Below are 70376 nucleotides of genomic sequence, written 5' to 3'. Positions count from 1 at the left end.
GTGCTTGCTGGGCTAAGTTCCTCAAGGAGTGGTGGGTACAGAGTGGAACTAGACGGGCAAGAAGGAGGGGATGAAGGGTTCTCAATAGAGCTTTCAGGTGGACTAGAGGGAGAAATGACCGATGCAATCTGAACCTTCATAGCTGACAGAAGGAGGTTCTGCTTCACCCAAAAATGCCTGCTGTCCCTTTGTGGTCACCAGAAATATGTTACAGGACAGAGGTCCCCATCCAGGCCCCAAGAGAGGGTTCTTGGATCTTGTGAAAGAAAGAATTCAGGGCGAGTCCGTAGTGCAAAGTAAAAGCAAGTTTATTAAGAAAGTAAAGTAGTGAGCCCGGTGCGGTGGCTCACACCTATAATCCCAGCACTTTGGGAGGCCGAGGCGGGCAGATCACCTGAGGTCGGAAGTTCAAAACCAGCCTGACCAATGTGGAGAAACCCCGTCTCTACTAAAAATACAAAATTAGCTGGGCATGGTGGTGCGTGCCTGTAATCCCAGCTACTTGGGAGGCTGAGGCAGGAGAATCGCTTGAACCCAGGAGGCGGAGATTGCGGTGAGCCGAGCAAGTCCAGCCATTGCAGTCCAGCCTAGGCAAGAAGAGTGAAACTTCGTCTCAAAAAAAAAAAGAAAGTAAAGTAGTGAAAGAACAGCTACACCATAGACAGGGTAGGACATTCCCGAAAGTAAGAGGAGGAACGCATCCACCCTAGGTACAATGCTTGTATATATGTGGGGAGATGTGCTCTGCTACAAGGGTTTGTTATAAAGGATTAATTTTTTTAATTACTATATTTTGCAAAAATCGATACTATTATCGATTTGTTTTTTTTTTTTTTGTGAACATAAACTCAAGATTTTATTGTCTTCATAATAAAAGATGACACTTAGAACTGGATCACTTGGCCCTTTCTTTTCTTATCTCCTCCCAGTTCAAAATGCTTGCATCTTTTAATAGCCAGCATTCTCTTAGATCTGCAGTTGGGCTCAACGCACTCAAGCCTTAGGACAATCTTCTTTGTAGTTTTAGCCTTTTTCCGGAAAATTGGCTTAGTTTGCCCACCATAGCCACTCTGCTTCCTGTCATAACGCCGCTTTCCCTGGGCATACAGAGAATCCTTGCCCTTCTTGTACTGTGTCACTTTATGGGGTTGGTGCTTGCCACACTTCTTACAGAAAGTCTGGCGGGTTTTAGGGACGTTAACCATGCTTGCGTGAGCGTTATCGGCACGGAAAGCTATTATCGATTTGTTTTAAAGTAAAATTAGGAACTATGTCTTTGTTCTCCAGATATTGGGATATCTGGACACTCTCAAGTCTGGGTCTATTTAGTAAACATTTTTTTTTTTTGAGATGGGATCTCGCTCTGTCACCCAGGCTGGAGTGCAATGACGTGATCATGGCTCACTGCAACCTCTGCCTCCCCGGTTCAAGCAATTCTCCTGCCTCAGCCTCCTGAGTAACTGGGATTACAGGGTCACGCCACCACACCTGGCTAATTTTTGTATTTTTAGTAGAGATGAGGTTTCACCATGTTGGTCAGGCTGGTCTCGAACTCCTGACCTCGTGATCCGCCTGCCTCAGCCTCCCAAAGTGCTGGGATTACAGGCTTGAGCCACCACACCTGGTCCCCTTTTTTTTTTGAGACAGAGTATTGCTCTGTCTCCCAGGCTGGAGTGCAATGGCGGGATCTCAGCTCACTGCAACCTCCGCCTTCTGGGTTCAAGCAATTCTCCTGCCTCAGCCTCCTGAGTAGCTGGGATTACAGGCATGTGCCACCCACCCAGCTAATTTTTGTATTTGAGTAGAGACGGGGTTTCATCATGTTGGCCAGGCTGGGTCTCGAACTCCTGACCTTGTGATCCGCCCAGGCTAGTAATGCCTAATTTTCTGAGAATGCAGCCCAGCAAGTCCCAGCCTCATTTTCCTAGCCCTCACTCAAAATGGAGTCACTCTGGGCCGGACGCGGTGGCTCACGCCTGTAATCCCAGCACTTTGGGAGGCCAAGGTGGGTGGATCACCTGAGATTGGGAGTTTGAGACCAGCCTGACCAACATGGAGAAACCCCGTCTCTACAAAAAATAAAAAATTATCTGGGTCTGGCGATGCATGCCTGCAGTCCCAGCTGCTAGGCAGGCTGAGGCAGGAGAATAGCTTGAACCCAGGAGGCGGAGGTTGTGGTGAGCTGAGATCGAGCCATTGCACTCCAGCCTGGGCAACAAAAGCGAAATTGTGCCCAAAAAAAAAAAAAAAAAAATGGAGTCACTCTTGTTCGAACGCCTCCGACACTATAACTAAGTAAAGGAGAATTTATAATAAAGGAAAATTTACATCCTGTCTTTAAGTGGTAAAGGAAGGGGGAGGATAGAAAGACCTTTTTTCTTTGTCCTGCTCTAGGCAAACAAGGAAGGAAGAGAGCTTCCCCACATGTTTCTTATCTTTAATTCAACATCCTTTATGTTTTGGGGAAAAATATTCTGGCTTCCTTCAATGACCGTGCTAATAATGTCTATTTTGTAGTCTTTTTCTGATAAATCCAAATTCTGGTCACTCCCATAGGCAATTTCCTCCTTTTTTATTTTCTTCTGGTGGATCATGAATACATTCGTGTTTCTTCACATACCTTGTACGTTGTTGGAAATTGGACATTTTGGATAATATGTTGTAGGAATTCTGGATCTTGACCCTTCTCCCCTTTAGGGTTTAATTGTTTGCTTTTGTATTTGTTTAGTGACTTACTGGATTTTTTTTTTTTTTTTTTTTTTTCTGAGACAGAGTCTCTCTCTGTCCCCAGGCTGGAGTGCAGTGGCACGATCTTAGCTTACTGCAACCTCCATCTCCTGGTTTCTCCTGCCTTCTCCTGCCTCAGGCTCCCAAGTTGCAGGGATTACAGGTGACTGTCACCGCGCCTGGCTAATTTTTGTAGTTTTAGTAGAGATGAGGTTTCACCATGTTGGTCAGGCTGGTCTCGAACTCCTGACCTCAGGTGATCTACCCGCCTCGGTCTCCCAAAGTGCTGGGATTACAGGCATGAGCCACTGCACCCAGCTGACTTACTGGATTCTTTTTTTGTTTGTTTGTTTGAGACGGAGTCTCGCTCTGTCGCCCAGGCTGGAATGCAGTGGCGCGATCTCGGCTCACTGCAACCTCCTCTCCCGGGTTCATGCCATTCTCCTGCCTCAGCCTCCCAAGTAGCTGGGAATACAGGCAGCCGCCACCATGCCCGGCTAATTTTTTTTTGTATTTTTAGTAGAGATGGGGTTTCACCATGTTAGCCAGGATGGTCTCAATCTCCTGACCTCGTGATCTGCCCGCCTCGGCCCCCCAAAGTGCTGGGATTACAGGCATGAGCCACCATACCCGGTCCGACTTACTGGATTCTTTTAGTGAAGACTGTCTTTCTTCTCACAGTGTAAATCCTCTTTATTTTCTTTCTTTCTTTTCTTTCTTTTTTTGACGGTGTTGCTCTAGTTGCCCAGGCTGAAGTGCAATGGTGTGATCTCAGCTCACCACAACCTCCACTTCCCAGGTTCAAGCAATTCTTTCGCCTCAGCCTTCCCAAGTAGCTGGGATTATAGGCATGCCCCACCAAGCCCGGCTAATTTTGTATTTTTAGTAGAGATGGGGTTTCTCCATATGGGTCAGGCTGGTCTCTAACTCCCGACCTCAGGTGATCCGCCCACCTCGGCCTCCCAAAGTGCTGGGATTACAGGCATGAGCCACCGCGTGTGGCCACTTTCTTTTTTCTTTCCTTCTTTCTTTTCTTTCTTTCTCTTTTTCTTGTCTTTTTTTTTTTTTTTTTTTTTTGACAGTGTCTTGCTCTGTTGCCCAGGCTGTAGTGTAATGGTGTGATCTCGGTTCACTGCAATCTCTCTCTCCCAGGTTCAAGCAATTCTCATGCCTCAGCCTCCTGAGTAGCTGGAATTACAGGTGACTGCTACCATGTCCAGCTAATTTTTGTATTTTTGGTAGATACGGGGTTTCGCCATGTTGGCCAGGCTGGTCTCGAACTCCTGACCTCAAGTGACGCCTTGGCCTCCCAAAGTGCTGGGATTACAGGCGTGAGCCACTGCGCTGGGACAATCCTCCTTGTTTTTTGTTTGTTTGTTTGTTTGTTTTTGAGACGGAGTTTCACTCTTGTTGCCCAGGCTGGAGTGTAATGGCATGGTCTCGGCTCACCGCAACCTCCACCTCCCAGGTTCAAGCAATTCTCCTGCCACAGCCTCCCTAGTAGCTGAGATTATAGGCATGTGCCACCACGCCCGGCTAATTTTGTATTTTTAGTAGAGACAGTGTTTCTTCATGTTGGTCAGGCTGGTCTCGAACTCCCGACCTCAGGTGATCCGCCCGCCTCGGCCTCCCAAAGTGCTGGGATTACAGGCGTGAGCCACCGCGCCCGGCCTCCTCGTTTCTTAAGGAAGTGAAGCTATGGGTAAGTCCATAACTGTCTTGGGATGACAGTTGCCTTGATAGAGGTGTTGTCCTGTCTTTCCCTGACAACACTCTGCAGTTTAACTTAAGTTAAATTAAGCAGCTGATTGCTTAAGAGTTTTCAACAATGAGGGGGGCGGGGCATAAATTGCTCTTCAAAGTAATCCAATCAAATGTGCTCCTTTGAAGGAATAGTTTCTGATCTCAGTGTTTTGCATTTGTGCTAATCCTAGGAGGCTTCTTCTCACCTGTTTTATTCACCATTCCCTCTTATAAACTAGCAGTCCTCCAGTTCTGCCTTTCACTTTAACCTTCACTGTTTAATTGCTCTTCATTGAAAGCACCCATGATCTTGCAAATGGGAGGAGATTAGAAGCTACCTGTTTTACTGCCTGCTTCTCTCCCCAGGCAAAATCTCAGAGAACAGGGCAAAGACAATGGCAAGTTCTTGCCGAGTGACACCTGAATGCTAGGACCTAAGCACTCAGTGGGTGGGGAAGTGTGGGAGGAGCCAAATTCCTCTCCACTGGCCTCTCTTGAAATGCAAAGTCCTGGGGCAATGGTGACCAGGGCTCCAGTCTCCTCAGTGCACCATGCCCCTTTGTCCTGCAAATTGGGACTGAATAACAGAAGAGAAACTGCTCCTCTCAGCTGTACTTGCCTACTACCTTAGATTAAACAACAGGTAGCTGGAGGCAGGATGAGAAACGCTGACCTTTTCCTCATCCCAAATATAAAGCCTTCTTTTTTCTTTTTTCTTTTTTTATTTTGAGATGGAGTCTTACTCTGTCCCCCAGGCCGGAGTGCAGTGGCATGATCTCGTCTGACTGCAACCTCTGCCTCCCAGGTTCAAGCGATTCTTCTGCCTCAGCCTCCCGGGTAGCTGGGACAACAGGTGTGCGCAACCAGGCCCGGCTAATTTTCGTATTTTTAGTAGAGACTGGGTTTCACCATTGTTGGGAACAAGTCCCCCCAAATCTGGCCATAAACTGGCCCCAAAAGTGGCCATAAACAAAATCTCTGCAGCACTGTAACATGTTCATAATGGCCCTAACGCCCGCCCGCGCTGGAAGGTTGTGGGTTTACGGGAATGAGGGCAAGGAACACCTGGCCTGCCCAGGGCAGAAAACCGCTTAAAGGCATTCTTTTGTGTGTGTGTGTGTGTGTGTGTGTGTGTGTGTGTGTTTGCTTTCTTCTATAATTCCAATACCTCCACCATCAACGACTTGAGATAGCTGCCAAGGTGTTATATAATCAGTGCCAGTGTCTTCATTCCACAACGAAGGCTGTCACTTCACACTTGGAAGGTTGCACAGCGGCCAGGCAGAGGTGCTCCTCACTTCCCAGACGGGGCGGCCGGGCAGAGGCGCTCCTCACTTCCCAGACGATGCGTGGCTGGGCAGAGGCGCTCCTCACGTCCTAGACGGGGCGGCTGGGCAGAGGCGCTCCTCACTTCCCAGACGGGGTGGCGGCCGGGCAGAGGCTGTATTCTTAGCACTTTGGGAGGCCAGGGCAGGCGGCTGGGAGGTGGAGGTTGTAGCGAGCCGAAATCACGCCACTACACTCCAGCCTGGGCAACTTTGAGCATTGAGTGAGCAAGACTCCATCTGTAATCCTAGCACTTCGGGAGGCCGAGGCTTGCAGATCACTGGAGGTCAGGAGTTGGAGACCAGCCTGGCCAACAAGGCGAAACCCCGTCTCCACCAAAAATACAAAAACCAGCCAGGCGTGGTGGTGTGCGCCTGCAATCCCAGGTATTCGGCAGGCCGAGGCAAGAGAATCACGGGAGCCCGAGGGAGGGAGGTCGCAGTGCGCGGAGATTATGCCGCTGCATCACAGCCTGGGCAACAGAGGGAGATGGTCTCAAGAAAGAAAGAAAGAAAGAGGCCGGGCGCGGTGGCTCAAGCCTGTAATCCCAGCACTTTGGGAGGCCGAGGCGGGCGGATCACGAGGTCAGGAGATCGAGACCATCCTGGCTAACACAGTGAAACCCCATCTCTACTAAAAATACAAAAAAAAATTAGCCGGACGTGTTGGCAGGCGCCTGTAGTCCCAGCTACTCGGGAGGCTGAGGCAGGAGAATGGCATGAACCCAGGAGGCGGAGCTTGCAGTGAGCTGAGATCGCGCCATTGCACTCCCGCCTGGGAGACAGAGCAAGACTCCGTCTCAAAAAAAAAAAAAAAAAAAAAAAAAAAGAAAGAAAGGAAGGGAGGGAGGGAGGGAGGGAGATTGCTATTTGAATGGTGGACTGGACTCATTGATGGTGGAGATTGACTGAGCTGGCTACTTCCGCCAAGTTTTTCTAATCCTATATAATGTCAGGGCTATGAACCAAGTTTCTGTAACATTGATTTTGCTAATCCATCTCTGTAGTAATTTTTCAACTTGATAGAATGGAGAAATCATTTAAGTTTTCTGGAGTTGAAGAAGGATGTGTCAGAGTTCTTATTCTGCCCCTTATTAGCAAGACATTCAGCTTTTCTGAGTCTGTTTTTTCATAGTTCTGCATGACGAGGGAGGCCTCAGGAAACACAATCATGGCAGAAGGGGAAGCAGGCACATCTTACATGACAGCAGCTGAGGGTGAGAGAGGCAGGCATTCTTAGGCAACAAGCAATAGCATGAGCAATCTGTGCCTTAAGGACATGCTCCTGCTGCAGTTAACTAGCCCAACCTATTCCTTTAATTTGGCCCATCCCTTTGTTTCCCATAAGGGATACTTTTAGTTAATTTAATATCTATAGAAACAATGCTAATGACTGGCTTGCTGTTAATAAATAAGTGGGTAAATCTCTTTTCGGGGCTCTCAGCTCTGAAGGCTGTGAGACCCCTGATTTCCCACTTCACACCTCTATATTTCTGTATGTGTATCTTTAATTCCTCTAGCGCCACTAGGTTAGGGTCTCCCCGACCGAGCTGGTCTCGGCACACTATATTGGCCAGACTGGTCTCAAACTCTTGACCTTATGATCCACCCGCCTCGGCCTCCCAAAGTGCTGGGATTACAGGTGTGAGCCACTGCACCTGGCCAGATAAAGCCTTCTGACTAGGAGCTGCAGGGAGAGGGAGCCCTGTCTGGCAGCAGCAATCTGTGGCAGATTCTCTGCCTTGCTGATCTGATAGGGAGGAGAATGGTGGCAGTCTTGGTTCAAATACCTGAGATGCTTGCTTTTCCTACAGAATATTCATAGATTTTATTGAATAAGTGTTTCTGCATTTTCCTGTTGCCCTTATGACAATTTCTAGAGTTTTTGTTTGTTTGTTTTTGAGACAGGATCTGCAGCCTTGACCTCCCAGGCTCAGACAATCCTCCTGCCTCAGCCTCTTGAGTAGCTGGGACCACAGGTGCATGCTACCATGCCCAGTTATTTTTTAAATTATCTGTAGAGACGGGGTCTCCCCATATTGTCCTGGCTGGTCTCAAACTCCTCGGCTCAAGCAGTTCTTCCAACTGAGCCTCCCAAAGTGGTGGGATTACAGGTATGAGCCACTGTGACCAGCCCATTTCTAGAGGTTTTAAGTAGTTGGGTCTTGATAGTTTTCACAAGTCTCACTGGAGAATAGGTCAAGGAGCTCCTCATGCTTTCATGCTGGAATTTGGTATTCTACTCATGTCTGGTTTTTTTTTTTTTTTTTTTGAGACGGAGTCTCACTCTGTTGCCCAGGCTAGAGTGTAGTGGTACAATCTCAGCTCACTACAATCTCTGCCTCGCAGGTTCAAGCGATTCTCCTGCCTCAGTCTCCCGAGTAGCTGGAATTACAGGCATGTGCCACCATGCCCGGCTAATTTTTTGTATTTGTAGTAGAAATGGGGTTTCACCATGTTGCCCAGTCTGGTCTTCAATTCCTGACCTCAGGTGATCTACCTGCCTTGGCCTCCCAAAGTGCTGGGATTACAGGCGTGAGCCAACTCCTAGCGTGTCTTTTTGTTAAAGTTCTGAAAACATTGATTTTTACCATTTCTGCCAGTATTCTATGGCATTAATGGATGTAAACCAAAAATAAATTCTAAGCCTCCCAACCACCTGAATGGATTCCTCCTCTTGGCCAAAGGCATTCCAAAATAAACCTGAAACATTATTTCAGACAATCATGGGAATGGGTGGTGAGACAGGCCGCATTATACCTTCCTCTCGTTGAAATTCAGGCACAGCTGACCAGCATTAACATTAAAACAGAGACCTTGAGATGGAGAGAGCAGACTCTGTAGCAATAAGATACCAACATGACAGATTACAGTCACAAAATAAATAAATATATTTTATCCCAAAATATATTGCTTTGACATATTTTGAAATGCGCCTGCAAAACCTGTCTCTTTAAGTCTGATAAAAACATTTAGAATCTATTCTCTTTGAAGCCTGCATAATAGAACCTTAATTTCATCTGCATAATAAGAACGCCTTATTTTAACCTCAGACACTCCCTTCTACTGATTCCAAGGCTTTAGATAAACTCTCAACCAATAACCAATCAGAAAATCTTTGAGTCCACTGATAACCTGGAAGCGCCCCCTTCCTGCTTTGAGTCGTCCCACCTTCCCAGATGGAACCAATGTACATCTTTTTTTTTTTTTGAGATGGAGTCTCACCCTGTTGCCCAGGCTGGAGTGCAATGGTGCAATCTTCGCTCACTGCAACCTCTACCTCCTGGATTCAAATGATTCTCCTGCCTCAGCCTCCCGAGTAGGTGGGATTACAATTGCCCACCATAACGCTCAGCTAATTTTTGTTTTATTAGTAGAGACGGGGTTTCACCATGTTGGCCAGGCCGGTCTTGAACTCCTGACCTCGTGATCCATCCGCCGCAGCTTCCCAAAGTGCTGAGATTACAGGCGTGAGCCACCATGCGCGGTGGAACCAATGTACATCTTACATATATTGACTGACGTCTAAAATGTGTAAAAGCGAGCTGTAACCCTACCACCTTGGTCACAGGATCTCCTATGGCTGTGTCACAGGCCATGGTCAATCACATTTGACTCATATTTCAAATATTTTACAAAGTTTCACACTTTTTGTTGACTTGGAGGAAAGGATTTTTTAGAGGTCCTTATTTTCCCATTCCTACTGATATTGTCTTACCCATATAATATTTACAGAAGTCTTTACCTTTCTTTTCATCTAGGATGTTTTCACTTTTTGGTATTATAGGTAATGCTTCTGTGAATATTTTTGTCTATGTAGCTGGGGGTAGGTGTCCTCACATTTCTCTAGGGTGTATGTTTAGGAATGACATTGGTAGGCCATAGGGTTTGCATCCTTTTTTTTTTTTTTTTTTTTTGAGATGGACTCTTGCTCTGTCGCCCAGGCTGGAGTGCAGTGGTGCGATCTCGGCTCACTGCAAGCTGTGCCTCCCGGGTTCACGCCATTCTCCTGCTTCAGCCTCCCGAGCAGCTGGGACTACAGGCCCCTGCCACCGCGCGTGGCTAATTTTTTGTATTTTTAGTAGAGACAGGGTTTCACCGTGGTCTCGATTTCCTGACCTCGTGATCCGCCCACCTCGGCCTCCCAAACTGCTGGGATTACAGGTGTGAGCCACTGTGCCTGGCTGGGTTTGCATATCTTTAGCAGACTATTTCAAACTGTTCCTGAGTGATGATACCTATTTATCTCAGGGAATGAGAGTCCCCTTGATCCTCAACCTCAGCAACAGTTGGTATTGTGAAACTAAAATTTTTGCCCATTGTGCAGAGATATTAACTTGTAATAAAGAAAAAGGTTTGGCCAGGCATGGCAGCTCTTGCCTGTAATCCTGAAACTTTGGGAGGCCAAGGCAGGCAGATCACCCGAGGTCAGGAGTTTGAGACCAGTCTGGCCAACATAGAGAAACCCTGTCTCTACTAAAAATACGAAAATTAGCTGTGCATGGTGGCAGGTGCCTGTAATCCCAGCTACTTGGGAGGCTAAGGCAGGAGAATTGCTTGAGCCCAGGAGGCAGAGGCTGCTGTGAGCCGAGATCATGCCACTGCACTCCAGCCTGGAAAACAGAGTGAGACTCTGCCTCCAAAAAAAAAAAAGAAAAAGAAAAAGTTTTGCTAGTTGATGAGCATATATTGGCATCTTATTATGGTTTTAATATGCATTTCCCTAATTATTATTATTATTATTTTTGAGACGGAGTCTTGCTTTGTCGCCCAGGTTGGCGTGCAGTGGCACTATCACAGCTTACCACAACCTCCGCCTCCTGGGTTCAAGCAATTCTCGTGCCTCAGCCTCCCAAGCAGCTGGGATTACAGGCACATGCAACCACACATGGCTCATTTTTGTATTTTTTGTAGAGACGGGGTTTTACAATGTTGGCCAGGCTGGTCTCAAACTCCTGACCTCGGGTGATCTACCTGCCGCAGCCTCCCAAGGTGTTGGAATTACAGACGTGAACCATCGTATCTGGCCTGCATTTCCCTAATTATTAATGACATTATATGTCCTGTAACCCCCACTGGCCATTTGTATACTCTTCTTTTTTTTTTTTTTTGAGACAGAGTCTTGCTCTGTCACCCAGGCTGGGGTGCAGTGGCACAATCTCGGCTCACTGCAACATTGACCACCTGGGTTCAAGCAATTCTCTGCCTCAGCCTCCCAAGTAGCTGAGATTACAGGTGCCTGCCACTATGCCTGGCTAATTTTTTTTGTATTTTGGCCAGGCTGATCTTGAACTCCTGACCTAGTGATCCATTCACCTCAGCCTCCCAAAGTGCTGGGATTACAGGCGTGAGCCACTGCGTCCTGCTGTGTATTCTTCTTTTGGAAGTACGGCATTAATTCTTCTGCTTATTTTTCTATTATGTTATCTTTTTCTTAATAAGTTGTCTTTTTGTGTATATTTTGGGTATGAGTCTTCTGTCTGTTAGATGTATTTCAATTATCTTCTCCCAGTGTGAAGCTTTCTTTCTACTCTGTTAATGGTATCTTTTTCTCTAATTTTGAATTTCTGATATATAGGAATTGAAAAAATAATAGAATTCTCATGTGATCTAGGAGTGTCTGCGCAGCTGCCAATTTGTATCTGGCATCCTTCACCCAGCATTCCCTTATGTGAACATCTTACAAAATAATAAAGAATTGGGTGGGCATCCTTTCTTCTTTTTTTTTGAGATGGAGTCTCACTCTGTCGCCCAGGCGCCCAGGCTGGAGTGCAGTGGGGCGTGATCTAGGCTCACTGCAAGCTCCGTCTCCCGGGTTCATGCCATTCTCCTGCCTCAGCCTCCCGAGTAGCTGGGACTACAGGTGCCCACCACAACACCTGCCTAATTTTTTGTATTTTTAGTAGAGATGGGGTTTCACCATGTTAGCCAGGATGGTCTCGATCTCCTGACCTCGTGATCCACCCGCCTTGGCCTCCCAAAGTGCTGGGATTACAGGCGTGAGCCACCGCGCGCAGCCTTTTTTTTTTTTTTTTTTTGAGACGGAGTTGCCACCTCCTCCTACCAGGTTCAAGCAATTCTCCTGCCTCAGCCTCCCGAGTAGCTGGGATTACAGGCATGTGCCATTACGCCAGGCTAATTTTGTATTTTTAGTAGAGACAAGCTTTCTCCATGTTGGTCAGTCTGGTCTGCAACTCCCAACCTCAGGTAATCCGCCCGCCTCAGGCCTCCCAAAATGTTGGGATTACAGGCATAAGTGACCGCGCCTGGCCCTCCCCCCTCCTTTTTTTAAGATGGAGTCTTGCTCTTGTCGCCCAGGCTGGAGTACAATGGCACGATCTCGGCTCACTGCAACCAATGCCTCATGTTATCAGTGTCTGTGAAGGAGAAAGTAGAGAGAAGCAATAGGGCAACTGATGGGCTTGAGAACAGCTGAACCCCAAAACACACAATTGGGATTCCCTAGAGAGCACAGCAGGCCAATGTGAGGAGTGGCTGAAACTCGGAGCAGTCATGCCCTGCCTAATGGTGAGTGAAACTGGCTTGCAGAAGGTCTACGAGTCTGCAGCAGTCTGGTCCGTGAGAGCAGAACTCCCCTTCTGGGACAGTGCCCTACAATGAGGAGAAACTGCTCAACAGAATCAAAATTGAGCATGATAGGGACAATGGAGCTCAAAAACCGAGCAGGGTTAAAGCTCAGAAAGCAAGCCACATGTTTTCACAGTATACTACATGAAAACAGCAGAGATCTGGGAAGGTACAAAGGCCATCCTAAACCATCTCTCCTTCGGAAGAATCACATTAAAAATGATCAACAGACAGTGGTTCATGCCTGTAATCCCAGTACTTTGGGAGGCAGAGGCAGGCAGATCACCTGAGGTCAGGAGTTCAAGACCAGCCTGGCCAACATGGTGAAACCCTGTCTCTACTAAAACTACAAAAATTAGCCGGGCGTGGTGGCACAGGGCTGTAATCTCAGCTACTTGGGAGGCTGAGGTAGGAGAATCGCTGGAACCCAGGAAGCAGAGGTTGCAGTGAGCCAAGATCATGCCATGGCACTCTGGCCTGGGCAACAAGAGTGAAGCTCCTTCTCAAAAAAAAAAAAAAAAAAAAAGATCAACAGAAAAGTGTATGGGTATCCCTCACTGTTAGAGTACGTTACATAAGAAAAATGGGGCCAGGCACGGTGGCTCATGCCTGTAATCCCAGCACTTTGGGAGGCCGAGGCAGGCAAATCACCTGAGGTCAGGAGTTCGAGACCAGCCTCAACGTGGAGAAACTCCATCTCTACTAAAAATACAAAATTAGCCAGGCGTGGTGGTGCATGCCTGTAATCCCAGCTACTCAGGAGGCTGAGGCAGGAGAATTGCTTGAACCTGGGAGGAGGAGGTTGCGGTGAGCTGAGATCGTGCCATTGCACTCCAGCCTGGACAACAAGAGTGAAACTGTCTCAAAAAAAAAAAAAAAAAAAAGATAAAGAGAAAAGAAAAATGGGATGAAAACGAGAACATCTCTATAAGAAAATGAAAACATGCCAGTAAGACGCCCATAAAAATGAACCAGGAGACTGCACCTGCTATTCCAAAACAAGCTAAAGGTATTAAGAATATGACACAAGTCATGCAAGAACAATGTAACCAATAATTTAAAAAAATTCAGAAAAAAGATAGAAATCAGGAAGAAATTTAGAAATAAAGAAGCATTTTAGGAATTAAGGCTAAGCTAGATGGATTAGAGTGAATAACAACAAGCAATAATGCTTTAAGATAAATAGAAGGTAAAACGAAGAAAAGCAACTTTATTTTTTAGAGACAGGGTCTTGCTTTATCACTCAGGCTAGAGGGCAGTAACACAATCATAGGTCTCTGCAGCCAGGAACCCAACTTCCTGGGCTCAAGTGTTACTCCTGCTTCAGCCTCCCGAGTAGCTGAGACTACAGGTGTGAGCCAGCTAATTTTTCACTTTAAAATATTTTTTTGTAGAGACTTGTTTTCACCATGTTGCCCAGGCTGGTCTCAAACTCCTGAGCTCAAGCAATCCTCCTGATTCAGCCTCCCAGAAAAGTTTTTTTTTTTTTTTTGGGACGGAGTCTCACTATGTCGCCAGGCTGGAGTGCAGTGGCGCAATCTCAGCAAACTGCAACCTCCGCCTCCCAGGTTCAAGTGATTCTCCTGCCTCAGCCTCCTGAGTAGCTGGGATTATAGGCACGTGCCACCATGCCCAGCAATTTTTGTACTTTTAGTAGAGACAGGGTTTCACCATGTTGGCCAGGATGGTCTCGAGCTCCTGACCTCATGATCTGCCTGCCTCGACCTCCCAAAGTGCTGGGATTACAGGCCACCATGACCAGCCCAGAAAAGTTTTAAATGAACAAATGAGCCAGGCACGGTGGCTCACCCCTGTAATCCCAGCACTTTGGGAGGCTCAGGCGGGCAGATCATGAGGTCAGGAGATCGAGACCATCCTGGCTAACACAGTGAAACCCCATCTCTACTAAAAATACAAAAAAAAAATTAGCTGGGCATTGTGGCGGGCGCCTGTAGTCCCAGCTACTCGGGAGGCTGAGGCAGAAGAATGGTGTGAACCTGGGAGGTGGAGCTTGCAGTGAGCCGAGATCGCGTCACTGCACTCCAGCCTGGGCAACAGAGCAAGACTCCCATCTCAAAACAAAAAAGAAAAAGGAAAAGAAAAAAAGGGTCTGGCACAGTGGCTTACACCTCTAATCCCAGCACTTTGGGAGACTAAGGTAAGCGGATCACTTGAGGTCAGGAATTCAAAACCAGCCTGACCGATGCAGTAAAACCCCATCTCTACTAAAAATACAAAAATTAGCCAGGCATGGTGGCGGGTGCCTTTAGTCTCAGCTACTCAGGAGGCTGAGGCAGCAGAATTGCTTGAACCTGGGAGGCAAACTTTGCAGTGAGCCGAGATCATGCCACCATACTCCAGCCTGGGCAATAAATCAAGACTCTGTCTTAATTAAAAAAAAAAAAAAAAAAAAAAAAGAGGGCAGGCACGGTGGCTCATGCCTGTAATCACAGCATTTTGGGAGGCTGCAGTGGGTGGATCACCTAAGGTCAGGAGTTCAAGACCAGCCTAGCCAACATGGTGGGACCCTGTCTCTACTAAAAATACAAAAATAGCCAGGCGTGGGTGGTGGTGGGCACCTGTAATCCCAGGTACTTGGGAGGCTGAGGCAGGAGAATCACTTGAACCCAGGAGGCAGAGGTTGCAGTGAGTAGAGATTGTGCCACTGCACTCCAGCCTGGGCGACAGAGCAAGACTCCACCTCAAAAAAAGAAAGAAAAGAAAAGGGGCCGGGGGCGGTGGCTCACCCCTGTAATCCCAGCACTTTGGGAGGCTGAGGCGGGCAGATCACGAGGTCAGGAGTTCGAGACCAGCCTGACCAACATGGTAAAACCCTGTCTCTACTAAAAATACAATAATTAGCTGGGTGTGGTGGCGTGCGCCTGTAATCCCAGTTACTCAGGATGCTGAGGCAGGGGAATCACTTGAACCTGGAAGATGGAGGTTGCAGTGAGCCGAGATCGCGCCACTGCACTCCAGCCTGGGTGTCAGAGTGAGACTCAGTGTCAAAAAAAAAAAAGAAAACAAAAAAACAAAAAACGATTCAAGACAAAGTGCAAAATATTGAAGATGGGCAAAACCCAACAGTAAAATAAGAGGAATCCCAAAAAAAGAAGACTTTCCAAAAGGTTTGAAACTACAAGCTGAAAGAACATAATGCATGCCCAGAACTATCACTGCTAAGATATGTTCTAATAAAATATTAAGACTTTAGGCCGGGCGAGGTGGCTCACACCTTTAATCCCAGCACTTTGGGAGGCCAAGGCAGGTAGATCACCTGAGGTCAGGAGTTCGAGACCAGCCTGGCCAACATGGTGAAACTCTGTCTCTACTAAAAATAGAAAAATTAGCTGGGCATGTTGGTGCATGCCTGTAATCCCAGCTACTCAGGAGGCTGAGGCAGGAGAATGGCTTGAACCCAGGAGGTGGATGTTGCAGTGAGCCGAGATCGTGACACTGCACTCCAGCCTGGGCAACAGAGTGAGATGCCATCTCAAAAAAACAAAAAACAAAAAACACACAAAAAAAGTTATTTACAGAAATTTGTGGCTGGCCTGCAGGTGGTAATTTGTAGACTCATGCTCTGTAGGGAAGGAACATGCCCTACTGGTTCCCTACTTCTCATTCGCTGGTGCTCTGATTTACATGTTTTTGTACCCTCCAAAAATTCATTTGGAATTTATTCCCTAATGCCACAGAATTGGAAGGAGTGGCCTTTGGGAGATGATTAATGAGGGCTTTGCCTTTGTGAATTGCATTAAGTGCCGTTATAAAATGGCTTGATGGGGCGGGGGGAGTTCACTGCTTTTTTGCCCTTCTGCCATATGAACACCCAGTATTCCCTTCCCTGGAAGATGCAGCATCAAGCCACCCTCTTAAAAGCGAGAGCAGCCCTCCCCAGACAGCCAGTCCTGCTGGTGTCTTTCTTTTTTTCCTCTTTTTTTTTTTGAGACGGAGTCTCGCTCTGTCACCCAGGCTGGAGTGCAGTGGCACAATCTCGGCTCACTGCAACCTCCGCCTCCAGGGTTCAGGTGATTCTCATGCCTCAGCCTCCCGAGTAGCTGGGATTACAGATGCACAACACTATGCTCAGCTAATTTTTTGTATTTTTAATAAAGACTGGGTTTCACCATGTTATTCAGGATGGTCTCGATCTCTCTCTCTCTTTTTTTTTCTTTTTTTTTTCAGACGGAGTCTGTCGCCCAGGCTGGAGTGCAGTAGTGCGATCTCGGCTCACTGCAAGCTCCGCCTCGCGGGTTCACGCCATTCTCCTGCCTGAGCCTCCTGAGTACCTGGGACTACAAGTGCCTGCCATCACGCCTGGCTAATTTTTCTATTTTTAGTACAGACAGGGTTTCACCGTGTTAGCCAGGATGGTCTTGATCTCCTGACCTTGAGATCCGCCCACCTCGGCCTCCCAAAGTGCTGGGATTACAGGCGTGAGCCACCGTGCCAGGCCTGGTCTTGATCTCTTGACCTTGTGATCCGCCTGCCTCGGCCTCCCAAGGTGCTGGGATTACAGGCGGGAGCCACCGTGTCTGGCTGAGTTTTGACTAATATAGATAATAACAGAAATTTGGAGTGTGAAGAAACTGTTCTGAACATTCTTCCAGGTGCATTTGGTGGGCTCAGTATTTTTGTTTCCTGTGATATCTGGTTAGTTCTGTCTTTCCAAAATTAGGGAATAAGGAGGTTTCGCTAATCTGCTGATGTGCAGTGTGGTATTTCTCATGTTTACTTGACTATGTGGAAACACTTTTCTACAACTTTTTACTGAGACTTGCAACACCCCACTCTGGAAGTCATCAATGGGGAAGAAATGGATGGAACCTTGGTGTTCTCCTTTCCCACAAAGAAAATCAGGTGCACATACAACCTATGAGGAGACATGGAGGAAAAAAAGATTAATACTTAAAGAGTCAGTTATTTTGTAAAATTTTCTTCAATTTTAGTTTGTCTGATTTTATCTTTCTTTTTTTTTATTATTACTATTTTTTGAGATGGAGTCTTGCTCTGTCATCCAGGCTGGAGTGCAGTGGCATGATCTTGGCTCACTGCAACCTCTGTCTCCCAAGTTCAAGTGATTCTCCTGCCTCAACCTCCCAAGTAGCTGGAATTACAGGTGTATACCACCACACCTGGCTAATTTTTTGTATTTTTAGTAGAAACAGGGTTTCACCATGTTGGCCAGGCTGGTCTTGAACTCCTGACCTCAGGTGATCTGCCTGCCACAGCCTCTCAAAGTTTTGAGATTACAGGCATGAGCCATTGCACCTGGCCTTCCTTTTTTTTTTTTTTTTTTTTTGAGACAAAGTCTCACTTTGTTATCCAGGGTGGAATGCAGTGTCATGATCACAGCTCACTGCAGCTACAACCTCCCAGGCCCAAGTGATCCTCCCACTTCAGCCTCTTGAGTAGCTGGGACTACAGGTGCATGCCACCACACTGGGCTAATTTAAAATATTTTTTGTAAAGATGGAATGTCGCTATGTTGTCCAGACTGGTCTCAAACTCCTGGGGTCAAGCAATCCTCCTGCTCTGGCCTTCCAAAGTGCTGTGATTACAAGCATGAGCCACCATGCTCAGCCATGTTGGTTTTGTTTTTTGTTTTTTGAGACAGGGTCTTGCTCTGTCACCCAGGCTGGAGTGGCATGAACATAGCTTACTGAAGCCTTGATCTCTTGGGCTCAAGTGATCCTCCTGCTTAAGCCTCTCAAGTAGCTGAGACTACAGGTGTCAGAGGCATGTGAACCACAATAACTCCATCTTGAATAGGAGCTGGGTAAAATGAGGCTGAAACCTATGGGCTGCATTCCCATACAGTTAAGGCACTCTAAGTCACAGGATGAGATAGGAGGTCGGCACAAAATACTGGTCATAAAGACCTTACTGATAAAACAGGTTGTAGTACAGGAGCCGGCCAAAACCCACCAAAACCAAAATGGCAACGAGTCCTCACTACTACACTCCCACCAACGCCATGACAGTTTACAAATGCCATGGCAACGTCAGGAAGTTATCCTATATGGTCTAAAAAGGGGAGGCATGAATAATCCACCCCTTGTTCAGCATATCATCAAGAAATAACCATAAAGATGGGCAACCAGCAGTCCTTGGGCTGCTCTGTCTATGGAGTAGCCATTCTTTTATTCTTTTACTTTCTTAATAAACTTGCTGGCTGGGAGCGGTGGCTCATGCTTGTAATCCCAGCACTGGGGGAGGCCGAGGCGGGTGGATCACGAGGTCAGGAGTTCGAGACCAGCCTGGCCAAGATGTTGAAACCCCGTCTCTACTAAAAATACAAAAATTAGCCGGGCGTGGTGGTGGGCGCCTGTAATCGCAGCTACTTAGGAGGCTAAGGCAGAGAATTGCTTGAACCTGGGAGGCACAGGTTGCAGTAAGCCAAGACTGCGCCACTGCAATCCAGCCTGGGCAACAGAGCGAGACTCCATCTCAAATAAAAAGTAAAATAATAATAAACTTGCTTTCACTTTGCACTGCGGACTCATCCTGAATTCTTTCTTGCGTAAGATCCAGGAACCCTCTTTTGGGGTCAGGATCCAGACCCCTTTCCTGTAACACAGGCACTTGTCACCAGGCCCGGCTAATTTTTGATTTTTTGTAGAGATGGGGTTTCACCCTGTTGCCCGGGCTGGTTTTGAACTCCTTGGCTCAAGGGATCCTCCCTACTCGGCCTCCCAAAGTGCTGGGATTGGTGGCATGAGCCACTGTGCCCAGCCTTGTCTAATATTTATGACTAGATTGAGGTAATGGATTTTCAATAATTTTGTGCCAATACCACAGAAGTGATGTACCTTTCTCAATGGATCCTATAAGTAGATACCTAATGTTACTATATTTTATACGTGGTGATGTTAACTTTGATCACTTGTTTAAAGTGGTGCCTGCCAGGATTCTCCACTGTAAACTATTTTTTCCTTTGTAATTACTAAACATTTTATTTTTATTTTTTTATTTCCTTTTGAGAGGAGTCTCGCTCAGTCACCCAGGCTGGAGTGCAGTGGCACGATTTTGGCTCACTGCAACTCCTGCCTCCCAGGTTCAAATGATTCTGGTGCCTCAGCCTCCGGAGTAGCTGGGATTACAGGCGCGCGTCACCACACCCGGCTAATTTTTTTTTTTTTTTCTTTTTGAGACGGAGTCTCACCCTGTCACCTAGGCTGGAGTGCAATGGTGCGATCTTGGCTCACTGCAACATCCGCCTCCCGGTTTCAAGCGATTCTCCTGCCTCAGCCTCCCTGAGTAGCTGGAATTACAGGCGCCCGCCACCACGCCAGGCTAATTTTTTGTATCTTTAGTACAGACGGGGTTTCACCATGTTGGCCAGGCTGGTCTTGAACTCCTGACCTCAGGTGATCCGCCCGCCTCGGCCTCCTAAAGTGCTGGAATTCCAGGCGTGAGCCACCGTGCCTGGCCTAATTACTAAACATTTTAGTAGAGATGTTTTGAAACTTTGCATATATCCTGTTTCGGCTTCAAGTTCTGCCTACTAATTTTAGCATCCATCGGTGGATGCTGTAGAAGGCCAACTTTTACTTTCTCAGTCTGAGCAAAATTTCACTGTTTTAAGGAGCAAAACGAGCAGAATTATTGGACAGGAAGAATGGTAGGAGAGAGTAGAGACCTAGGCAAGGGCCGCTCCTGTAAAAATTAGGTAAGTGAAATCTAATAATAATAAGTACATTCGCACTACGAACAGAAGGATACCCCGGCAGCTCTGAGAGGGGTTTGCAATCAGGCGCCGGGTCGGCTTCCCGGTTGCCCCGGAGACAGGGTCCTTCCTTGTTCGGCGCCGCCATCTTGTGTCGCCAGCCCTTGCCCAATGAGCGGCTGCTCAGTGGCGGGAGGGCGGGCTACCGCGGCGGGGTTCTGCCCGTCTTGGCGCTCTGCTTTTCCCGGTCATGGAGGCGCCAGCCGCCCGCTTGTTTCTGCTCCTGTTGCTCGGGTCTCGGGCCCTGGCGCCGGTCAGCGCCTCCTCTGAGGCACCGCCGCTAATCAACGAGGACGTGAAGCGCACGGTGGACCTAAGCAGCCACCTGGCTAAGGTGACGGCCGAGGTGGTCCTGGCGCACCTGGGCGGCGGCTCCACGTCCCGAGCTACCTCTTTCCTTCTGGCTTTGGAGCCTGAGCTCGAGGCCCGGCTGGCGCACCTGGGCGTGCAGGTGAGTGTGGGCGACCCCTCGCCGCCGCTCCCGGGGCCTTTCCCGCCTCCCTTCCTGGCGGTCCCCGGACTCCGCCCGCGCCCCTCTAGGCGTCAGGAAATGCGGAGACCCGGGCGGCGGGCGGGGCGCAGGGGGTCCGTGGGATTGCCTCGGGGCCCGCGAAGAGTCCCGGGTGGCCAGGGGCCCCGGCGCCTCCGCTGCCCGTGCGCGCCCGCCCTCCTGCCTGGGCCACGTCAGCACTGGCCTGCCCCCGCGCGGGTCGTTGCTCACGTGGGCAGCTGCTGGGATCCGCGGCCGACCCGCCTCGGAGCTTACCCCTGTTTGGGCCGTTCTCGGCACCGCTCGGGCGACTTCCGGCCGATAGAACGCACCTCTCTTCCACAAGGCGGGCGCGGCAGCCCCTCGGCCCCGTGCCAGCGGGCGCCAGACTTCATTTCTCACGGCCCGACGCGGTGGCGCAAGTAGAGGACAAATAAATTAATTAAAGTGAATTTCATTCTCTTGATTCAGTACCTGGTCCGTTGTAGGTGCTTCTTTCTAGACATAGAGAGCCATCAGAAATGTAACAGGTTTCGCATTTTTAAGTTGGTAATCACTTGAAATCCCTATTAATGTGACGCATTTCTTAAGGTTGCTGATGAACTCTTTCTAAATGTTAACTCTTCATAAAGTTAGTTTTAAAACTCCTGCACTTAATATAAGTTCTCTTATGCTGTACAGAAAAGGAAAGTCCAATTTTCTCCCTTCCCCCTACTGCTTCTCATTCTTACACCTCGGCAGTAAATGGCTGTGTTTGGCTTAAATGTTTCCAGGTATTTCAGTGATCACCAAAGAAAATGTTGGGTTTGGGAGTGGAGGGAATATACATACACAGAGGTTTGGTTTTTATTACTATTGTTGTTAAACAATTTCATTAAATGATTACCTAATTATTTGTTGAGAGAATAGTCATTATAGTGTCACATTTCTTCTAAGCACACTTCGTTCTGACTGAATATGGAGCTATAAAGCTGGGTTTATAGAGATTACGTTTCTGAAATGACTCCTATTTTCTTTCATGCCTTGTCCATGATGAAATAAAGTTTTACTCAAAGGATTGTGGAAAGATAGATCAAAACTTCATGTAAATTTGCCTTGCCACCTTTGAATGTCTTGAATGTTAAATCCCGTTTTTTATAGAAGCCAGTTATGGTTTAATGAGCTTGTTACAGTATAAGTGGACCACAGCAGGAGCTCAGCTATCCTGCCATCATGCCTGCGAGCTAGGTTAATGTACTTATTTTATCTTGTTTTTATTTTTTCTCCCAACTTTATTGAGGTATAATTGGTATACAAAAAACTATTATTAATATATTCAAAATACGTATACACTGGTGTAACCATTCCCACTATCCGGGTAATAAACATATCTGTCACCTCCAGAAGTTTCCTTTTGTCCTTTGTTTGTTTCTGTGGTAAGATACTTTCTTACTAGGACTCTACTGTGTATCAGATATTATGGTGGGTATTTTAAATATATTCTCATTTAGCCCTCATAGCAACCATTTAAGGTATAAGTCCTCATATAGCAGGCAAAGAGGCTGTAGTCTGTCAGGTTAAGTTATTTAGCCCCCTACATGCGGTCTTACAGTGCAGAGTAAGTCAGGGCTCCAGCTTATTCCATAATTTGTGTGTTCTCACACTGTATAATGTTGCCTCTTCTGGCTTTTATGGCTGTGAGATAGGATTGTATTGGGTATAAGACTTGCAGTCACATCAACAGATTTATTTAAAATCATTTTCAATTTTGTAGTCCAAGACACTAGTTAAATGGATATATGTGCTATTTTGTACTCCTATCCCAGTGGGAAACAACTGGATGATAAACTTAACAAGGAGATGTATATTTTCCAACAGTTGTGTTGGAAACTGATGAGGTTGCTGAAATGTTTTTCAGTGCGTTCTTTTCTTTTTCTTTTTTTTTTTTGAGGCAGAGTTTCACTCTCGTTGCCCAGGCTGGAGTGCAATGGCGCGCGATCTTGGCTTACTGCAACCTTTGCCTCCTGAGTTCAAGTGATTCTCCTCTCTCTCCTCTGGAGTAACTGGGATTACAGACACATGCCACCATGCCCGGCTAATTTTTGTATTTTTTTTTTGATATGGAGTCTTGCTCTGTCCCCAGGCTGGAGTGCGGTGGCACAGTCTCGGCTCACTGCAACCTCTGCCTCCCAGGTTCAAGCGATTCTCCTGCCTCAGCCTCCGGAGTAGCTGGGACTACAGGCGTGTGCTGCCACGCCCAGCTAATTGTATTTTTTTTCGTAGAGACAGGGTTTCACGCATGTTGGCCAGGATGGTCTTGATCTCTTGACCTCGTGATCCGCCCACCTCTGCCTCCCAAAGTGCTGGGATTACAGGTGTGAGCCACTGCGCCTGGCCAATTTTTGTATTTTTAGTAGAGACCGAGTTTCATCATATTGGTCAGGCTGGTCTTGAACTCCTGACCTCAGGTGATCTACCTGCCTCGGCCTCCCAAAGTGCTGGGATTGCAGGCGTGAGCCACCGTTCCTGGCCTTCAGTGGGTTATTTTCAAACCCTTGTAGAATTTTAGGAGCTTAGCAGAAGGGACCATGGTGGTTATTGACTAGGAGCCAGTGGTTCCTTCTCTTTTTACCGCCAAGGACCCATCTAATGATTTTTCCTCTCTTTTGGATCCTATATCTGAAATATTTTGGCATGCTAATATTTTATTAAGTAACTCTATTTTTCAGTAAACCAATTAAGTCTGTATAACTGAACACAATGAGAGTTCCTGATACACACACATATACTAGAATGTTCCTTTTTTTTTTTTTTTTTTTTGAGGCAAGTTCTCGATCTGTTCCCCAGGGTAGAGCACAGTGGCCCAGTCAGAGCTCACTGCAGCCTCAAATTTCTGGGCTCAAGGGATCCTCCCACCTAGCCTCCTGAGTAGCTAGGACTACATGTGTGCACCACTACGCCTGGCTAATTAAGAGCAATTTTTTGTTTTTTCAGAGATGGGGTCTTGCTGTGTTGCCCAGGCTGGTCTTCAACACCTAGCCTCAAGCAGTCCTCCCAAAGTGTTGGGATTACAGGTGTGAGCCACTGCACTTGGCCTGGCTGGAATATTCCCACTGTGATAAGTTTCTAGTCAAAGTAATGAAACTTGTTGTTTGTATTAGACTGTACAGCTTTATTGAGGATGATTGTATGATTGTTTTTAGGCTTTTTGATATATTTTAAAAGTTTGCCAATACAGCTTTTTGTATCCTGCTGGGAATCACTACTTCAGTCCTAAAAGATAGTCTAATTTTTGTTTTTTTCAGTTGAGGGTGGGTTGGCAGAGAGATCAGTGGGATATGTATACCCTTCTCCCTTGCAGTCTGCTCCACAGTCTTAATGATTGGAGGTAACTACTCTTCCTCAGAAAACCCCTGCAGCCTGCTGGAGTGAACATACTTTTCCTGGTTACATATCTTGTTGCTGTGAGGGTACCCCAAACAGTGGTCATTGGCTCCTCCCCAAGGGGTTTTTACCACTGTTAACCATTTTTTTTTTTTTTTTTTTTTTTTGAGAGGAAGTCTCACTCTGTCGCCCAGGCTGGAGTGCAGTGGCACGATCTCAGCTCACTGCAACCTCTGCCTCCCAGGTTCAAGTGATTCTTTTGTCTCAGCCTTCCAAGTAGCTGGGCTTACAGGTGCCCGCCACCACACCCAGCTAATTTTTTTATTTTTAGTAGAGATAGGGTTTCACTGTGTTGGCCAGGCTGCTCTCAAACTCCTGACCTCAGGTGATCTGCCCGCCTTGGCCTCTCAAAGTGCTGGGATTACAGGTGTGAGCCACCGCGCCCGGCAAACTTTTTTTTATGAGGTGGAGTTTCACTCTTGTCGCCCAGGCTGGAGTACAGTGGCATGGTCACGGCTCACTGCAACCTCCGCCTCCTGGGTTCAAGCAATTCTGCCTCAGCCTCCCGAGTAGCTGGGATTACAGGCATGTGCCACCATGCCTAGCTAATTTGTATTTTTAGTAGAGAAGGGGTTTCTCCATGTTGGTCAGGCTGGCCTCGAACTCCTGACCTCAGGTATCTGTCCGCCTTGGCCTCCCAAAGTGCTGGGATTATGGGTGTGAGCCACTGTGCCTGGCCATATGCCACTTTGTAAAAGTAAGTCTTTGACAATATTCTTGTGTTTCAGAGAAAAAAAATTGTTACTGAAAAGAAAATTCAATCTCTAAAAAGTTCTGGTAGTTTGACTGCTTTAATGGGGATGTTCTAAGGCACCTGGTTAATTATTGACTCAAAATTTAGAAGCCAAAAGACATGAATAATAAACTGTCTTTTTCTGTTGTAGGTAAAGGGAGAAGATGAGGAAGAGAACAATTTGGAAGTACGTGAAACCAAAATTAAGGGTAAAAGGTAAGCTGAAAAACAATATACCTTGTCTCTTGTTAAAGGTTATGTCAGGGTTGGGATCATATGGGATCATAAACTAGGAGAGTTGCTTAGGAAGTGCCTGCTGTCTTACAGGTTTTTTTTTTTTTTTTTTTTTGGTAGAGAGGAGGTCTAGCTATGTTGCCCAGGCTGGTCTTGAACTCCTGAGCTCAAGCCATCCTCCTACCTTGGCCTCTCAAAGTGCTGGGATTACAGGTGTGAACCACTGCATCTGTCTTAGAGGATTTTTTTTTTTCTTGAGACAGGGTCTGTTGCCCAGGCTGCATTAGTATGGTGCCATGTTGACTCACTGCAACCTCCACCTCCAGGGCTCAAACCATCCTTCTTTCTCAGCCTCCCAAATAGCTGGGACTAGACGTGTGTACTACCACACTCGTCTAATATGTGTGTATGTGTATGTATGTATTTTTAGTAGACACTGGGTTTTGCCATGTCACCCAGGCTGGTCTTGAACTCCTGGCCTCAAGCAGTTCCTTACCTCCCAGAGTCCTAGGATTATAGGCATGAGTCCATTACGCCCCACCGAGGATGTTTTAATTAATGTATGTGATAATAAGCAACATGCTGTAATACATTCTGAACTCATTTATGACTTCTTATTACTAATGCTGAAATTGGATTCCCCTAAGCAGTGGCAGTTTGTTTCATAGGAAGAAAGTAGTTACTTTCCATATCAGATCAGTTCTCCCTCCTGGTCTCACAGAGCTTTATGGGAGAACTCCAAGCTGTTTGCCTCAGCAAGTATTTTCCTATCTATGGTTGGCTACCATTCTGCTTCCAAGGGGCAGACAACCTTCCCCCTGGATACCTCACCCCTAAGCCTTCAGGGCATTCAAAGTGGTAACTTCTTTGACGGCCTACTATGAAGGCTGGGTGGGGTTAAACTTGCATGGTTCTTTGCTTAGACCTCAGCACCTAGCGTGGAGCCTGGAACTTATTAATTATTATTATTATTATTTTTTGGAGACAGTCTCTGTTGCCCAGGCTGGAGTGCAGTGGCGCAATGGTTCAAGTGATTCTCCTGCCTCAGGCTCCCGAGTAGCTGGGATTACAGGCGCGTGCCACCGTGCCCGGCTAATTTTTGTTTTTTTTTTTTTTTTTTGAGACAGAGTTTCGCTCTTTTTGCCCGGGCTGGAGTGCAATGGCGCAATCTTGGCTCACTACAACCTCCTCCTCCCGGCTTCAAGTGATTCTCCTGCCTCAGCCTCCTGAGTAGCTGCGATTACAGGCATACGCCACCACACCTGGCTAATTTTTGTATTTTTAGTAGAGATGTGGTTTCACCATATTGGTCAGGCTGGTCTTTTTTTTTTTTTTTTTTTTTTTTTAGATATATATATTTTTTTATTAATTTTTTTTGCATACAAAAACAATAAACATTTTCTAAAAATACATACAAACAAAAAGATGCGTATCAAACATATTAGGAAGGTTGCACATGGGAAGTCGGGGAATAGAAATGGGGGTGGGAGTTAAAATAAATGAGAGAGGGACTTTATATGGATCAGTGATAATAACTCAATCCTCTATTTGACAAAGAAGAGGGAGAAGGAAGAGGAAGAAAAAGAAAGTGGGATAAAGGATCAGAAAGGGAGGAAAATAGAAAAAATTAGAGTATGACTCCAGGGTAGACCTGTTTTGTTGTCATTGAGTTGGTTGGTTGGTTTGTCTGTTGTATTCTTCATGTTTCGCCAAGTTGGCCAGACTGGTCTCGAACTCCTAGCCCGAAGTGATCAACCCGCCTCGCCCCCCAGAGTGCCGGGACCACACGCGTGAGCCACCACGTCCAGCCCCCACATTGCTTCTGGCCTCCGTGGTAGACCTCCCAGACGGAGCGGCCAGGCAGAGGAGCTCCTCACTTCTACCCAGACACGGGGCGGCCGGGCAGAGGGGCTCCTCACTTCCCAGACGGGGCGGCCAGGCAGAGACGCTCCTCACTTCTTCCCAGACGTTAGGTGGCCGGGCAGAGGCGCTCCTCACTTCCCAGACGATGGGTGGTCGGGCAGAGGCGCTCCTCACTTCTTCCCGGATGGGGTGGCCGGGCAGAGGCACTCCTCACTTCTTCCCGGACGGGGCGCCCGGGCAGAGGCGCTCCTCATTTCTTCCCAGACGGGGCGGCCGGGCAGAGGCGCTCCTCACTTCCCAGACGGGGCGGCCGGGCAGAGGCGCTCCTCACTTCTTCCCGGACGGGGCGGCCGGGCAGAGGCGCTCCTCACTTCTTCCCGGACGGGGCGGCCGGGCAGAGGCGCTGCTCACTTCCCAGACGGGGCGGCCGGGCAGAGGCGCTCCTCACTTCCCAGACGGGGCGGCCGGGCAGAGGCGCTCCTCACTTCCCAGACGGGGCGGCCGGGCAGAGGCGCTCCTCACTTCCCAGACGGTGGGTGGCCGGGCAGAGGCACTCCTCACTTCCCAGACGATGGGTGGCTGGGCAGAGGTGCTCCTCACTTCTTCCCGGATGGGGCGGCCGGGCAGAGGCGCTCCTCACTTCTTCCCGGATGGGGCGCCCGAGCAGAGGCGCTCCTCATTTCTTCCCGGACGGGGCGGCCGGGCAGAGGCGCTCCTCACTTCCCAGACGGGGCGGCCGGGCAGAGGCGCTCCTCACTTCTTCCCGGACGGGGCGGCCGGGCAGAGGCGCTCCTCACTTCTTCCCGGACGGGGCGGCCGGGCAGAGGCGCTCCTCACTTCTTCCTGGACGGGGCGGCCGGGCAGAGGCGCTCCTCACTTCTTCCCGGACGGGCGGCCGGGCAGAGGCGCTCCTCACTTCCTCCCGGACGGGGCGGCCGGGCAGAGGCGCTCCTCACCTCCCAGACGATGGGAGGCCGGGCAGAGGCGCTCCTCACTTCCCAGATGATGGGTGGCCGGGCAGAGGCGCTCCTCACTTCCCAGACGGGGCGGCCGGGCAGAGGCGCTCCTCACTTCCCAGACAGGGTGGCCGGGCAGAGGCGCTCCTCACTTCCCAGATGGGGCGGCCGGGCAGAGGCGCTCCTCACTTCCCAGACGGGGCGGCCGGGCAGAGGTGCTCCTCACCTCCCAGACGGGGCGGCCGGGCAGAGGCGCTCCCCACCTTCCAGATGGGGTGGCGGCCGGGCAGGGGCTGCAATCCCAGCACCCTGGCAGGCCAAGGCAGGCGGCCGGGGGGTAGAGGCTGCCGCGAGGCCAGACCACGCCACCGCACTCCAGCCCGGGCAACACCGAGCACTGGGTGAGCGAGACTCCGTCTGTAGTCCCAGTACCTCGGGAGGCTGAGGCGGGCAGAGCACTCGGCGTCAGGAGCTGGCGACCAGCGTGGCCAAGATGGTGAACGCGTGCCTGCATCCAAAGGAGAAAAGGCAGGCAGCGGTGGCGCGTGCCGGCAGTCCCAGGCAGTCGGCGGCGCGGGCAGCAGCAAGCCGAGTAGATTGTAGCCTGCGCCAGAGAGGGAAAGAAAGAAAGAAAGAAAGAAAGAAAGAAAGAGAGAAAGAGAGAAAGAGAGAAAGAGAGAGAGAGAGAGAGAGAGAGAGAGAAAGAAAGAAAGAAAGAAAGAAAGAAAGAAAGAAGCTGGTCTTGAACTCCTGACCTCAGGTGATCTGCCCACCTCGGCCTCCCAAAATGCTGGGATTACAAGCGTGAGCCACCGTGCCCCACAAGTTTTGTATTTTTAGTAGAGACGGGTTTCCCCGTGTTGGCCAGGCTGGTCTCGAACTTCTGACTTCAGGTGATCTGCCTTCCTCAGCCTCCCAAAGTGCTGGGATTACAGGCGTGAGCCACCACTCCTCGCCCCATAGTTTCGATTACTGTGTGATCCTACCTAATCTTTGTTTTTTTTTTTTTTTTTTTTGGAGATGGAGTCTTGCTCTCGTTGCCCAGACTGGAGTGCAGTGGCGTGATCTCAGCTCACTGCAACCTCCGCCTCCTAGGTTCAAGCGATTCTCCTGTCTCAGGCTCCTGAGTAACTGGGATTATAGGTGTCCACTACCACACCTGGTGGTATGGTATGGTAAAAATACAATTAATTTTTGTATTTTTAGTAGAGATGGGATTTCTCCATATTGGCCAGGCTATTCTCCAACTCCTGACCTCAGGTGATCTGCCCGTCTCGGCCTCCCAAAGTGCAGGGATTACAGGCGTGAGCCACTGCTCTCGGCCCTTTTTTCTTTTTTCTTTTTTTTTTTGAGACGGAATTTCCCTCTTGTTGCCCAAGCTGAAGTGCAATGGCATGTGATCTCGGCTCACTGCAACCTCCGCCTCCGGGGTTCAAGTGATTCTCCTGCCTCAGCCTCCCAAGTAGTTGGGATTACAGGTGTGTGCCACAACGCCCAGTTAATTTTTTGTAATTTTAGTAGAAATGGGGTTTCACCATGTTAGCCAGGCTGGTCTCGAACTCCTCAGGTGATGCACCTGCCTCGGCCTCCCAAAGTGTTGGGATTACAGGTGTGAGCCACTGCGCCTGATCCCTTTTTATTCTTGTATATGAGTATATCATAACCTTTCTTGTTTTCTTTTCTTTTCTTTTTTTTTCTTGTGACATGGAGTCTCGGTCTGTCGCCCAGGCTGGAATGCAGTGGTGCGATCTTGGCTCACTGCAACCTCTGCCTCCCAGGCTCAAGCGATTCTACTGTCTCAGCCTCCCGAGTAGCTGGGATTACAGGTGTTCACCACCACGCCCAGCTAATTTTTTTGTATTTTTAGTAGAGAGAGGGTTTCACTATGTTGGCCAGGCTGGTTTTGAACTCCTGACCTCAGGTGATCCACCTGCCTTGGCCTCCCAGAGTGCTAGGATTACAGGTATCAGCCACTATGCCTGGCCACCTTTTTTGTTTTCTGTGTTATCTTCATAGTTGTCTTTCTTTGGTTGTTAAGTTTAATCCTTGATGAGTTCATGTACAGCAACATCCTCTCAGGAGCCACATTTTAATGTGTGGTGATTATCTTGATTTTTCTTGGTGATTATCTTGATTTTCCTCTGAGTGTTTGAAGTAGGCATCTCACCAGCCCCGAGGCTGTAAGATCTGAGTTAGCTTTAAATAAGTAGCTATTAAAATTGCTTTCTATTGCTGTAAGAGACTCCTCTCCCTCTCTCAGGCTGTCTGAGTACCCTGTCTGTGTTTATTGGCTCTAGCTGCTGGCTTGTAGCGTCTTGGATAGGCAAGGTAACTTAGTTATTAGGACTGTGGTTTTTGCATCTTTACTGTCTGGGATCAAATCCTAGCTCTGTTATGTTTACTAGCATTTTCCTCAGTTTCCTCATCAGTAAAATAATAGTGTTTACCTCATATGATCATGGCTAAGAGTCACTAAATTGGCCGGGCGCGGTGGCTCATGCCTGTAATCCCAGCACTTTGGGAGGCCGAGGCAGGCGGATCACCTTAGGTTGGGAGTTCGAGACCAGCCTGACCAACATGGAGAAACCCTGTCTCTACTAAAAATACAAAAAAGTTAGCCAGGAGTGGTGGTGCCTGCCTGGAACCCCAGCTACTCTGGAGGCTGAGGCAAGAGAACCACTTGAACCGGGAGGCAGAGGTTCCGGTGAGCCGAGATCACGCCATTGCCAGCCTGGGCAACAAAAGCAAAACTCCGTCTCAAAAAAAAAAAAAAAGATTCACTAAATTAATATATATAATGTACTTGGAGCCTTAGTAAGCACTTAATAAATTTTGAATTAATCACAAAGAAGGCTAAAGGAATGGAAGGAACATTTCAGGCAGAGATATCTGTAAAGATACAGAGGGTTGACATTTCATGGTGTGTTTAGTTAACTGGGCTTTCAGAGTGGCTCTTGCTCAGAGCAAGGTGAAGCTGTGTAGGGTGGGTTGAGTTCAGTTTAAGGACTGCTGTGTACCATTATTAAAGGCGTGGGCTTTATCCTTAAAGCCCACAGTTGGGAACATTAAAAAATTTTTTTTCATAGCATACCATTTTATTCATTTCTAATTATATGTGCATACATTATATGAATTTGTCTCTTATCACCTCTTCCTGCCACAGAAACTGACCTATATGGGGTTTTCAGTAAATCAGTTTGAGTACATGGGTAAAAAACCAAGTCATTCACACAATGTTCTCCCATTAGATCCAGCTAGAGAAGAGCTACAGGAAAAAAAAAAAGACCTGCTCCATGTACGTCAGCTTAGACAGTTCTGTGTTGTCTAACTAGCCTTTTATTGATTGAAAAACCTTCATTAGCTGGTGCTTCCACATTTTGGTAAGAATTGATGTCCTAATGATCTTGGAGTGCTGAAAGGTTCTGATTTGTCTTCTGAATTATCAAAGCAAAATTAAATTATGTGGCAGCATTTAACAACTTGTAAAATGAATGTGGGAATGTTGATTTGAGATTGTGTAGATGGGCTGGGGGGAAGGGAGATTAGGAGATTAATAGGAAAGATGCAGTAGTCTAGGCACATGGTATTGGTTTGAATGGAGGAGGAGGCAAAGGAAAGAATGGGTCTGAGAGGAATTTCTAAGGCAGGATTGCCCAGATCAAATTGGGGACAGGGCAGAGTGAGGCATCAGAAAATGCCTGGGTTTCTAGCTTAGAGTTGATTAGATGGCAGTGGTATTAAGAGAGATCGAGAATTGGGATCACGAATGATAAGGTTTTGTTGAATTGCATATGGGGTGGTCAGTGGAGCTGTCTAGTAAACATTTGAAAATTTGATTTTAGAATTCAGGACAGAGAGTGGGATGAGAAGCACATTTGGGACTTGAAACTAAGAATTGGATAAGACTGTCCTGAGGAGAAGATGCTGCTACTTATATTTTGAGTAGTGAATGTAACAGTTATAATATGAAATACAATGGTGTGACTGATAAAGACATGCAAGTTTAGTGTTCTATAAAGTCATATCAGGAAAAGTGATCCACGTTCTAACCTTTGAGGACAAACTCATTGGAGCTTATTAATCCAGTTTTTCACTAATGGTTTCTACATCTTCTAAAAATTGTTCTCCGGCTTAGAAAACTGATTCAGTTTAGAATTAGTACCCTGTGAATTTTAAGTTTCCAGGCCATCTGTTTTTCTTTTTTTCCCCCTTTTTTTTTTTTTGAGATGGATTCTCGCTCCGTTGCCCAGGCTGGAGTGCAGTGGCGCGATCTTGGCTCACTGCAACCTCCGCCTCCTGGGTTCAAGCAATTCTGTCTCAGCCTCCGAGTATCTGGGACTCCAGGCGCCTGCCACCACGCCCGGCTAATTTTTGTACTTTTAGTAGAGACAGAGTTTCACCTAGTTGGTAAGGCTGGTCAGCCATCTGTTTTTCTTTAAAATATTAGTAGCTTTATTTTTTTCTTGATACGAGGATGAAACAAGCTCATTATAAGACAAATTAGGGCCTGGTGCAGTGGCTCATGCCTGTAATTCCAGCACTTCGGGAGCCTGAGGTGGGTGTATCACCTGAGGTCAGGAGTTCCAGACCATCCTGGCCAACGTGGCGAAATCCCCTCTGCACTAACACAAAAAATAGCTGGGCGTGGTGGCAGATGCCTGTAATCCCAGCTACTGGGGAGGCTCAGGTAGGAGAATCACTTGAACCCAGCAGGCGGAGGTTGCAGTGAGCCAAGATTGTGCCATTTCACTCCAGCCTGGGCTACAAGAGTAAGACTCCGTCTCAAAAAAAAAAATAATAATAAATAAAATAAAACAAATTGGAAAAGACAAACTAAAGCCTATTCTACAACCTTGAGACAGTTACCATTAACATTTTGTTGAACATTCCTTGAAATACTATTCTTTACATTCATTCATATATATATATAATTTTTTTTTTTTTTTCTTGAGACGGAATCTTGCTTTGTCGCCCAGGTTAGAGTGCAGTGGCATGATCTCGGCTCACTGCAAGCTCCGCCTCCCGGGTTCACACCATTCTCCTGCTCCAGCCTCCTGAGTAGCTGGGACTACAGGTGCCCGCCACAACGCCCGGCTAATTTTTTTTGTATTTTTAGTAGACATGGGCTTTCACTGTGTTAGCCAGGATGGTCTTGATCTTCTGACCTCGTGATCTGCCCATCTCGGCCTCCCAAAGTGCTGGGATTACAGGTGTAAGCCACCCTCCGACTGGGCCTATATATGTTTTTAAATGGAGTTATTCTTGGTCATTTGTAAACAGATTTTCGTTATTTACGTTATACATGGACATCTTTCCATGTTAATATAGATATGTAGGTTAGCCGTATTTTTTTTTTTTTTTGGAGATGGAGTCTCGCTCTGTCACCCAGGCTGGAGTGCAGTGGCACGATCTTGGCTCACTGCAAGCTCTGCCTCCCGGGTTCACGCCATTCTCCTGCCTCAGCCTCTCCGAGTAGCTGGGACTACAGGCGCCCGCCACCACGCCTGGCTAATTTTTTGTATTTTTAGTAGAGACGGGGTTTCACCGTGGTCTCGATCTCCTGACCTCGTGATCCGCCCGCCTCGGCCTCCCAAAGTGCTGGGATTACAAGCGTGAGCCACCGCGCCCGGCCAGGTTAGCCATATTTCTAATGACTGCCAATATTCTATTGTGTGAAGCCATATTTCTAATGACTGCCAATATTCTGTTGTGTGGTTCTATTAAAATTTTTTTTTGAAATGGAGTCTCTCTCTGTCACCCAGGCTGGGGTGTAGTGGCACTATCTTGGCTCACTGCAGCCTCTGCCTCCCGGGTTCAAGTGATCCTCCCACTTCAGCCTCCCAAGTAGCTGGGACTACAGGTGTGCACCACCACGCCCAGCTAATTTTTGTATTTTTAATAGAGACAGAGTTTTGCCATGTTGGCCAGGCTGGTCTGGAACTCCTGACCTCAGGTGATCCACCTGACTTGGCCTCCCAAAGTGCTGGGATTACAGGCATGAGCCACTGCACCCAGCCAAGAGATCACCTTTAATATAATAATTTAAGTCTTTTATTAACTGGACATGGTGGCGGGTGCCTGTAGTCCCAGCTACTCGGGAGGCTGAGGCAATAGAATCTCTTGAACCTGGGAGGTGGAGGTTGCAGTGAGCTGAGATCGTGCCACTGCACTCCAGCCTGGGCGACAGAGCAAGACTCCGTCTCAAAAAAAGAAAAAAAAATAATTTAAGTCTTCTAAGACAGATATCTAGCTTTTTCTCTCAGGGCTGTTTATAAATAGCAAGAGTGTAAAACAGTGTAAATGTTCAACAATGGAACAAAAGTTAAAAACTTTCTAATAGGTAATTCCAGCTACTCAGGAGGTTGAGGCAGGAGAATCGCTTGAACCCAAGAGGTGGAGGTTGCGGTGAGCCAAGATCGCACCATTGCACTCCAGCCTGAGTGATAGAGTGAGACTGCATCTCAAAAAGGAAAAGGTCATCTCTTAAAGATAATTGCTTTTGTCTTTGGTTCAAAATTTTGTTGTGACTTTGAACTGCTACTACTGTTTTCAGTATCCTCAGTCTCTCTTACTTCTCTTGCCTTGTTCTTCCTTTAGTGGGAGATTCTTCACAGTCAAGCTCCCAGTTGCTCTTGATCCTGGGGCCAAGATTTCAGTCATTGTGGAAACAGTCTACACCCATGTGCTTCAGCCGTATCCAACCCAGATCACCCAGTCAGAGAAACAGTTTGTGGTGTTTGAGGGGAACCATTATTTCTACTCTCCCTATCCAACGAAGACACAAACCATGCGTGTGAAGCTTGCCTCTCGAAATGTGGAGAGCTACACCAAGCTGGGGAACCCCACACGCTCCGAGGACCTACTGGATTATGGGCCTTTCAGAGATGTCCCTGCCTATAGTCAGGTAAGCTCAGGTGGAGTCCAGCCCATCCCTGTATGCTTCAGAGAATGTCTTGCAGAGTGACTACTGGTTGATAGGCTTGGGTGGTGTGGGGTGGATGAAATCTGCAGTCATTTCTAAGGTCACCCCAAAAGTGTTTAACAAACTGCAGTGAAATGACTTCATGGGGGTCTTGTTTCTTCTTTGGGGATCACAGGTAGAGGCTGGGGGTAGCATTTGGAGAGGTGGAATGGGTGTTGGGGGAGATGGAAGCAAGGCATTCCACGCAGAGGCAGTAAGAGGGACAAAGGCCTTGAGATGGTGTGGCTGGGCAGATACTGGGGTAGCAAAGCTCTCGAAGTGGTTGAGGGCCTTCCTTGAATGTTGGGCCTCAGTTGGAACTTGAAGAGAGAGGGAGCAATTAAGGCTTACAAAGATTTTGTTACTATGGCAAATTGCAAACATGCCAAAGTACAAAGACTAGTATAAACTCCTACACAGGTCACTTAGATTCAGTGGTTATCAGGTTACCATAATTAACCTACCTCTTTTTTTCTTTGGTGGAGTACTTAACAAAATTTTTTTTTTTAAGAGACAGGACCCTGCTCTGTTGCCCAGCCTGGAGAACAGTGGCATAATCATAGCTCACTGTAACCTCAAACTCCTGGGCTCAGTCCATCCTCCCAGCTCAGCCTCCCATGTAGCTGGAGTGACAGGTGTGCGTCACCATGCCCAGTTAATTTTTTATTTTTGTTGTAGAGACGGGATCTTTTTTGTATTTTTAGTAGACAGGGGTTTCATCATGTTAGCCAGGATGGTCTCGATGTCCTGACCTCATGATCCACCCGCCTCGGCCTCCCGAAGTGCTGGGATTACAGGCGTGAGCCACCGCGCCCGCCAGAGACGGGATCTTGCTTTGTTGCCTAGGCTAGTCTCAAACTGCTGGGCCCAAGTGATCTTCCTGCCTTGGTCTCCCAAAGTGCTGGGATTATAGGCATAAGCCATGGTCCCTGGCCTTTTTGCTAGAGGATTTTAAAGCAAATCTCAGCAGTCGTGTCTTTTTACCTACTTCCATACCATCTCTAAAAAATATGGATATTTTAGACATTTAAGATTTCTTTGCACTGGGTGCAGTGGCTCATGCCTATAATCTTAGCAGTTTGGGAGGCCGATAGGGGAGGATTGTTTGTGCCCAGGAATTCAAGACCAGTCTGGGCAACATAGTGAGACCTCATTTTTACAAAAAATAATAAGCTGGGCATGGTGACACACTCCTGTAGTCTCAGCTACTTGGGAGGCTGAGGCAGGAGGATTACTTGAGCCCAAGAGGTTAATGCTGCAGTTAGCTATGATTGCACCACCCCACTCTAAAAAAAAGATTTCTTTGCATCTCTCTGTGTGTTTAGAACGTGTCACCAAGGATGTGCAATCAAAATACTTTGTTCTAATGCTTCTTGAAATAATTGTTTCTTTGTTTTTTTTGTATTTTTGTATTTTTTTTTTTTTTGAGAAGGAGTCTTGATCTGTCATTCAGACTGGAGTGCAGTGGGGCGATCTCGGCTCACCGTAACCTCTGCCTCCTGGGTTCAAGCAATTCTCCTACTTCAGCCTCCCGAGTAGCTAGGATTACAGGTGCCCGCTACCACACCTGGCTAATTTTTGTATTTTTTGTAGAGACGGGGTTTCTCCATGTTGGCCAGGCTGGTCTTGAACTCCTGAGCTCAGGTGATCCGCCTGCCTCGGCCTCCCAAAGTGCTGGGATTACAGGTGTGAGTCACTGCGCCTAGCCTGTTTTTTATGTTTCAAATGTCAGTTTGATACATAGATAGGGCTGTTCGTTTTGGGTTGTTTTAAACTTTTAAGAACTTTTTATTAATGTAATTTTTTGAATATGAATACAACATGATTTCATAGTCAAAATTATAAATAACAAGTTATATGTAACAAAATTATATATAACAAGTTATATGTAACAAAATTATATATAACAAGTTATATGTAACAAAATTATATATAACAAGTTATATGTAACAAAATTATGTATAACAAGTTATATGTAACAAAATTATGTATAACAAGTTATATGTAACAAAATTATATATAACAAGTTATATGTAACAAAATATATATAACAAGTTATATGTAACAAAATATATATAACAAGTTATATGTAACAAAATTATATATAACAAGTTATATGTAACAAAATTATATATAACAAGTTATATGTAACAAAATTATATATAACAAGTTAAAAGGCCAGGGGCATATATATATGTACATATGGCCTTATATATATAAGTGCACTTATATAAGATATATATATTTATATGTATACACACACACATATATATATAAGGCCAGGTGTACCATTTTGTTTTTTATATATACATATATGTGTGTGTGTGTGTGTGTGTGTGTGTGTATCACAAGTTATAGGGCCAGGCGCACTGGCTCACGCCTGTAATCCCCGTACTTTGGGAGGCTGAGATGGGCAGATCACTTGAAGCTAGGAATTCAAGACCAGCCTGGCCAACATGGTGAAACCCCATCTCTACTAAAAATACAAAAATTAGCTGGGTGTAGTTGCATTCAACTCTAGTCCCACCTACTAGGGAGGTTGAGGCACGAGAACTGTTTGAACCTAGGAGGTAGGGATTGCAGTAGCCAAGATTGTGCCACTGCACTCCAGCTTGGGCAACAGAGCAAGACTCTGTCTCCAAAAAAAAAAAAGTTATAGTCAGAGAATTCTTGCTTCCAATTCTCCCGTTCATTTGTTCTCCTTGGTAACCATTTATGTTAGCTTTTGGTTTATTCTTCTAGTGTTTCCTTCTAAATGTATGAGGATTTGTAGTAAACATACTCATATTCCTCCATGTCTCAAAACATAGCTCCCTATTTGTTGCACGGTGGGGTTGTTTTTGGGGAGAGAGAGGGTCTCTGTGCCTCCTGTTGTGGTTGCAGAGTGCCCAGGGCCCATGTGCCCACTGTGAAGATAACAGCCTTGCCACTCTGAGCTGTGCTTTCTCTAACTGCATGATTTCTTTTACTTACTTAAAACTGAGTGAGAGTTCATATTGGGACACTGATTTGATTTTCCTCTACGCAGGCTTTTAAAAATATAAATATTTTGGGTTTTCGACTTTCCTCCATTTTAAGTTAACAGAACGAACGTTCATGAGAGGCTGGGCGCGGTGGCTCAGGTCTGTAACCCTGACACTTTAGGAGGCCGAGGTTGTTGGATCATGAGGTCAGGAGTTGGAGACCAGCCTGGCCAACATGGTGAAACCCCGTCTCTACTAAAGATAAAAAAATTAGCCGAGCATGGTGGTGTGCATGTAATTCTAACTACTTGAGAGGCCGAGGCAGGAAAATCACTTGAACCCGGGAGGTGGAAGTTGCAGTGAGCCGAGATCGCGCCATTGCACTCCAATCTGGACGACAGGGTGAGACTTTGTCTCAAAAAAAAAAAAAAAAAAATGGTTCATGAGAGACCATGTGGCAAAAAGGAAGATTTGAGGTCAGTTCACAACCACTATCGACACTATGGACATTTTAGTACCTGAGTCGTTTCTAAGCATAGGGCTTTTAAATGTACGTATTATGTTTAATGTCATATTATGTATAAAGTATTGTGTAATACCTTTGCCACTTAGAATATTCTCTAAACATTTTACATATTACTACCTTTGTCAACCTTTTTTTTTTTTTTGAGACAGGGTCTTACTCTGTCGCCCAGGCTGGAGTGTGGTGGTGCAATCTCAGCTCACTGCAACCTCTGCTTCTTGAGTTTAAATGATTCTCCCACCTCAGCCTCCCAGTAACTGGGACTTACAGGCATGTGCGACCACGCCTGGCTAATTTTTGTATTTTTTGGTAGAGACAGGGTTTCACCATGTTGGCCAGGCTGGTCTCAAACTCCTGACCTCAAGTGATCTACCCACTTTGGCCTCCCAAAGTGCTGGGATTACAAGTATGAGCCACTGTGCCCGGCCAGCCTGTAAACAGTTTTTTTTTTTTTTTTTTTTTTTTTTTTGAGACAGTCTCACTCTGTTGCACAGGCTGTAGTGCAGTGGCACAATCTCAGCTCACTGCAACCTCCACCTCGCGGGTTCAAGCGATTCTCCTGCCTCAGCCTCCTGAGTATCTGGGACTACAGGCGCCCACCACCACGCCTGGCTAATTTTTCTATTTTTAGTAGAGATGGGGTTTCACCATATTGGCCAGGCTGGTCTCAAACTTCTGACCTTGTGATCTGCCCTCCTTGGCCTCCCAAAGTTTCACTGTGCCCAGCCTATAAACCGTTTTTAAGTGGCTAACTCATTGATTTGATGTCTTAGAGTTTATTTGCCAAGTTTCTATAGTTAAATCTTTTTTTTCTATTTAATATTATAATATACATCTCTGCATATTATACAAACGTTATGTATTTTTTCATTCTCAGGATTTTCTGAAGTAATGTTTTTCAAATTGAAGGATATGAACATTTTAAAATCTCTTGCTGGTTGGGCACAGTGGCTCATGCTTGTAATCCCAGCACTTTGGGAGGTCAAGGTGGGTAGATTGCTCGAGACCAGCTTGGGCAACATGGTGAAATTCCATCTCTACAAAAAATAAAAAAAATTAGCTGGGCATGGTGGCATGCACCTGGAATCCCAGCCACTCATGGGGCTTGAGGTGGGAGGATTGAGGTTGAGACTGCATTGAGCCAAGATTGTGCCACTGTACTCCAGCCTGGGTGACAGAGTGAGACCGTTTATAATTAAAAAAAAAAAAAAAGAAAAACCTCATGCTGTATTTTGCCAAGTAGTTTTTCAAAAGATTTAATCAATTTTTTAGGATTCTAGCATGTGAAACTGCTGGTTTCCCTATGCCCTTGCTTGTACTGGCATTAAATGCTATCAAATATGATTATGAGTGAATTGTACTTTTAAAAATCTAGTTATAGAATGAATAAACTAGCGAATAAACTAGCTGTAAGAGCTAACAAAATAGATCTTGTCCTTTTTCATGGACTTTTCGGAAGCAAGGTGTGTTGGGCCTTATTGAGAGGTAGTATTTACCACATAGAAGAGTGAAATCAGGCTGGGCACGATGGCTGGCTGGGCGCGGTGGCTTATGCCTGTAATCCCAGCACTTTGGTAGGCCAAGGTGGGCGGATCACCTGAGGTCAGGGGTTCGAGACCAGCTTAGCCAACATGGTGAAACCCCATCTCTACTAAAAATACAAAAATTAGCCAGATGTGGTGGTGCACGCCTGTAATCCCAGCTACTAGGGAGGCTGAGGCAGGAGAATCGCTTGAACCCAGGAGGCAGAGGTTGCAGTGAGCTGAGGTTGTACCATTGTACTCCAGCCTGGGTGACAGAGCAAGACTCCGTCTCAAAAAGAAAGAAAAAAAAGTGAAGTCAGAACTTAGCAGACCTTGTATTGCCACTTAGGTTTATGACCTTGAACAAGATATACTGGAAACTGCCAGGGCTTGAGATTTTTATTTGTCAAATGGGGATAAGTAGTTCTTATTTCATCATAGTGTCTTGAGAATGAAATGAGATAATGCACTTATTTAGAACTCTTACAAAACTGCCTAATACATACAATCAGCTCCAGACACATTATTTTTTTGTGTCCTATTTTTTGAATTAATAATATATCATGAACATTTATTCCCATATGTTAGCAAGAAGTCCTAGTAAACATAATTTTAAAATGTTACATACGTTAGATACATCATAATTTACCCATTCTGTTGCTGATATATAGGTTGTCTCCAGTCAATTTGATTTAAACTAATGGTGCTTTCTCTGTTGCCAAAACTTTGAAATATTTGTTTCCTTCCTTCCAGGATACTTTCAAAGTACATTATGAGAACAACAGCCCTTTCCTGACCATCACCAGCATGACCCGAGTCATTGAAGTCTCTCACTGGGGTAATATTGCTGTGGAAGAAAATGTGGACTTAAAGCACACAGGAGCTGTGCTTAAGGGGCCTTTCTCACGCTATGATTACCAGAGACAGCCAGATAGTGGAATATCCTCCATCCGTTCTTTTAAGGTATGGAATGTTCAACTTGGACATTGTGAGAAACGAGGACTTTATCATAGCTACCTATTCTTTGCTTTTTGAAACTAGCTGAATATTTAGGCAGTTGTTTAGGATTGACTGATGTTCATCTTGTTGATTGGCAGTGTTAGAAACCAACAGAATCTTAAAAAATAGCCCCCCATATATATAAATAAGCCATTTTCTTTTTTTTCTTTTAGACAGAGTCTCACTCTGCCACCCAGGCTGGAGCATAGTGGCGTAATCTCTGCTCATTGCAGCCTCTGCCTCCTGGGTTCAAGTGATTCTCCTGCCTCAAACTCCTGAGTAGCTGGGATTACACGCGTGCACCACTACACCTGGCTAATTTTTGTATTTTTAGTAGAGACAGGGTTTCACCATGTTGGCCAGGCTGGTCTCAAACTCCTGGCCTCAAGTGATCCACCTACCTTGGCCTCTCAAAGTGCTAGGATTACAGGTGTGAGCCACCACGCCCAGTCTAAACCATGTTTATTTATTTATTTTTTTTTGAGACAGAGTCTTGCTCTGTTGCCCAGGCTGGAGTGCAGTGGCACGATCTCGGCTCACGGCAAGCTCCGCCTCCCGGGTTCATGCCGTTCTCATGCCTCAGCCTCCCGAGTAGCTGGGACTACAGGTGCCTGCCACCAGGCCCAGCTAATTTTTTGTGTTTTTAGTAGAGATGGGGTTTCACCGTGTTAGCCAGGATGGTCTCAATCTCCTGACCTTGTGATCCGCCCACCTCAGCCTCCCAAAGTGCTGGGATTACAGGCGTGAGCCACTGCGCCCGGCCTAAACCATATTTTTTAAATGAAAATTTGAATAGAAAAAGGAAAAGCATATTCATAGTACTGCACCACCCAAACACAGCTGACATTTTGATCTATTTCTTTGTTCTTTTGTAGTGCTTTTAAAAAACATTTTATCATATTGCATATACAGTTTTTAAATCTTTTTTGTCCCATAAATGAAATCTTATAAACTTTTTTTTTTTTTACTTATGTATGATAGAAGGGGTCAGTATGTGAACAAAGGTATTATCCCTTCCTCTCATGATCAAAATACACTGACAGATTTGGAAGATACAATAAAGAGTATCAGGTAGAAAAACCCTTTCTGTAACCGTACCATCTAGTAATTTGATGAAATTTCTTCTATCTTCTATCTTTAGTTTTCTTCTCTGCAAAATAACTTGCAAGATTGTTTTTACCTTTGTATTAAGTCTTCAGTGTTCACAAAGGTATTTGCATTTCCCTTAATTATTTACTGTTTAGAAGAATTTGGGTAGTTAGCACCCTTGATTGAGAAGTCGATGCAATTTCTAGAAATTTTGAAACCTTTGTGGGAAAGTTAGACTTTTTTAGGTTATGTTTGGGGACTATTTTAATTAAGTAGTACCATGTGAGGCTCTTGGTGCAGGAAGTCTTCTGTGTTTAGGATCATTTCCTCTCAGCTGGTTCCTGGAGTTTTAGAAGGGCATATCCACTCTCTTGCAGACCATCCTTCCTGCTGCTGCCCAGGATGTGTATTACCGGGATGAGATTGGCAATGTTTCCACCAGCCACCTCCTTATTTTGGATGACTCTGTAGAGATGGAAATCCGGCCTCGCTTCCCTCTCTTTGGCGGGTGGAAGACCCATTACATCGTTGGCTACAACCTCCCAAGCTATGAGTACCTCTATAATTTGGGTCAGTCTTCAATAGTAAGGGAGAAACTAACCTTTTCTTTAATTTCGTGAATTTTTTTTCTTTCAATTATCAGTCTTTATAGATGAGGAGTGTTCATTTGTCATTCTCAGGAAGGCTGGTTTATCAGGAACAACTTTTTATGAGTGGGTACGAGTTACTATTGTAAAAGTAATACATGCATTTGATAGTCAATCCGAACAGTATGTAAAAGTCTTCTTCTTACTTGCAGTTCTGTCATCAGATGGAACCACTGAAATTCCTTTAAATAGTTTTTGAGTTATTTAAAAAATGAAAATTCAGAGAATAATAAAAAACACTTTTATATGAACACCCAGAACTAATGATTGAAAACATTTTGTCATATTTTCTTCAAGTCTTTCTTTTTTTTGAGACGGAGTCTCACTCTTGCCACCCAGGCTGGAGTGAAATTGTGCGATTTTGGCTCATTGCAACCTCCACCTCCTGGTTCAAGCGATTCTCCTGCCGCAGCTTCCCGAGTAGCTGAGACTGCAGGCACCCGCCATCATGCTCAGCTAATTTTTTGTATTTCTAGTAGAGATGGGGTTTCACCATGTTGGCCAGGCTGGTCTTGAACTCCTGACCTCAGGTGATCCACGGGCCTCGGCCTCCCAAAGTACTAGGATTATAGGCGAGAGCCACCATGCCCGGCCAAGTCTTTTTTTTAAACCTTTTTACTGAAAAATAAGATAAAACCATACAAAAAATGTATAGCTCAGTGAATTATTATGAGGAAGACCTTGTGCCGCTCCCCACCCACTCCTGTCAAGAAATCAAAATTTGCTAGCTACTCAAAAAGTGTTCCATGTACCTCTTCCTTCTGAAAGTCACTGCCCCGACTTTGAGTAATCACTTTCTTGAATATCTTTGTAGTTTTATCACCCAAGTGTGTATCTCTACATACTATACCTTAGTTTTGCCTTTTTCAATCTATTCAATTTGCCTTATCTATTAATCTGCAGTTAACACCTACATCTGTTTTTCTTGGCTTGATCTCCGCTCACTGCAACCTCTGCCTCCTAGGTTCAAGCGATTCTCCTGCCTCAGCCTCCTGAGTAGCTGAGACTACAGGCACCCGCCATCATGCCTGGTTATTTTTTGTATTTTTAGTAGAGATGGGGTTTCACTGCGCTGGTTAGGCAGGTTTTGAACTCCTGACCTCAAGTGATCTGCTCACCTTCGCCTCCCAAAGTGCTGGGATTATAGGTGTAAGCCACTGTGCCAGGTCTGTTTTTTCATTTAAAACTTTTCTGGGAGGCTGAGGTGGGAGGATTGCTTGAGCTCAGGAGTTTGAGACCAGCTGGGTGGGGCAACATGGTGAAAACGGGTCTCTACAAAAAAATTTTTAAAAATGAAAAATTATCTGGCCCACATCTGTAGTCTCAGCTACTCGGGAGGCTGAGGCAGGAGTAACACTTGAGCGCAGGAAGTTGCCCTCTAGCCTGGGTGACAGAGCAAGACCCTGTCTCTAAAAAATAATTAAAGTTGCTTTTCTTTGCATTTGTGTTTTTTTTGAGACGGAGTCTCGCTCTGTCGCCCAGGCTGGAGTGCAGTGGCGCAATCTCGGCTCACTGCAAGCTCCGCCTCCCGAGTTCACGCCATTCTCCTGCCTCAGCCTCTCCGAGTAGCTGGGACTATAGGCGCCCGCCACCACGCCCGGCTAATTTTTTTTTTGTATTTTTAGTAGAGATGGGGTTTCACCATGGTCTCGATCTCCTGACCTCGTGATCCGCCTGCCTCGGCCTCCCAAAGTGCTGGGATTACAAGCATGAGCCACCGCACCCGGCGTTTCTTTGCATTTATTTTAAAGCATTATTGTTTGTTGTAATTCACTCTAATCCATCTTAATTAGCCTTAATTCCTAAAATGCCTCTTTTATTTCTAAATTTTTTTCCTGATTTCTATCATTTTTCTGAATTTTTCTTTTTGAGATGGAGTCTCACTCTGTTGCCCAGGCTGGAGTGCAGTGGCACGATCTCGGCTCACTGTAACCTCCCAGGCTGGAGTGCATTGGCACGATCTCAGCTCATTGCAACCTCCGCCTCCTGGGTTCAAGAGATTCTCCTGCCTCAGCTTCTGGAGTAGCTGGGACTACAGGCGTGTGCACCACGCCCAGGTAATTTTTTATTTTTAGTAGAGATGGGGTTTCACTATGTTGGCCAGGTTGGTCTCGAACTCCTGACCTCGGATGATCCACCCGCCTCAGCCTCCCAAAGTGCTGGGATTACAGGAGTGAGCGACTGAGCCCGGCCTGAATTTTTCTAATTATTTTTTTACATTGTTCTTGCATGACTTACATGATTTTATTAATACCTTTAGCTTGTTTTGGAATAGCAGGAGCAGTCTCCTGGTTCGTTTTTATGGGCGTCTTGCTGGCATGTTTTCATTTTCTTATAGGGATCTTCTTGTTTTCATCCCATTTTTCTTACATAACTTAATCTTTTTTTTTTTTTTTTTTTTTGAGACAGGGTCTCGCACTGTTTCCCAGGCTGGAGTACGGTGGCACAATCTCAGCTCACTGCAACCTCCACCTCCTGGGTTCAAGTGATTTTCTTACCTCAGCTTCCCAAGTTGCTGGGATTACAGGCATGTGCCACCACACCTGGCTAATTTTTATAGTTTTAGTAGAGACGGGGTTTCACCATGTTGGCCAGGCTGGTCTTAAACTCCTGACCACAGGTGATCTGCCTGCTTCTGCCTCCCAAAGTACTGGGATTACAGGCATGAGCCACTGTCTGTTGATCATTTTTAATGTGACCTTTCCGACGGAGGGATGGTTTAGAGTGGCTTTTGTACCTTCCCAGATCTCTGCTATTTTAGTGTGGTATACTGCAAAAACATGTGGCTTGCTTTCTGAGCTTTCTCCTGCGTGGTTTTTGAGCTCCATTGTCCCTATCATGCTCAATTTTGATTCTGTTGAGCAGTTTCTCCTCACTGTAGGGCACTGTCCCAGAAGGGGAGTTCTGCTCTCAGGGACTAGACTGCTGCAGACTCGTAGACCTTCTGCAGGCCCGTTTCACTCACCATTAGGCAGGGCATGACTGCTCTGAGTTTCAGCCACTCCTCACATTGGCCTGCTGTGCTCTCTAGGGAATCCCGGTTGTGTGTTTTGAGGTTCTGCTGTTCTCAAGCCCATCAGTTGCCCTGTTTCTTCTCTCTGCTTTCTCCTTCACAGACACTGATAACGTGAAGGTCTTGTGGCTGTCGGTGTTTTGACCCCCATCCCTGTCTCTGTGTTGTGGGGTTCAGTAGAGATACTTTGTTGCCTGGTTTTGTTGTAAACATAGTCCGTGGGTTTTTGGTTTTGCTGTCTAGTTGCTCTGTCTTTATGTGATCCCCTGTACTTATTTCTCTCCTGCCTATTTGATCCATTTACCACATCATTGCTTATGCTTGCTTGATCCTTCAGGTGACCAGTATGCACTGAAGATGAGGTTTGTGGACCATGTGTTTGATGAACAAGTGATAGATTCTCTGACTGTGAAGATCATCCTGCCTGAAGGAGCCAAGTGAGTGTGACTGTTCCTCTCCTTTGCACCCAATTTCTCTGGTTGTACCCTTGTGGTACCCTAAGGAGAGCCTATGTTCTAGGGGCACAGTCTTTGTGTCACTTTTCTCTAGATTTACTTTATCAGGGAACATCTACTTGGCCTCTCTTGAGTCACATGTCCACTCTGACTGCCAGAATGAGAGACCCCTTGATTTTCTTCCTGTGGGGAATGTTCCATAGTGGAAGAGTAGTTCCTTATGCAAATCCAGGCTGTGCTGTTTACCAGGAGAAGGGACAGTGGGCCTGGGCAGACAAAAGCAGGACATGTCCCCTGCCCTGTAAGAAGCTCTTATTCATGTGAAGAGAAAGAACATTCAGAATAGCTCGTGAGGCATCTATTCAAGCCTCTCAGGGACGCACTAGGTAGGATGTACAGGAGAGCTGTGTCAACTTTGTGACTCCAAGGAGTGGGGCCAGTACCTGTGAGAACTTGGGAGTGGAGGATTCAGAGGGACAGTTGTTGCCCCAACAGACAAGGGCTTTAAAACAAAGGGCTTTCTGGCACTGGCTCCCCTGTCTCAAGAGAGTGGGTGTTCTCCATAGCTGGGAAGGGAGCAGAGTGGAGGAGTGTGAATTTAGTGATCTCGAAAGGCCCCTTAGCCTTGGAATTCTCTGATTCTAAACCTGGTTTATCGATGTAGTTGGTTGGAGGCTGTATTTTATTCCCGTCTTCTTCCAGGAACATTGAAATTGATAGTCCCTATGAAATTAGCCGAGCCCCGGAGGAGCTGCACTATACCTATCTGGACACATTTGGCCGCCCTGTGATTGTTGCCTACAAGAAAAATCTGGTAGAACAGCACATTCAGGACATTGTGGTGAGTGGCTCCACTGTTTGCCTTCCATGCCATCTTCCCCAGACAGTGGGCTCTGGGGCCAAGAACTCACCCCCTGTCCCTCCTTGGGCTGGAGTCATTTGAGCTCATGGCGTCTTCTGGTCTTGGGGTGGGGCAGCAGGTCGAGTGGGCCAGTCTAGGTGAGTCTAGGCTCCCGTGTCCCTACAGCCCCGATGAAGCCCGTCCTCTTGCTTCTCCCAGGTCCACTACACATTCAACAAGGTGCTCATGCTGCAGGAGCCCCTGCTGGTGGTGGCGGCCTTCTACATCCTGTTCTTCACCGTTATCATCTATGTTCGGCTGGACTTCTCCATCACCAAGGTACCCTCTCAGCCTTCTTCCTGCTTGTCAAATTTTGTGTCCTTGGTAATAGTTCACCAGCTTGAGCACTGATCCTCACAGTGAGCCCAGGGCAGGATGCCATGGCCAAAAGACCCCTGCCTGTGCTCATCCTTGCCGAAAGGGTACTTTGTTTTTGTTGTTGTGGTCACCAGCACAGGAGGTTAAGTCCCTGCTTCTGTCTTGTTTTGGCTCTGGAGACAGAGTAACTTGGATGCTCAGTTGAGGCAGGAAAAACATGAAAAGATTGGTGCTTATTTAGCTGTTTTGCTTCTTGTTATTCAGTGGAACTTGGAGGTGGAACTCCCCTCTTAGTCCCCTCTCCTTCCCCCGCTCCCCCTTGGTGATTCCTTGTTGGGAGCAGAAACCACTGACCTGGCCCCATCAGCACCCTTCTCCCCACCCCCACTCTCTGCTCCCTGACAGGCTACCTGGCTCCTTGGTCCTCCCCAGGCTGCACTGCTATTATCCTCAGGTCATCCTCTTGGTCTTTTCTTCCTTCTTTCCTCCATTTCTCATTCTCTCATTGTTCCTTAGGGCTCTTGGCGCCATGCCCCAGGGTAGGCACTAGTACCAGGCACTTATTGTAGTCAGGTGGGTGAGGCCTGGTGGAGGAGATGAGCACAGCTGGTGCTTGAGGACTGTGGGAATGTGATGACAGGCACAGGGTGTGCTTTTTTTTTTTTTTGAGATGGAGCCTTGCTCTGTTGCCAGGCTGGAGTGCAGTGGCGCTATCTCCGCTCACTGCAACCTCTGCCTCCTGGGTTCAAGCGATTCTTCTGCCTCAGCCTCCTGCGTAGCTGGGACTACAGGTGCGCACCAAGGGTGTGCTTCTAGTGGGGCAACCTGGGAGGCCCCAAGGCTACCCTGAGGAGGTGACAGGCAAAGAAGGTGGGGAAGGGCATTCAGTTGGAGGGGCTGATGTTTGTGAGACAGCAGGGAGGGGTTTTAGTAGGACCTGTGAGCAAAGATGTTGATCCAGCCGAACTGTGTGGGTCCACTTATATGCAGATTTTTTCTTTATTCTTTTCTTTTTCTTTTTTTTTTTCCTGAGTCGGAGTCTTGCTCTGTTGCCCAGGCTGGAGTGCAGTGGTGTGCACTCGGCTTGCTGCAACCTCTGCTTCCTGGGTTCAAGCAATTCTCCTGCCTCAGCCTCTCGACTAGCTGGGACTACAGGTACGTGCCATCACTCCTGGCTAATTTTTTATATTTTTAGTAGAGACGGGGTTTCACCATGTTAGCCAGGATGGTCTCAATCTCTTGACCTCATGATCCACCCACCTCGGCCTCCCAAAGTGCTGGGATTACAGGCATGAGGCACTGTGCCTGGCCAGATTTTTATCAATCAAATGCAGATAGGAAATGCAATACTCAATACAGTGTTTGAGGGATCTGAAACCAAATATGTGGAGGGCTGACTTTTTGTATACTTGGGTTCCACAGGGCTGACTACAGGACTTGAGTATGTGCAGATAGTCGGAGATGGGGGGGGGCTCAAGGAATAACTGTGTGTGTGTGTGTGTGTGTGTGTGTGTGTGTAATTATTTCTGCTGAATCATTGGAGGTTAAGTTGTAGACATTGTGCCCCTTTACCCTTGAATAGTTGAGCATGTGTGTAGCCTGAGAACAAGGGTATTCTCTTACATAATCACAATACAATGATCAAATTCAGGAAATGTAATGTTGCTAAAAATCTGGTACAACAGCACGTTCAGAACTTTGTGGTGAGTGACTCCACTGTTCTGCCTTCTGTGCCTTCCTCAAAGAACGGGTAATGTAATTGTCTGTTAGTTAATTAATACTATTAACTGGCCAGTTAATTAGTACTGTTGACCAACATCCAGTCCATAATTTTGCTGACTGTCCCCTGATCAATCACAGCTCACCGCAGCCTCGAATTCCTGGGCTCAAGCCATCCTCCCACCTCATCCTCCAAAGTAGTTTGGGACTACAGGAGCATACCATCATGCCCAGCTAATTAAAAAAATGTTTTTTTTTTTGAGGCAAAGTCTCACTCTGTTACCCAGGCTGGAGTGCAGTGGCACGATCAGGGCTCACTGCAGCCTCGACCTCCTGGGCTAAAGAGATCCTACCATCTCAGCTCCCTGAGTAGCTGAGACTACAAGCATGCGCCATCATGCCCGGCTAATTCTTTGTATTTTTATTAGAGATGGGGTTTTGCCATGTTGACTAGGCTGGTCTTGAACTCCTGGACTCAAGTAATCTGCCTGCCTCGGCCTCCCAAAATGTTGGGATTACAGGTGTGAGCCACTGCACCTGGCCAAAATATTTTTTTGTAGAGATAGAGTCTCATTATGTTACCCAGGCTGGTCTTGAACGCCTGACCTCAAGTGATCCTCCTGCCTCAGCTGCTCAAAGTGTGGGGATTATAGGTGTGACCCACCATTCCTGGTCCTTTCTTTGTGTTTAATAACCTTGATATTTGTAGTGTAGAGACCAGTTTTATGGAATGTCCCTTAATTTTGGTTTATCTAATGTTTCCTGCTGATTAAATGGGCAAGACTGCTGTAATGTATATGCAGGGCACACTGACATTATCATCCTTGTTCACATCTATCTGTCTGCCTTATTGGACTGTGAAGTGAAATGTCTGCTTCATCTTTTTTTTTTTTTTTGAGATGGAGTTTTGCTCTGTCACCCAGGCTGGAGTGCAGTGGTGCGATCTCGGCTCACTGCAACCTCCACCTCCTGGGTTCAGGTGATTCTCCTGCCTCAGCCTCCTGAGTAGCTGAGATTACAGGTGCCCGCCACCATGCCCGGGTAATTTTTTTTTGTATTTTTAGTAGAGATGGGGTGTCACCATATTGGTCAGGCTGGTCTTGAACTCCTGACCGCGTGATCTGCCCGCCTTGGCCTCCCAAAGTGCTGGGATTACAGGCATGAGCCACCAGGCCCGGCTGGTCTGCTCATCTTTATGGCCCTAGTTTTACCTGTTGCTGAACCTGGTCCAGATTAGGTGTCAGTAGGGGTTTGACTCTGACTTTCCAAGAAGGTGGCATTTCTTTTTTGGATGGCTGGTGGTGGCAGATGTTCTTTGGGAGATAAGGTCAGAGTGGACCCAAGCCTGGATGTTGTCACACATGGTGCCTCTCCTTCAGGATCCAGCCGCAGAAGCCAGGATGAAGGTAGCCTGCATCACAGAGCAGGTCTTGACCCTGGTCAACAAGAGAATAGGCCTTTACCGTCACTTTGACGAGACCGTCAATAGGTACAAGCAATCCCGGGACATCTCCACCCTCAACAGTGGCAAGAAGAGCCTGGAGACTGAACACAAGGCCTTGACCAGTGAGATTGCACTGCTGCAGTCCAGGCTGAAGACAGAGGGCTCTGATCTGTGCGACAGAGTAAGTGTCGGGCATCACAGAGTTGCTTGGCTTGGGGCCCTCCATGCCTCACTGCTCTGTCTAGGGCAGACACTGGGCAGCTCTCTTGCTTACCTGCATGCTTGTGGGATGAGACTGCATCTGGCCATAGCTTTTCATGTGGTGCCAGTCCTTGTAGAGGAACAAGGGATTTTTGGGGTCCTGGTGTGAGCTCTGCCAGCCTCCTCAGCACTGTGTGCCCTTGTGGCCAGTATTGAGAGTAGCTGCATCCTCTCCTGGAGGCCAGACCGTTCTAGGTCCCAGGCTGCTTATGTTGTGGTACAATGAACCTAGACTTCAGAATCAATAGGTTTGAATCCAGGCTCTGATTCAGAGTTTGTAAACCTGGCCAAGTCACCTAACTTCTGTGCCTCAGTTTCCTCATCTATAAAATGGGAATGCTGTTAGCCTCTCATAGGGGTTGTGAGTGTCAAATGAGTTAATGCATGCAAAATACTCAGAACCCTGCCTGATACAAGCTATGTAAAGGAGTTACCTGTAAATGAGGACAGTAACCTTTTCGCAGAGGTGCCCCTCAGAGTCACTGACTCCCCTGTCCACTCCCTGGCATTCCCTCTCCTCACCCTGTGTGAATTTCCTCTTAGCACCTACCACTTTTTTTGTTGTTTGTTTTTGAGACAGGGTTTCACTCTGTCGCCCGTGCTGGAGTGTAGTGGCGCAATCTCCGCTCACTGCAAGCCCCACCTCCAGGCTCAAGCGATCCTTCCACCTCAAGTAGCTGGGATCACAGGTGCACACCACCATGCCTGGCTAATTTTTTGTAGTGATGGGGTTTCGCCATGTTGCCCAAGCTGGTCTTGAACTCCTGAGCCCAAGTGTTCTGCCTGCCTTGGCCTCCAAAGTGCTGGAATTACAGATGTGAGCCACTGTGCCTGGCCCACACCTACCACTTTCTGAAACAATTTATTCTTCTACTTAAGTGTTAATTATATGTCAGCATCTGAGGGCAAGATCCCTTATCTGTCCTTAGTGCTGTTTTCTGGAACCTAGAATTGTGCCTCGCGCCATGGCTTACTAAACATTTGTTGAATGTTGAATGAATGTGACTATACCAGTCCTCAATGTGACATACAGTAGGTGACGATGGCTGTCACCTCCCCTTCCCTTGCCATTGATCTTTTGCCTAATTGAATCCCTGGAACTAATTTGGCAAGCTGCAGGGAGAGAAGTGATGTTCATAGAGGAGCTGCTCTATGCCAGGGGGCATGACAGGTGCTGCCAAGTAGTTTCATACTCAGTCCTCAGAGTCCTAGAACGGAGATGAGGCCCAGGGATGGTGCAGGGCTTGTTCACAAGGGCGTAAGAACAGGGCTTGTGGGTGGTGAAGTTGGCATTTGAAGCCAGGCCTATCTTCCTCCATAGCCAGCCCTGCTGCCCTGGGACACTGTGCTATTGGCTGCATTTGTGGCTGATCCCTGTGGAGCTCTGGGGTCTGTAGGCCTGGGAGATGGTGGGGCCTGCTGAGTGGGGTGGGAGGACCGCTCACAAGTCCTGCCCTGCTTTTGCCTTGGCCAGGTGAGCGAAATGCAGAAGCTGGATGCACAGGTCAAGGAACTGGTGCTGAAGTCGGCGGTGGAGGCTGAGCGCCTGGTGGCTGGCAAGCTCAAGAAAGACACGTACATCGAGAATGAGAAGCTCATCTCAGGAAAGCGCCAGGAGCTGGTCACCAAGATCGACCACATCCTGGATGCCCTGTAGCCCCTGCCCGCATCCTCCAGGGGGCCCAGGGGGCCTGCACTTTGCGGTGGCAGGCAGAGTGGGTGGTAGTGGGAGGTTGTGCATGGAGGCCAGTGAAAGCTGACATCTGTAAAAGGCCTTCAAGGAAGAGAAACCAGGCCCTGCCTCAGGCAGTGTAAGCTTGCCGTTTGTCCTTAAATCTTTCCTTTTTTTTTTTTTTTTAAAAAAAAAGAAAACTTTAAAAAAACTCCCATTAAAAACAAAACATCTTTGTGTTTTGAACAAAGGAATTTTCAATATTTGACTGGTATTCTGTTCTGAAGTCTAGGATATTTTTTCAGTCTATAAAGCCCCCTGTTTCATGGCCTTCTAATTCCTGATGTTTGGGTATTGTGTGAGTGCATGTGTGTTTTTTTTTTTTTTTTTTTTAAAGCGTGTGTGAACAAATGGAAATAAAGCAGGGACTGTGAACATTTGTTTTTGGTCTGTTGAAAATCTCTCATAATTTCATTCTTAATTTTGGGAATAGTGATTTTATCAAGTGCTTTTTGTTCATTAAATAATGGATTTGCTTCTCAGCAGGTTTGCAAGGCAAGCATTTACATTTTACATATTAGAACACTGAGGTATTCTAGTACCAGGGTGTTGAAAGAGGTGAAGTGGCTTAGGTCACAGAATGGAGTAGTGGAGTGAGGCCTCCATTTTTGTAGTTTTTGCATCCTTCCTGTGAGTCATGTTTTACTCAGCATCAAGGAAACAGTAATGAGCAAAGCAGAGATGGTTCCTCTCAAGAGGCAAGAGATTGAAAGGTCATGTGGGGAATCGACAGTGCCAGTGAGTGCCAGGCTTTCTGCCCCTCTTTCCTCTCTGCAGGAGTTCACTCCCTGTCTGCACCTAATGAATTCCTGCTCAGCCTCAGGCAACACCTTAAGGTTACTGTGTCAAGAAGCCATCCATGGCCTGCCACACTCAGTCAAGTCCTGTGGTACCCTCTTGTTTTCCTTTGTACCTATTCTCTACCTCATATACCACAGTTGGAATGTGTGTGATTACTGAACTAGCTTCAATAGGGCAAGGGTTTTATCTGATATGCCCATCTTTATGTTAACAGGTAGGTGTTCAGACCAATCTGACATGTAGTTGGGTTACTGAATGTTTGCATGAGTGGCTTACAAACAGCTTAAATATTGGCAGGTGGGTTGAGGGACTACTGGGAAAGTCTGTAGAAGACCAATTGTGAGGAACTGATGCTGAATTCTGTTTCAGACATGGCAAAATGGAGGTGCTCGGGACATCCAAGTGGGAATGTCCCTGGGCAGGTGGATATTCAGGCCTGGAATTCCAAGGTCTGGTGTGGAAGTGGTAAATGTGGGGCTGCTGGGCCTAGACATGGTTATGGAAAAGGTGAGAAGGAGACAGGGGACAGTGCGCTAGAAGGGTGTAGAATAAGAAAAGATCCAGAACTGAATATTAAGACAACAAAGTAATAGTGGCCACCTGTGTTGACAAAGACCAGGACTCTCCTCACCTGGGACAAGAAAGACCAGGACTGTGGTGTCATGAAGCGAAGTGGAAGAATGTTTCCAGGAGTGAACCATCTGAGGCTGAAGAGACCAAGCAGTGCCTTTTGGCTGTAGGAGTGGATCACTGAAGCCTTTTACCCATTGGTGACTTGAGAACTGTGTTGGTGTGGGGATGGGATTTGGACGGAAGTGAGGCTTTCTTTGAGTCCTGACAATGCATTTCGCAAACAGGCTGGGAAAGGGATGAGTGAGGGCCTTCAGGAGGATGTGCAACGTGAATGTTCTGCTCTAAGGTGGGAGACACCAAGTGTGTTGAATGCCATTGGGAAAGATCCAGTTGAAAATGAGAAGTTGAACATAGGGATTAAGAGATTGTGCAGGAGGAAAATAGGGGATCCAAGGACAGTGGAAGGATGGGAGGAGCAAGAAGGAAGACCCTCCAGAGTGGGGCTCTGCAGTCAGATCCCTGGATGGAAATCCCAGGCCTGCCGCTCTCGGTGACCTTAGGCAAGTCTTTCCGTGCAAAATGGAGTAGGGCTGTTACCTGCTTCCTAGGATGGCTGTGTGGGTCACATGCGGTCATAATGCAAGGTGGCCTATAGCAAATGCTTGTTAAACAGCGACGGTCTCGCCGAGCTCTGGCCTGAGCCGGGGACGGAGGTTGGTCCTGTCCTGGGGGTTGGAAGCCGTGGAGGCCACGTTTAATCTGTGTTCACAGTGGTGTGCCCGTGGACCTGGCCTCACGCACGCCAGGCCTTGGGAGCCCCTGCGGGAGGGTGCATACCCTGACCTGCCAGAGAGGCGTCCGCCGCAGCCCCTGCTTCCCTAGGGAACCCCCGGGCGGCTGTGCCTCACGGAGGGGCCCTGCTTTACCGCGGCTGCATACCACCTCGGGCCATTTGGCCAGCTGCTTCACCAGCTCTCTTCATCCTCTTACTCTCCCTGAAACTTTTTCTCCGTTTTTTGGAGCAGTCAGAAAGCTTGGCCGAAACCAAGAGAACTCGCTGGGCCCGCGTGCAGGTTGGTGGGCGCCCTCTGCTGGGCCGGCGGGCCTCGCAGGCCTGAGGAGCGAGCTGCGCCTGCGCCCTGGTGTCCCTTCGTAACACTGCGACACGTCACTAGGGGGCACCGGGGAGTATGGGCGAACACGCAGGCGCAGACGGCGGGCTCGGGCTAGAAAAGTCGCGCATGCGTGGGGCTGCTCCTAATTTAAAGGGAGCGCGGCTCCAACATAACCAAAGCCAATTCTCCGGCTGTGGCGCCACCTACGGGTGTGGGCTCGTAAACGGCCGCCTCTGGCCGGACTAGGACTGGGTCTGGGGTCGGCGGCCTCAGGACCACTGGGCTGCTGAGGGGCTTAGCCATGGGGACCTGGGCTCTCAGCTGCCCTGGAAGGCCGCAGGGCTAGCTGGGCTGGCCAAGGCCGGTGGCTCCCCCAGCATCCTGTGCTGGGTGCATCCCTGGGCCCAGTGGGGCATCCAGCGCTGCCCTCCCCACCTACGGCCTTCCAACATCAGTTGGTTGCTGGGGCACGTTGCCCTAGGCCACGTGCAGCCCTGCGCTTCCCTGATCCTCGGTTTCCCTAGTAGTAAACAGGGCCTCAGTTTCCCTCTTGTAAATCTCAGGGAGGAGGTGAAGTGGGGCCATCCAGTGTAAAGCTCGGTTCAGGCTGGGCATCCCTTGGCTCAAGGTGACATATCCCAGACACCTGATATCTCTCACTTAGTCTCAGACCCAGCGTACCTTCTCTGTGGCCCTCATGTGGCCGTATAGGAGTGGCCCACCCGCTCCCACTCCCATTCAGATCCCCAGGCCACAGTGCCTTTTGTCCAGCCTTGGCCAAGATGGCTGACCCTAGTGGCCTGGCCCTGGCAGCCTCCATGGCTGCAGCTTTGGGATGTCTCTGTAGTCATAGGTGGCCTCATGGCAGGCCCCCAGCCTTGAACCTGGACCCTGGCTCAGGGAGGGGAAAACACGGCTGAAGAAGGGCTGGGTGTCACTTTCTCTCTTCCATTTGTCTTGAAGGCTGTCATGGGAGAAAACCCCAAAGGACCCAGTGCGCCCTCACAGTTTCACCACAAGTATCCTGACCGGGCGTCTGGTGCCGAGCTGATAGTGCAGGCCCCGGCCGCAGCCCCGCCGGAAGCCCATGCTGTCAGCGGTTGGGGGCCGCAGGCTCAGACAGGAAATGCCCCCGAGTGTACCCCAAGGCCCTCTGCAAAGGCCTGATGCTTTGGATGAGGCCTGGCGCCATTTTGAAGCTGGGCCTGACTCTGGGACTCTGGCCTGGTTCTGTGGCTCGTGGCCTGGGATCTGGGGACTGCTTTGTCACCTGCCTGGACAGGTGTAGGAGATGACAGGGAGGGAAGAGAGAACCTTCCAACTGGGCTAGACCTGAAGCGAAAGCTGAATGATGCAGCCTGTCCCCTACCATGGCCAAGCCCTTCCTGGTGCCCCCAGCCCAGCCCTGTAGGGTCTCAGCTTCCATCAGGCCGTTGGTTCCATATGCAGTGTGACAGGCCCAGGACTAAATGCAGGGGACACAGAAAGGAGCAGACAGCAGAAGTGCTGGGCACCAGGAAAGGCAGGCTGGAAGGGAGGGCCATCAGGAGGGGCCATCGCCGCAGCTGAAGGATTTGCCTGTGGGGGATGGTGGGGAGGGAGGAGCCCAGACTCCTTTTTTGACTTCCACTCAGGAGATAGAATCCAGAAAGATTTAAGACGAGTGTCTCAGTCTGTTAGGGCTGCTGTGACAAAATACCATAGACTGGGTAGCTATAAATAGAAATTTGCTTCTTACAGTTCTGGAGGCTGGGAAGTCCAAGATCAAGGCACTGGCAGATTTGGTGTCAAGAGGTCCTGCTGCTTGGTTCAAAGATAGCACCTTCTCATGTCCTCACATGGTGGCAGAGATGAGGGAACTCTTGGAGTTATCTTATAAGGGCACTAATGTCCATTCATGAAGACTCTACCCTCATGGCCTAATCACCTCGCAGAGGTGCCACCCTCTAATGCTTCACATTGGGGGTTAGGTTTCAACATAAGAATTCTGGGGGGATGCAGACATTCAGTCTGTAGCAGTGGGAAGGACAGGAGCCTGTTCAAATGCTGATGAGAAGGAAGGAGGTAACAGGGACATAAAGACTGAAGATCCAGGAGAGAAGGGGCCAGTGAATAGATCCCAGTACAGCAGGATTGGGTGGGATTGAGAGCTTAAGGGAGAGATCTCATGGGAGAGCCCTGAGAGACTGTGCCTTCGTTAGCACTGAGGAGATCAGCAAAGACCTGTTCAAGCTTTACCTCCTGGGCGGCCTTCCCTATTCTCCAGGTGGGCTGAGATGTCCCTACCTTACACTACTGGACACTACTCTCTGAAGTGGAATGGACTGTTTGCCTCCCTAGACTGGGTGCTCTATTTCAGCAGAGTTTAAACAGAGGCAGCACATCAATTCATTCAACAAATATCTTCAACTGGCCGGGCGCGGTGGCTCACGCTTGTAATCCCAGCACTTTGGGAGGCCGAGGCGGGCGGATCACGAGGTCAGGAGATCGAGACCACGGTGAAACCCCGTCTCTACTAAAAATGCAAAAAAATTAGCCGGGCGTGGTGGCGGGTGCCTGTAGTCCCAGCTACTCGGAGAGGCTGAGGCAGGAGAATGGCGTGAACCTGGGAGGCGGAGCTTGCAGTGAGCCGAGACTGCGCCACTGCACTCCAGCCTGGGTGACAGAGCGAGACTCCGTCTCAAAAAAAAAAAAAAACAAATATCTTCAACTGAGTGCAGTGGACTTTATAAATGTCCACCCAACACTTTGGGAGGCTGAGTTGGGAGGATCATTTGAACCCAGGAGGTTGAGGCTGCAGTGAGCTATGATCACACCACTGCGCTCCAGCGTGGGTGACAGAGTGAGACCCTGTCTTGAAAACAAAAACAATTTTTGTATTTTTTGTAGAGATGGGGTTTTGCCATGTTGCTCAGGCTGGTCTCGAACTCCTGGGCTCAAGTGATCCGCCTGCCTTGGCTTCCTGAAGTGCTGAGATTATAGACGTGAGCCACCGTGCCTGGCCTATTTGCCATTTTTAAATAATGGATGAGGTTGGTCATTTTTCCTTGTGAATTTGCCTTCTTATGCGTGGTTTATGTATTGTTGAGATTTTTGCCCTTTTCAAAGGTGAGTAGGAAAGCTAGTAACAGAAAAATGGGTGCTCATTGTGATTTCTTTTTTTTTCTTTTTTTTTTTTTTTTGAGACAGAGTCTCGCTCAGCCACCCAGGCTGATCTCGCCCCGGTGCAGTGGTGTGATCTGGGCTCACTGCAACCACCGTCTCCCGGGTTCAAGGGATTCTCCCATCTCAGCCTCCCAAGTAGCTGGGATTATAGACACCCACCATCATGCCCGACTAATTTTTGTATTTTTAGTAGAGATGGGGTTTCACCATGTTGGCCAGCCTGGTCTTGAACTCCTGACCTCAGGTGATCCGCCCACCTCAGCCTCCCAAAGTGTTGGGATTACAGGTGTGAGCCACCGCACCCGGCCTCACTGTGATTTCTAAAAGTCAGCAACTCAGAGGGTAGACAAGAGTGTTCTGGAAAGGGCACTGCCCTGGGAGGGACAGGGACTGGAAGACCAGAGGGAGGGCTGCATGCATATTTTTACAAATAAATGCAATCTGAATGGCTAAAAAAAAACCCATACAAACACACACCAAAGAAAAATCCACTTTGTAGTGGGCACTATTTTGGGCACCAGCAATATGATAGTGATAAATGCTATGAAGGAAATAAAATGGGTGGTGTGATAAATGGATGTAGTCTGGAGGGTCAGGAGGGCATCCCTTGGAGGAGACTCCTGAGCTGAGACCCAGGACAGCTGAGAGCTGGGCAGAGTGGTGTAGCACGGTGTGGGCTGGGTGGCCATAAATCCTGCAGCCTCTTTTCTCTTGGCCTCTTCCTCACCCCCTCCAGGCCTCTGGTGGCTGCAGGACCTCCTGCCTGCAAGTCAGGTCTCATGCATACCTGCCCTCTAGAGTGCTCCAGCTTCTAAGCTTCCAGCTTCCTCTCCCCTAGGCCTGGGTACTGGTACCTGCAATGGCCCAAGCACTCATGCCCCCTAGACTTTGCGTCAAGGAGCTGTCATACTCATGCGAAGCTCCTGATGGGTCTCTGACCCACTCAAGGCTCCGGGCTTTCTGTTTCTCTTCTCTGAGCCTCACATTGCTCACCTGGAGAATGGGGACTATAATGATATCAGGACTGGAAGGAGCTCAGAGGTATGCTGCCTGGGAAAGCCCCTGGTGCAGCAGCGGCTCAAGGAGCAGGAGTCTCTTCCTTTGACAGATACCAGGGTGACAAGTATAACGCTTTGATTTGAACTGAGCGCAGCTGTTTACAAAGTGCTTTCTTTATAAAGGTCCATTTATTCATTGGTTCAGACTGCAGATCGAGGTCTCAGCATATATTGGGTTGGAGCCCTAGGTGTGGAGGCAGAAGCCAGCCTTCGCTGAGACAGACAGACTTGGGATAGGTCCCTCTCTGCAGCTGGCACCTGTGCGAGCTTGGGCAAGTCCCTGACCTCTCTGGGCCTCAAGTCTTACTGCACAATGACAGATGTCCGAGGGCCTTCTAGCATTGATGAGCTGGGATTCTGGGGCCAGTTAGTGCAGGCAGACCCAGAAGCAGCCTCAGTGGAGGGAGGAAGGAAGCACAGGTTTTTGTTTTTATTTTATTTTTCCAAATTCCTGTTCCTCCACAGTGCTGGGATGAGGCAGGTGTCAAGTCCCTACGGTGGGTCTCCTGTTTGCCTTGTCAGTGAACGCTGGGGGTGCTGTGATGCAATGTGGATCCTTCCTGACCCCGTGACCTGTGCTAGCAGGGTGGGGCCTTCTGTCTGTCTCCATCTCATGTTTACCCTCATGGGGGGTGCGCAGAAGGCACTTGGGCACGCACATGCAGCCCTTCCAATGCTCAGATGTGCACATGCCACTCTCACACCTGTGACTGTCACTGAGGCTCATAGACATGCACACATGAGTGAACACACGCAGGTGCACACCCGGCACTAGGCAGATTCACACATGCCAGATATGTGCACTCGCCATGTCCCTGGCCCTGGGGATACAGTGGGGAGTGGGCAGAGTCCCCGCCACAGGGACCTCGTGCAGCCCGCAGAGATGCCTGCAGAGTGGAAATGATAAGGAGCCCATTCACGCTCTGCCAGGTGCTGCTCTGGCCGCCACTCTTGTCACTGAGGGAACTTGCACAGCATGTGAGCGTGGCGTGCCGGTCTCAGAGCCTGTGTTCTTGCCCTCTGCACTACTCATCCTTTCCCACAGACTCTCCCCTTCATGCACATGTGCACAGACTCCCAGAGGCATGCAGAGGCACACAGGCTGCTCTGGGGCACACGTGCGTGCAGAAACACTGCACGGTGTGCTCACATGGTGAGAGCACCCTGCCACTCTGTGCTACCACGTGCCGCTGCTCTGGAGAGCACCCATCTGTTTTCTTTAAAAAAATTTAAATATCGGCTAGGTGTGGTGGCTCACGCCTGTAATCCCAGCACTTTGGGAGGACAAGGCGGGCGGATCACGAGGTCAGGAGATCGAAACCATCCTGGCTAACGTGGTGAAACCCCGTCTCTACTAAAAATACAAAAATTAGCTGGGCGTGGTGGCATGCGCCTATAGTCCCAGCTACTTGGGAGGCTGAGGCAGGAGAATCGCTTGAACACGGGAGGCAGAGGTTGCAGTGAGCTGAGATTGCACCACTGCACTGCAGCCTGGGCGACAGAGTGAGACTCTGGAAAAAAAAAAGAAAAGAAAATTATATACATATTTTTTAAATAGTAGAAATGGGGTCTTGTGATATTGTCCAGGCTGGTCTTGAACTCCTGGGCTCAAGCGATCCACCCATCTCAGCCTCTCAAAGTGCTGGAATTACAGGCATGAGCCACCACGCTGGCCACCTGTCACATTCCTAAGTCTCAGCTCCAGGTCCTGTCACTCTCCCCTCTGCCCCTTGGGGCCTGGCTTGAAGCCATGAGGCCTGCCCACTTTCCTGACCACTTCTCTCCATCAGGATGGGGCCCTGGGCCTGGAGCTTGTGCATGGCACAAAGGCCTGAAGGAGAGGGAGTGGGGTCCAGGCACACAGGCAGTGCGTGTTGGATGGACATGGATGAAGGCATGGCCACCCACCACTAGCACCCGCAGCTCTACCTGAGAGCCCAGGGTTTCCCTCTCCACCAGTAGAGAGGTGTGGCCTGCAGCCGGGCCACTGGGCCAGGTGCTGGGAACCCTGCGGGAGCAGGACTAGAGGATGGGGGGATTTGTCAGAGATGGAGGCTGACCTGAGGAGGAGACCCTTCTGAAACTGACAGGGCTAGAGAGGGGTGATTTGGGGAGGGAGGCTTGGGCTGGGGGAATCCATACACACTCGGGGGGAGGGGGAAGGAGAGGCGTTAGCTCCAAGAAGGTGTTATTTTGGGCTGTGACCCGTGTGTGTGTGTCCGTGTGTCTCTGTGTATGCATGTGTGTGTCTGTGTATATATGTGTGTGTCCTTGCGTATGTCATGTGGCTATGCATGTGCATGTGTGTGTGTGTGTGTGTGTGTGTTGTGTGTGCTGGGAGGCAGCCTGGGTCTGTCAGAAGAGGGCGGGAGGTGGGATCAGGCCTAGCTGGACCTGAACCCTGTTTGTGCCAGCTGGGTGACTTTGAGGCAAGTCATTTCAGTTCTTTCTGCCTGTTTCCCCATTCAAAGAATGGACCAAATATTACTTACGTTGTGAGGATGACAAATATGTGTGTAAAATCTGGGCACACACGATGTGCTTAGGACACAGCAGTTATGATTTATTTGTGTGTTGTCTTTGTGGGGTGGGGGGAGGATTTGCAGCCTTTTAAGGACTTGGGAATTTCAGATCTTGACAGAGCCAGTCTGGAAGGCCCATCTGGTGTGGCTGCTCTGAGGGACTGGGGACATTGGCCCCGTGTTTACAGAGACCCATAGTCAGACATCCATGGGCCAGGCACAGAGGCAACACAGCAGTCCTGCCCACAGGGCCTCCAGCTGACAGACAGAGGCACAGATAACACAGTGGCTGTCCCAGGGTCCACAGCTGGGTGTGGGGGTCTTGAGGGTTAGAACAGGCTGGGCCCTATGCGGGGCATTTGATTCTAGTTCGTTCTATTTTTATCTTTTTCATCAGATCAGGGCACCGTGCCCTCTGGGCTCTCTGCATCTTCCTGCTTCCCAGCCCCAACTTCCCTCCCCTTTCCCACCTCCGGCACTTCTTGTGTGAGACGCATGGGGACAGGTGCATGTACACCCTGGGGAACGTGTGGTGGGTTTTCATGTACCTGTGTCCATGTGGATCAAGAGCACACGCTTATGCTGGCTGTCTTAGTCTGTTCAGGTTGTGATAACAAATAACAACAATCGGAGTACTTAGAACAACACACATTCCTTTCTCACAGTTCAGGAGGGTGGCAACTCCAAGATGAGAGTGGCAGCAGGGGCGGGCTCTGCAGAGGGCTGTCTTCTGGCATGCAGCCTGCCGGTGTCCTCACTGTGTCCTCGCAGGCAGAAGTTGGCATGCTGAGCAAGGGCTCTGCTATCAGGGCTTGGAGCCCAATTATGAGCACTCCTCCTTCATGACCTAGTCGCTCCCAAAAGGCCCCACATCCTGATACCATCACTATGGAATTAAGACATCAACAGGTACATTTTGGGGGGATAAAAGCATTCAGACCATGGCACTGGTTTCAGTTGTCATGTAAGTCACCACTCATATATCAAGGCTAACCCATGACCCTACATCTACATGGGGTCTGCCCTCTACCTCACAGCAGAGATGGACACCCACACCACCATCTTCCCCCTGTGTCTCACCACCTGCACCCTAATTACGGACACCCATGCCTCTGTCTTCCCTGCGTCTCTCAGCACTCTCCAGTGAGTGACACACACACCTTCATCTTTCTTCCATGCTTCATGTTGCAGTGGAGAGGCTGGGGGTTGGGAGGAGGTGCTGCTGGGGTATGGGGAGTGAGATCCGTGCCGCAGTGGGGTGGGATTCAGGAGAAAACCAGGCAGTGTCCCACCAGTTTACTTGCTTGTAACAAAGAAACCTCTTCAATGGAAATGGAACCCTGTCTAGAATGCCAGGCTCTCTGCTGACCATTCTCTCTGGTCAGAACTGGATCACTTTATTTGATGTAAATTGTATTTGATTTATTTTTTTCTTTTTTAAGAGATGAAGTCTCACTATGTTGCCCAGGCTGGTCTCAAACTCCTGGGCTCGAGTGGTCCTTCCGCCTGAGCCTCCCAAAGTGCTGGGATTACAGGTGTGAGCCACAGCACTGGCCATAAATTGTATTTGATTTTTACAGCTACCTGTATTTAGCCATGTGAAAGTGATTTTCCACTTATGTCAGAGATACAAAATTTCATTTAAGGATAAATTGTAAAAAAGAATATAGGCCTGGGTGGTGGCTCATGCTTTTAATTCCCATACTCAGCTTGAGTACCAGAACCAAGACTAGTCGAGGCAACATAGTGAACCTCATTTCTTAAAACAAAACAAAAAAAATGGCTTGAGCAGAGTGGAGCTGGATTAGCTGGAAGCTCCACCTCGCAGAGGCTGGGAGCCGGTGGCCTGGGTTGGGTTGCTGGATTTGACGCCGCCTGGCTGTGTGACTGTGGAAAGGTGCTCAGCTGCTCTGAGCCTCCCTTTTCCATTCATAAAACGGGGTCATATTAATTTCTAACAAGAGTGTGGTTGTTGGTGTGATCCTCAAATAAGCTGACAGCGGTCAGGTGGTGCCCATGGTCAGCACTGCGTAGGCCTGGCGTTAGGATGTGAATATGAACATGGGTGATAGGTGCGTCCTGCACATGCTGCAAGGTAGACCTGAACGCTGGCAAAACCCTGATCTAGTTCAGCTCGTGTTTCAGAGGGGAAATGGTCTCTTTTGCCTCATGCCACACTCCACTGGCCCCAGTAGAACCCAGTGGCTGTTAAGGGGCTGTCTGGGGTCAGTCCCAATGGGTGGCTTTAGAGTCAGACGGGTCTCTGAGCCTCAAGGCCTCATCCGTAGAATGAGATAACCCCTTTGAGAGGCTGAGGCAGGTGGATCATGAGGTTAGGAGTTCGAGACCAGCCTGACCAACATGGTGAAACCCCGTCTCTAGTAAAAATACAAAAATTAGCCGGGCGTGGTGGTGCCTGCCTGTAATCCCAGCTACTCAGGAGGTTGAGGCAGGAGAGTTGCTTGAACCTGGGAGGCGGAGGTTGCAGTGAGCCGAGATCATGCTGCTGCACTCCAGCCTGGGCGACAGAGCGAGACTCTGTCTCAAAAAAAAAAAAAAAAAGAATGTAATAACCCCATGCTCGGGGGGTGGTCATGGGACCATACCTGCAGAGCACACAGCAGGCGCTCCATAAATGCTGGAGTCACAACACCCCACGTCCCATGTGCCAGCTGCCCAGCAGCAAGTCTGGCCTCCTCCTCCAGTTCTCCCTTGGACGTGTTCCATGGCCCTGAACGAAGTCACCGCTCCAGGGACAGCCTTGGTTTCTCCTTGGCAAAGTGGGGCTCTGGGCCCTGGCGAGAGCGCTGCTGTCCTGCCCCACGCCTGCGAGGCCGGCGGGGATCGGAGCCCGCGGCCGCCAGAGGGCGCCCCCGCCTAGGCCACGCGCGCCTCCGGGCGGGCAGAGGGGCCGGTCCTCAGCGCGGTGGCAGCCTGGGCGCCCGCCCGACACTCCTGGGCTGTGTGTCACCCCGCCTGCCTCAGTTTCCTCGGCTGTGGCGAGGGATTCTCCCCGGGATCGCCTCGCAGGGCTGCTGAGAGGCTCGATGAACGCCAGCGGTTGTTGCGGCGCTGCTGTTCCAAGCCGGGGGTGACGGGAACCCACGTCCTCACGCCCTGGCTGCTCCCGGCTGCCGTGCGGGCCGGCAGCTTCCAGTTCAGGAAGCTGAGCCTCGGGAAGGGCAGCGAAAGGTCCCGCGGCTGCGAGGAGCCCAGCGGGGCTTGGCGCCTGATGACTGGCTCCGGAACGGGCTGTTACCCCGCGTATCTCGGTCTCTGCAGCGGCCAAAGTCGCCCGCTGACCTGGAGCACCTGCAGGCCCTGGGCAGAAGACCCGGGGCCATTCCCGCAGCGCTGGCCTGGGAGCAACGGCTTCTAGTGGTGGCCCCGGGTCAGGTCCTGTGGGGTCCCAGGGACGTCCCCAGGCCGAGGTTCCTGTTCAGAGGCCACCCTTTGGCACCAGAGCCATCCAGCGCGGCCTGCGATTCAGGGCCAGAGGAAACTGCAGACACTGAGTGGCTGTCTGGCCCCAGCTTTGCAGAGCCTTTGCTTAGCCGGGAGTATGGATGCCCGTTCGAGAGCCATGGCTTTTCCCAGCCTGTGTGGCAGCGGTGGGTGGGGCGGACCCTCTCCTGGACTGACCCCGCTCGAGGCAGTGAGGACCGGTGCCAGCTCCTCACAGCCTGTGGGCAGTTCATTAGCTGTGGTTCTCAGGTGCTTCTCATACACACTGTCAGTAGGGCACAAGTTCCACGCTCCCATTTATTTATTTAGACATGTGGTTTGGCCATGTTGCTCAGGGTGGCCTCAAACTCCTGGGCTCGAGCCATCCTCCTGCCTTGGCCTTCTGAGTAGCTGGGGCTACAGGCGTGTGCCATTATGCCCTGCTACACATCCCTGCTTTAACAGGTGAGCAAACGGGGCATGGATAGGTCAAATTTAAGGCTTCACGCCAAGTAATTGGGAGAACCTGGACTTGAACCCAGGTCTTCGCCCCTCCCTGACATCAGGGAGATGGCCTTCCTGGAGCTGCAGCCAGATCCCACTGTCCCTGGCATTGTGCTGTGTCTATGCCTGTGCTACGCTCCCCACCCTAACCCCTGTCTCACTCTGATTCTCCCCTCCTTCAAGGCTTAACACCTCCACAAATGCCATAAAACCTTCCCCAGTGATCCCCATAGCTACTGGTGTCCTGGGTCTTTGAAGTGTTCCTTCTTGTCTGCCTGGAAAAACTCCTATTCATTCTCTTTTTTTTTTTTTTGAGATGGAGTCTGGCTCTGTCGCCCAGGCTGGAGTGCCGTGGCACGATCTCGGCTCACTGCAAGCTCTGCCTCCCGGGTTCATGCCATTCTCCTGCCTCAGCCTCCTGAGTAGCTGGGACTACAGGCGCCTGCCACCACGCCCGGCTAATTTTTTGTATTTTTAGTAGAGACGGGGTTTCACCGTGTTAGCCAGGATGGTCTCGATCTCCTGACCTCGTGATCTGCCCGCCTCGGCCTCCCAAAGTGCTGGGATTACAGGTGTGAGCCACTGCGCCCGGATGAAAACCTCCTATTCATTCTCCAAAACCCACCCCCAGAGTTACTCCTGGGAAAGCTTAAGTGCTACTTTCCTTCTCCCTGTCATAGACATGGTTACTGCCTTGCTGGGGTCTCTGTGCACTGGGGTTACAATGTTGTGATGGTATAACCACATCTGTTTATATCCAGATTCATTACAAAATGTTTCTGTGTTTTAAAAATTGTAAAAGTGGTGTGGGCCTATAGTCCCAGCCACTTGGGAGGCTGAGGAGGGAGGATCGCTCTAGCTCAGGAGTCTGAGGCAAGCCTGGGTGACATAGCAAGACTCTGTAACAACAAAAAGAGATTTTAAAAATTGTAAAAGGCCAGGCGTAGTGGCTCATGCCTGTAATTCCAGCACTTTGGGAAGCTGAGGTGGGCAGATCGCTCAAGCTCAGGAGTTCGAGACCAGCCTGCCGAACATGATGAAACCCCATCTCTACTAAAAATGCAAAAATTAGCTGGGCATGGAGTCGAGTACTTGTAGTCTCAGCTACTCAGGGGACTGAAGTGGGAGGATTACTTGAGCCTAGGAGGCTGAGGTTGCAGTGAGCTGAGATCACACCACTGCACTCCAGCCTTGTTGGCAGAGTGAGACCTTATCTCAAAAAAAAAAAAAAAAAAAAATCCAAATTGTAAGAGTTCACACATGCTCATACTAAGGATCTAGACAGATCAGAAGGGTATACAGAGGCAAGCAGAATCTCCAGCTTCCTACCAGCTTCTCTTCCAGAGAAACACGGTGTTAGCAATTTCTTGTGAATTCCTCTAGAAAGTCTCCATTCATGTTCAGGATGTCACATTATATTGCTTTAATGATCCTTCTCTGTCCACTGCTCCATACCTAGTTCCCTGAGGACTGGCTAGGATCTGGCTTAGGTAGGTACTCGGAATCAGTCCTGGGCCGGGCTGGAAAAGATGATCAGAAAATTTTGCATGGGATAGTTTTATTCCTTCCTGACACCAACTGACCAGATAGCATGGGATCTGGTGAACCTCCTTGCTCCTAATTGGAGGCTGCGTCTCCTAGCTGGCAGATGTATTTTCTTTTCCTTATAGAATATTATTATCATTACTGAAAGGTGAATTCATTTTCAACATTTAAAACCTGAGACATATTACTTAAAAAATATAATTTTCCCATCTGGCACAGAGGTTCACGCCTATAATCCCAGAACTTTGGGAGGCCGAGGTGGGAGGATCGCTTGAGCCCAGGGGTTCAGCCTGGCCAACAGAGGGAGACCTCATCTCTACAAAAAATTTAAATAATTAGCCAGGCGTGCGGTGCATGCCTGTAGTTCCAGCTATTTGTGAGGCCAAGGTGCAATTGCTTGAGCCCAGGAGGTCGAGGTTACAGTGAGCTATGTTTGTACCACTGCACTCTAGCCTGGGCAACAGAACAAAACCGCCTCTTAAAAAAAAAAAAAAAAGAAAAAAAAAAAGAACAGTAGAATTTTCCAGATCTCTTGAAAAGGTTCAGAGGGTTCACCTGAGCACTCAGGTCTGTGCAGCCTCACATGCGTCCACCCTCACTGCTGGTCCCCGAACCCCGGGGCCCATAAGCCTGTGTCCCATGCCCTTGGCAACCTAATGAGGAAGATGGACTTGCATGAAAACAGTCCATGACAAGTGACTGCAGCAGCTGAGTGCCCCAGCAGAGGTGGGAGAATGATTGAGACAGACCCCAGGCTGGGGACCCTGCAGAAGCGTGAACCCCAGTGCTGTTCTGCGGGACACATACTCCTCCTGGTCCGTGGGGTTCACACTCTGGATCCTCAACTGTTCTGTTCACTGCAGAGAGGAGCAGGGGTGGGAAGTGGGTGGGCCTGTTTCAGGGTGGCTCCTGCTCAGCTCCAGGCATAGGGCCATGAAGGAATGTGGGCTCAGAGTGGCCAGAGCTTCCAAAGCAAAGCTGGAAATACAACCTGAAATAATGGACTTAAAGAAAATAAAAACCTGGTAACCCATGCAGCAAGCTCAGTATGCCAGTGGCCCCTCAGTTTATGTCTCTGATTTGCTGGTACCCTCATTGCTTTAGAGAAAAGTTTCCCCCACCTAAGAAATAGGAAGTTCCTAATGGCAGAGCCCAGGGCAGCCCTTTCAATGGCTGCATTTTGCTTTATAGAAAACCCACCAGGCTGCCCCTGAGCTTCTGGTTGTCCTATGAGGAGCGGGAACTTCATCGGCCTGAGCCTATTGACCATGTGTGGTCCTGAATGTGATGACCCCAGAGCAACCCCCAGCCTCCTCCTGCAGTCCTGCTATGCTCTGCCAAGTCCAGTCCTGGAGTCCTTGCCTGGCTGCAGAAACACAGGGACACTCTGCAGCATTGAGAGAGGTGTCCACCAAGGAGAAACACATGTCTCCTTCCAGGGAAGCCACCCTGGGGGCTGGCAGGGCCAGGGAGTGGGGCGCAGGGTCCTGGGCCAGGAGGTTTGGAGTTAGCTCTGGCTTTGGGGAGCTTCCAGGCCGAGGAGGCTCAGCAGGCAGCAGCTCCCTCCCACCCTCCTGCACAGCCAGGACCTGCTTGGGCATCAGACTGGCTCATGATACCAGCCTGGCCTCACACCTTGGCTTCTTCCCGCCCCAGGTGCCCAGAGCCCGGCTGGCGCAGGTGGGGCAGCCAGGCTGAGGCCGCAGGGCAAGGCCAGTCTGACCTGTCCTCTTGCCTTTCCGGGTGAGGACTCCTCTGTCTTTCCTTTCCCAGTGCCCCCCCGCCCTGCTCCTCTGCGGGGGTACAGCATGGGGAGGTTGTTGACAATTTGTGCATTAATCTCTCTGCCGGGGGCCTCCTGGTCAGGTGGTGCTTATCAGGGCCCTGCTCCTGTCAGATGGGCCTTCCGGAGCCCGTGGGCAAGGGGGGGTGGCAGAAGCCCCTGCTGCAGGGCCTGGAGGCTGCCTCACCATCCCCAGGCCTTCACATCCCCTTGCGCCCCCGCGGGCAGCCTGCTTTACCACATCAGGATACAGAACATTGCATGAATTCCGGTCTCAATGGAATTATTTCAGAATTCTGGTCAACCGCAAGCTCAGGGTATTTCACAAACTATCTATCACTGCTGTGCGGTGGGCAGAGTCTGGGCGGCGGGCAAGTAACGGATGCAGGGAGGCCCCGTCCACTGCCTGTGGGGGTGGCGTGTCCCCCCCAGTGGCACCCCTGCCTCTGCAGACAGATGGCGTGTCCCCTGCCCCCCATCAGCAGGGGAGCTCAGGCCCGGGGTGGGGGCTCAGGAGAGGCAGCGGGAGGCCAGGCCCTGGCTTTGAGGGTACCTTCAAGAGAGCACCCAGGTTTGGGGCCCACTCCTACCGTCGTGGGGCCTTGGCAGGTGCTTGGAGTCTGAGTTATTCCAGCTGTAAAACGGGATCATGATGCCCAGCCCTCATTTAGCAAATGTTCAGAGATCAGCAAGACGCGTGCCCTTGCTGATTCTCTTAGCACTTCAGGATTACTACAGGGCAGCATCCATGAAGTGCCTGGCTGAAAGTGGGTGCTCCATGACTGGGGAGCTGTACCGTAATGACAGCAATACTATGAATCATTCTCCTGATAACACCTCCCCACCCCTGTCTACTTGGGATCATGCATAGAACTTGGGTGAAGGAGAGACCCTACCTCCAGGGTGGCAGACATCTGCACACTACCCATCCTCTACTGTGGCGAATGTGGCAACATCTCCAAGGAGCTCCTTCCTTCAAGCATGGACGGTGCCTCAGAATCTTCCTTATCACAGTGCTGGACATTATTACCGACCCCTCAGAGTAGACGCCAGAGGAAGCCGCTTAATTATTCTGGCCCCGACTCACGAGGGTGGTCTGAATTGGCAGGGCAAGGGGTCCCCCTCTGCTTCCTAAACTTTCCTGGAAGCTCCAGGTCCTTTCTCCAGAACCTGGCATCAGCCAGCTTTCCCAGAGGCAGGGATTGGAGGGCCAATCTTGTCTCTCCCTCTGCAGGCCTCCTGCTGACCACGAGTGATTAGGCCCTGCACGGAGAGGAAGGAGATCTGGGCACCCAGGCTGGCACAGGCTCCAGTTCCCACAAGGATCTAGGACTCCAGGCCATCTGTTCAGCAAGACGCTCTTAGGCAGCATGGCCAAAGTGGGGCTGGTGCACCCGGGGGCTCTGCTGGCCCAAGCCAAACTCAGACTGCCCAGCCAGTGGGGATGGGCTCCAGGGCCTGAATCTGGGATAACAGCTCTGTCCCTCTTGGGCAGAGGGTAGGG

General features: G+C 48.7%; 2 protein-coding genes across 2 annotated transcripts; one reads left to right on the top strand and one right to left on the bottom strand.

The window, feature by feature from the left end:
* Positions 1-818: 818 nt before the first annotated feature.
* On the bottom strand, positions 819-1250 carry LOC129471332 (large ribosomal subunit protein eL42-like). Its single transcript, XM_055259800.2, has one exon. The coding sequence runs from the start codon at positions 1203-1205 to the stop codon at positions 885-887; it is 321 nt and encodes a 106-aa protein (XP_055115775.1). The 5' UTR covers positions 1206-1250; the 3' UTR covers positions 819-884.
* An 18647-nt stretch (positions 1251-19897) lies between these two features.
* RPN1 (ribophorin I) lies at positions 19898-52742 on the top strand. The gene is made up of 10 exons (XM_055259519.2): positions 19898-20566; positions 24913-24977; positions 34412-34718; positions 40538-40747; positions 42250-42442; positions 45870-45969; positions 46690-46828; positions 47048-47167; positions 50305-50550; positions 52105-52742. Exons 1-10 carry the CDS (start codon positions 20306-20308, stop codon positions 52285-52287), a joined length of 1824 nt encoding a protein of 607 aa, XP_055115494.1. The 5' UTR covers positions 19898-20305; the 3' UTR covers positions 52288-52742.
* The last annotated feature ends 17634 nt before the right edge of the window (positions 52743-70376 follow it).

The sequence above is a fragment of the Symphalangus syndactylus genome, chromosome 21 (genome assembly GCF_028878055.3).
Source record: "Symphalangus syndactylus isolate Jambi chromosome 21, NHGRI_mSymSyn1-v2.1_pri, whole genome shotgun sequence".
NCBI classification, from domain to species: Eukaryota; Metazoa; Chordata; class Mammalia; order Primates; family Hylobatidae; genus Symphalangus; species Symphalangus syndactylus.
This window is presented reverse-complemented; position numbering and strand designations above follow the sequence as displayed.

Bases quoted from the DNA above. Each gene is read 5' to 3' on its own strand.
- LOC129471332 (XM_055259800.2), bottom strand. From the start codon at position 1,205: ATGGTTAACGTCCCTAAAACCCGCCAGACTTTCTGTAAGAAGTGTGGC.
- RPN1 (XM_055259519.2), top strand. From the start codon at position 20,306: ATGGAGGCGCCAGCCGCCCGCTTGTTTCTGCTCCTGTTGCTCGGGTCT. The intron at 24,978-34,411 runs GTAAGCTGAAAA...TTCTTCCTTTAG, and splicing joins ACCAAAATTAAGGGTAAAAG to TGGGAGATTCTTCACAGTCA. The intron at 46,829-47,047 runs GTGAGTGGCTCC...TGCTTCTCCCAG, and splicing joins AGCACATTCAGGACATTGTG to GTCCACTACACATTCAACAA.